Source organism: Engystomops pustulosus, chromosome 8 (genome assembly GCF_040894005.1).
Source record: "Engystomops pustulosus chromosome 8, aEngPut4.maternal, whole genome shotgun sequence".
Lineage (NCBI taxonomy): Eukaryota > Metazoa > Chordata > Amphibia > Anura > Leptodactylidae > Engystomops > Engystomops pustulosus.
This window is the reverse complement of record NC_092418.1, coordinates 28,032,590-28,092,252: the sequence shown is the minus strand read 5'-3', so window position 1 is coordinate 28,092,252 and position 59,663 is coordinate 28,032,590. Positions and strand designations below refer to the sequence as shown.

Here is a 59,663-nt window from a genome sequence, read left to right as displayed (position 1 = left end):
ACAATGTATCACTACTATGTACTATGTAACGTGTATGACTATAGTATCACTGCTCCCTGTGTACAATGTATCACTACTATGTACTATGTAATGTGTATGACTATAGTATCACTGCCCCCTGTGTACAATGTATCACTACTATGTACTATTTAATGTGTAATAGTATCACTGCCCCCTGTGTACAATTTACCACTACTATGTACTATGTAATGTGTATGACTATAGTATCACTGCCCCTGTGTACAATGTATCACTACTATGTACTATGTAATGTGTATGACTATAGTATCACTGCTCCCTGTGTACAATGTATCACTACTATGTACTATGTAATGTGTATGACTATAGTATCACTGCTCCCTGTGTATCAATGTATCACTACTGTGTACTATGTAATGTGTATGACTATAGTATCACTGCCCCCTGTGTACAATGTATCACTACTATGTACTATGTAACGTGTATGACTATAGTATCACTGCCCCCTGTGTACAATGTATCACTACTATGTACTATGTAATGTGTATAACTATAGTATCACTGCCCCCTGTGTACAATGTATCACTACTATGTACTATGTAACGTGTATGACTATAGTATCACTGCTCCCTGTGTACAATGTATCACTACTATGTACTATGTAATGTGTATGACTATAGTATCACTGCTCCCTGTGTACAATGTATCACTACTATGTACTATGTAATGTGTATGACTATAGTATCACTGCCCCCTGTGTACAATGTATCACTACTATGTACTATGTAATGTGTATGACTATAGATCACTGCTCCCTGTGTACAATGTATCACTACTATGTACTATGTAATGTGTATGACTATAGTATCACTGCTCCCTGTGTACAATGTATCACTACTATGTACTATGTAATGTGTATGACTATAGTATCACTGCCCCCTGTGTACAATGTATCACTACTATGTACTATGTAATGTGTATGACTATAGTATCACTGCCCCCTGTGTACAATGTATCACTACTATGTACTATGTAATGTGTATGACTATAGTATCACTGCCCCCTGTGTACAATGTATCACTACTATGTACTATGTAATGTGTATGACTATAGTATCACTGCCCCCTGTGTACAATGTATCACTACTATGTACTATGTAATGTGTATGACTATAGTATCACTGCCCCCTGTGTACAATGTATCACTACTATGTACTATGTAATGTGTATGACTATAGTATCACTGCCCCCTGTGTACAATGTATCACTACTATGTACTATGTAATGTGTATGACTATAGTATCACTGCCCCTGTGTACAATGTATCACTACTATGTACTATGTAATGTGTATGACTATAGTATCACTGCTCCCTGTGTACAATGTATCACTACTATGTACTATGTAATGTGTATGACTATAGTATCACTGCTCCCTGTGTACAATGTATCACTACTATGTACTATGTAATGTGTATGACTATAGTATCACTGCCCCCTGTGTACAATGTATCACTACTATGTACTATGTAATGTGTATGACTATAGTATCACTGCCCCTGTGTACAATGTATCACTACTATGTACTATGTAATGTGTATGACTATAGTATCACTGCCCCCTGTGTACAATGTATCACTACTATGTACTATGTAATGTGTATGACTATAGTATCACTGCCCCCTGTGTACAATGTATCACTACTATGTACTATGTAATGTGTATGACTATTGTATCACTGCTCCCTGTGTACAATGTATCACTACTATGTACTATGTAATGTGTATGACTATAGTATCACTGCTCCCTGTGTACAATGTATCACTACTATGCACTATGTAATGTGTATGACTATAGTATCACTGCCCCCTGTGTACAATGTATCACTACTATGTACTATGTAATGTGTATGACTATAGTATCACTGCCCCCTGTGTACAATGTATCACTACTATGTACTATGTAATGTGTATGGCTATAGTATCACTGCCCCCTGTGTACAATGTATCACTACTATGTACTATGTAATGTGTATGACTATTGTATCACTGCCCCTGTGTACAATGTATCACTACTATGTACTATGTAATGTGTATGACTATAGTATCACTGCTCCCTGTGTACAATGTATCACTACTATGCACTATGTAATGTGTATGACTATAGTATCACTGCCCCCTGTGTACAATGTATCACTACTATGTACTATGTAATGTGTATGACTATAGTATCACTGCCCCCTGTGTACAATGTATCACTACTATGTACTATGTAACGTGTATGACTATAGTATCACTGCCCCCTGTGTACAATGTATCACTACTATGTACTATGTAATGTGTATGACTATAGTATCACTGCCCCCTGTGTACAATGTATCACTACTATGTACTATGTAACGTGTATGACTATAGTATCACTGCTCCCTGTGTACAATGTATCACTACTATGTACTATGTAATGTGTATGACTATAGTATCACTGCTCCCTGTGTACAATGTATCACTACTATGTACTATGTAATGTGTATGACTATAGTATCACTGCCCCCTGTGTACAATGTATCACTACTATGTACTATGTAATGTGTATGACTATAGTATTACTGTCCCCTGTGTACAATGTATCACTACTATGTACTATGTAATGTGTATGACTATAGTATCACTGCCCCCTGTGTACAATGTATCACTACTATGTACTATGTAATGTGTATGACTATAGTAATCACTGCCCCCTGTGTACAATGTATCACTACTATGTACTATGTAATGTGTATGACTATTGTATCACTGCCCTGTGTACAATGTATCACTACTATGTACTATGTAATGTGTATGACTATAGTATCACTGCTCCCTGTGTACAATGTATCACTACTATGCACTATGTAATGTGTATGACTATAGTATCACTGCCCCCTGTGTACAATGTATCACTACTATGTACTATGTAATGTGTATGACTATAGTATCACTGCCCCCTGTGTACAATGTATCACTACTATGTACTATGTAATGTGTATGGCTATAGTATCACTGCCCCCTGTGTACAATGTATCACTACTATGTACTATGTAATGTGTATGACTATTGTATCACTGCCCCTGTGTACAATGTATCACTACTATGTACTATGTAATGTGTATGACTATAGTATCACTGCTCCCTGTGTACAATGTATCACTACTATGCACTATGTAATGTGTATGACTATAGTATCACTGCCCCCTGTGTACAATGTATCACTACTATGTACTATGTAATGTGTATGACTATAGTATCACTGCCCCCTGTGTACAATGTATCACTACTATGTACTATGTAATGTGTATGGCTATAGTATCACTGCCCCCTGTGTACAATGTATCACTACTATGTACTATGTAATGTGTATGACTATAGTATCACTGCTCCCTGTGTACAATGTATCACTACTATGTACTATGTAATGTGTATGACTATAGTATCACTGCCCCCTGTGTACAATGTATCACTACTATGTACTATGTAATGTGTATGACTATAGTATCACTGCTCCCTGTGTACAATGTATCACAACTATGTACTATGTAATGTGTATGACTATAGTATCACTGCTCCCTGTGTACAATGTATCACTACTATACACTATGTAATGTGTATGACTATAGTATCACTGCCCCCTGTGTACAATGTATCACTACTATGTACTATGTAATGTGTATGACTATAGTATCACTGCCCCCTGTGTACAATTTACCACTACTATGTACTATGTAACGTGTATGACTATAGTATCACTGCCCCCTGTGTAAAATGTATCACTACTATGTACTATGTAATGTGTATGACTATTGTATCACTGCCCCCTGTGTACAATGTATCACTACTATGTACTATGTAATGTGTATGACTATAGTATCACTGCTCCCTGTGTACAATGTATCACTACTATGTACTATGTAATGTGTATGACTATAGTATCACTGCCCCCTGTGTACAATGTATCACTACTATGTACTATGTAATGTGTATGACTATAGTATCACTGCTCCCTGTGTACAATGTATCACTACTATGTACTATGTAATGTGTATGACTATAGTATCACTGCCCCCTGTGTACAATGTATCACTACTATGTACTATGTAACGTGTATGACTATAGTATCACTGCCCCCTGTGTACAATGTATCACTACTATGTACTATGTAATGTGTATGACTATAGTATCACTGCCCCCTGTGTACAATGTATCACTACTATACACTATGTAATGTGTATGACTATAGTATCACTGCCCCCTGTGTACAATGTATCACTACTATGTACTATGTAATGTGTATGACTATAGTATCACTGCCCCCTGTGTACAATGTATCACTACTATGTACTATGTAATATGTATGACTATAGTATCACTGCCCCCTGTGTACAATGTATCACTACTATACACTATGTAATGTGTATGACTATAGTATCACTGCCCCCTGTGTACAATGTATCACTACTATGTACTATGTAATGTGTATGACTATAGTATCACTGCTCCCTGTGTACAATGTATCACTACTATGTGCTATGTAATGTGTATGACTATAGTATCACTGCCCCCTGTGTACAATGTATCACTACTATGTACTATGTAATGTGTATGACTATAGTATCACTGCCCCCTGTGTACAATGTATCACTACTATGTACTATGTAATGTGTATGACTATAGTATCACTGCCCCCTGTGTACAATGTATCACTACTATGTACTATGTAATGTGTATGACTATAGTATCACTGCTCCCTGTGTACAATGTATCACTACTATGTACTATGTAATGTGTATGACTATAGTATCACTGCCCCCTGTGTACAATGTATCACTACTATGTACTATGTAATGTGTATGACTATAGTATCACTGCTCCCTGTGTACAATGTATCACTACTATGTACTATGTAATGTGTATGACTATAGTATCACTGCTCCCTGTGTACAATGTATCACTACTATGTACTATGTAATGTGTATGACTATAGTATCACTGCTCCCTGTGTACAATGTATCACTACTATGTAACGTGTATGACTATAGTATCACTGCCCCCTGTGTACAATGTATCACTACTATGTACTATGTAATGTGTATAACTATAGTATCACTGCCCCCTGTGTACAATGTATCACTACTATGTACTATGTAATGTGTATGACTATAGTATCACTGCTCCCTGTGTACAATGTATCACTACTATGTACTATGTAATATGTAAGACTATAGTATCACTGCTCCCTGTGTACAATGTATCACTACTATGTACTATGTAATGTGTATGACTATAGTATCACTGCTCCCTGTGTACAATGTATCACTACTATGTACTATGTAATGTGTATGACTATAGTATCACTGCCCCCTGTGTACAATGTATCACTACTATGTACTATGTAATGTGTATGACTATAGTATCACTGCCCCCTGTGTACAATGTATCACTACTATGTACTATGTAATGTGTATGACTATAGTATCACTGCCCCCTGTGTACAATGTATCACTACTATGTACTATGTAATGTGTATGACTATAGTATCACTGCCCCCTGTGTACAATGTATCACTACTATGTACTATGTAATGTGTATGACTATAGTATCACTGCTCCCTGTGTACAATGTATCACTACTATGTACTATGTAATGTGTATGACTATAGTATCACTGCCCCCTGTGTACAATGTATCACTACTATGTACTATGTAATGTGTATGACTATAGTATCACTGCCCCCTGTGTACAATGTATCACTACTATGTACTATGTAATGTGTATGACTATAGTATCACTGCCCCCTGTGTACAATGTATCACTACTATACACTATGTAATGTGTATGACTATAGTATCACTGCTCCCTGTGTACAATGTATCACTACTATGTACTATGTAACGTGTATGACTATAGTATCACTGCTCCCTGTGTACAATGTATCACTACTATGTACTATGTAATGTGTATGACTATAGTATCACTGCCCCCTGTGTACAATTTACCACTACTATGTACTATGTAACGTGTATGACTATAGTATCACTGCTCCCTGTGTACAATGTATCACTACTATGTACTATGTAATGTGTATGACTATAGTATCACTGCTCCCTGTGTACAATGTATCACTACTATGTACTATGTAATGTGTATGACTATAGTATCACTGCTCCCTGTGTACAATGTATCACTACTATGTACTATGTAATGTGTATGACTATAGTATCACTGCTCCCTGTGTACAATGTATCACTACTATGTACTATGTAATGTGTATGACTATAGTATCACTGCCCCCTGTGTACAATGTATCACTACTATGTAACGTGTATGACTATAGTATCACTGCCCCCTGTGTACAATGTATCACTACTATGTACTATGTAATGTGTATGACTATAGTATCACTGCCCCCTGTGTACAATGTATCACTACTATGTACTATGTAATGTGTATGACTATAGTATCACTGCCCCCTGTGTACAATGTATCACTACTATGTACTATGTAATGTGTATGACTATAGTATCACTGCCCCCTGTGTACAATGTATCACTACTATGTACTATGTAATGTGTATGACTATAGTATCACTGCCCCCTGTGTACAATGTATCACTACTATGTACTATGTAATGTGTATGACTATAGTATCACTGCTCCCTGTGTACAATGTATCACTACTGTGTACTATGTAATGTGTATGACTATAGTATCACTGCCCCCTGTGTACAATGTATCACTACTATGTACTATGTAATGTGTATGACTATAGTATCACTGCTCCCTGTGTACAATGTATCACTACTGTGTACTATGTAATGTGTATGACTATAGTATCACTGCTCCCTGTGTACAATGTATCACTACTGTGTACTATGTAATGTGTATGACTATAGTATCACTGCTCCCTGTGTACAATGTATCACTACTATGTACTATGTAATGTGTATGACTATAGTATCACTGCTCCCTGTGTACAATGTATCACTACTGTGTACTATGTAATGTGTATGACTATAGTATCACTGCCCCCTGTGTACAATGTATCACTACTATGTACTATGTAATGTGTATGACTATAGTATCACTGCCCCCTGTGTACAATGTATCACTACTATGTACTATGTAATGTGTATGACTATAGTATCACTGCCCCCTGTGTACAATGTATCACTACTATGTACTATGTAATGTGTATGACTATAGTATCACTGCCCCCTGTGTACAATGTATCACTACTATGTACTATGTAATGTGTATGACTATAGTATCACTGCCCCCTGTGTACAATGTATCACTACTATACACTATGTAATGTGTATGACTATAGTATCACTGCTCCCTGTGTACAATGTATCACTACTATGTACTATGTAATGTGTATGACTATAGTATCACTGCCCCCTGTGTACAATGTATCACTACTATGTACTATGTAATGTGTATGACTATAGTATCACTGCCCCCTGTGTACAATGTATCACTACTATGTACTATGTAATGTGTATGACTATAGTATCACTGCTCCCTGTGTACAATGTATCACTACTATGTACTATGTAATGTGTATGACTATAGTATCACTGCCCCCTGTGTACAATGTATCACTACTATGTACTATGTAATGTGTATGACTATAGTATCACTGCCCCCTGTGTACAATGTATCACTACTATGTACTATGTAATGTGTATGACTATAGTATCACTGCCCCCTGTGTACAATGTATCACTACTATACACTATGTAATGTGTATGACTATAGTATCACTGCTCCCTGTGTACAATGTATCACTACTATGTACTATGTAACGTGTATGACTATAGTATCACTGCTCCCTGTGTACAATGTATCACTACTATGTACTATGTAATGTGTATGACTATAGTATCACTGCCCCCTGTGTACAATGTATCACTACTATGTACTATGTAATGTGTATGACTATAGTATCACTGCCCCCTGTGTACAATGTATCACTACTATGTACTATGTAACGTGTATGACTATAGTATCACTGCCCCCTGTGTACAATGTATCACTACTATGTACTATGTAATGTGTATGACTATAGTATCACTGCCCCCTGTGTACAATTTACCACTACTATGTACTATGTAACGTGTATGACTATAGTATCACTGCTCCCTGTGTACAATGTATCACTACTATGTACTATGTAATGTGTATGACTATAGTATCACTGCTCCCTGTGTACAATGTATCACTACTATGTACTATGTAATGTGTATGACTATAGTATCACTGCCTCCTGTGTACAATGTATCACTACTATGTACTATGTAATGTGTATGACTATAGTATCACTGCCCCCTGTGTACAATGTATCACTACTATGTACTATGTAATGTGTATGACTATAGTATCACTGCCCCCTGTGTACAATGTATCACTACTATGTACTATGTAACGTGTATGACTATAGTATCACTGCCCCCTGTGTACAATGTATCACTACTATGTACTATGTAATGTGTATGACTATAGTATCACTGCCCCCTGTGTACAATGTATCACTACTATGTAACGTGTATGACTATAGTATCACTGCCCCCTGTGTACAATGTATCACTACTATGTACTATGTAATGTGTATGACTATAGTATCACTGCCCCCTGTGTACAATGTATCACTACTATGTACTATGTAATGTGTATGACTATAGTATCACTGCCCCCTGTGTACAATGTATCACTACTATGTACTATGTAATGTGTATGACTATAGTATCACTGCCCCCTGTGTACAATGTATCACTACTATGTACTATGTAATGTGTATGACTATAGTATCACTGCTCCCTGTGTACAATGTATCACTACTATGTACTATGTAATGTGTATGACTATAGTATCACTGCCCCCTGTGTACAATGTATCACTACTATGTACTATGTAACGTGTATGACTATAGTATCACTGCCCCCTGTGTACAATGTATCACTACTATGTACTATGTAATGTGTATGACTATAGTATCACTGCCCCCTGTGTACAATGTATCACTACTATGTAACGTGTATGACTATAGTATCACTGCCCCCTGTGTACAATGTATCACTACTATGTACTATGTAATGTGTATGACTATAGTATCACTGCCCCCTGTGTACAATGTATCACTACTATGTACTATGTAATGTGTATGACTATAGTATCACTGCCCCCTGTGTACAATGTATCACTACTATGTACTATGTAATGTGTATGACTATAGTATCACTGCCCCCTGTGTACAATGTATCACTACTATGTACTATGTAATGTGTATGACTATAGTATCACTGCTCCCTGTGTACAATGTATCACTACTATGTACTATGTAATGTGTATGACTATAGTATCACTGCCCCCTGTGTACAATGTATCACTACTATGTACTATGTAATGTGTATGACTATAGTATCACTGCCCCCTGGGTACAATGTATCACTACTATGTACTATGTAATGTGTATGACTATAGTATCACTGCCCCCTGTGTACAATGTATCACTACTATACACTATGTAATGTGTATGACTATAGTATCACTGCTCCCTGTGTACAATGTATCACTACTATGTACTATGTAACGTGTATGACTATAGTATCACTGCTCCCTGTGTACAATGTATCACTACTATGTACTATGTAATGTGTATGACTATAGTATCACTGCCCCCTGTGTACAATGTATCACTACTATGTACTATGTAATGTGTATGACTATAGTATCACTGCCCCCTGTGTACAATGTATCACTACTATGTACTATGTAACGTGTATGACTATAGTATCACTGCCCCCTGTGTACAATGTATCACTACTATGTACTATGTAATGTGTATGACTATAGTATCACTGCCCCCTGTGTACAATGTATCACTACTATGTACTATGTAATGTGTATGACTATAGTATCACTGCCCCCTGTGTACAATTTACCACTACTATGTACTATGTAATGTGTATGACTATAGTATCACTGCCCCCTGTGTACAATGTATCACTACTATGTACTATGTAATGTGTATGACTATAGTATCACTGCCCCCTGTGTACAATGCATCACTACTATGTACTATGTAATGTGTATGACTATAGTATCACTGCCCCCTGTGTACAATGTATCACTACTATGTACTATGTAACGTGTATGACTATAGTATCACTGCCCCCTGTGTACAATGTATCACTACTATGTACTATGTAATGTGTATGACTATAGTATCACTGCCCCCTGTGTACAATGTATCACTACTATGTACTATGTAATGTGTATGACTATAGTATCACTGCCCCCTGTGTACAATGTATCACTACTATGTACTATGTAATGTGTATGACTATAGTATCACTGCCCCCTGTGTACAATGTATCACTACTATATACTATGTAATGTGTATGACTATAGTATCACTGCTCCCTGTGTACAATGTATCACTACTATGTACTATGTAACGTGTATGACTATAGTATCACTGCCCCCTGTGTACAATTTACCACTACTATGTACTATGTAACGTGTATGACTATAGTATCACTGCTCCCTGTGTACAATGTATCACTACTATGTACTATGTAATGTGTATGACTATAGTATCACTGCTCCCTGTGTACAATGTATCACTACTATGTACTATGTAATGTGTATGACTATAGTATCACTGCCTCCTGTGTACAATGTATCACTACTATGTACTATGTAATGTGTATGACTATAGTATCACTGCTCCCTGTGTACAATGTATCACTACTATGTACTATGTAATGTGTATGACTATAGTATCACTGCCCCCTGTGTACAATGTATCACTACTATGTACTATGTAATGTGTATGACTATAGTATCACTGCCCCCTGTGTACAATGTATCACTACTATGTACTATGTAATGTGTATGACTATAGTATCACTGCCCCCTGTGTACAATGTATCACTACTATGTACTATGTAACGTGTATGACTATAGTATCACTGCCCCCTGTGTACAATGTATCACTACTATGTACTATGTAATGTGTATGACTATAGTATCACTGCCCCCTGTGTACAATGTATCACTACTATGTAACGTGTATGACTATAGTATCACTGCCCCCTGTGTACAATGTATCACTACTATGTACTATGTAATGTGTATGACTATAGTATCACTGCCCCCTGTGTACAATGTATCACTACTATGTACTATGTAATGTGTATGACTATAGTATCACTGCCCCCTGTGTACAATGTATCACTACTATGTAACGTGTATGACTATAGTATCACTGCCCCCTGTGTACAATGTATCACTACTATGTACTATGTAATGTGTATGACTATAGTATCACTGCCCCCTGTGTACAATGTATCACTACTATGTACTATGTAATGTGTATGACTATAGTATCACTGCCCCCTGTGTACAATGTATCACTACTATGTACTATGTAACGTGTATGACTATAGTATCACTGCCCCCTGTGTACAATGTATCACTACTGTGTACTATGTAATGTGTATGACTATAGTATCACTGCCCCCTGTGTACAATGTATCACTACTATGTAACGTGTATGACTATAGTATCACTGCCCCCTGTGTACAATGTATCACTACTATGTACTATGTAATGTGTATGACTATAGTATCACTGCCCCCTGTGTACAATGTATCACTACTATACACTATGTAACGTGTATGACTATAGTATCACTGCCCCCTGTGTACAATGTATCACTACTATACACTATGTAACGTGTATGACTATAGTATCACTGCCCCCTGTGTACAATGTATCACTACTATGTACTATGTAATGTGTATGACTATAGTATCACTGCCCCCTGTGTACAATGTATCACTACTATGTACTATGTAATGTGTATGACTATAGTATCACTGCTCCCTGTGTACAATGTATCACTACTATGTACTATGTAATGTGTATGACTATAGTATCACTGCCCCCTGTGTACAATGTATCACTACTGTGTACTATGTAATGTGTATGACTATAGTATCACTGCCCCCTGTGTACAATGTATCACTACTATGTACTATGTAATGTGTATGACTATAGTATCACTGCCCCCTGTGTACAATGTATCACTACTATGTACTATGTAATGTGTATGACTATAGTATCACTGCCCCCTGTGTACAATGTATCACTACTATGTACTATGTAATGTGTATGACTATAGTATCACTGCCCCCTGTGTACAATGTATCACTACTATGTACTATGTAATGTGTATGACTATAGTATCACTGCTCCCTGTGTACAATGTATCACTACTATGTACTATGTAATGTGTATGACTATAGTATCACTGCCCCCTGTGTACAATGTATCACTACTGTGTACTATGTAATGTGTATGACTATAGTATCACTGCCCCCTGTGTACAATGTATCACTACTATACACTATGTAATGTGTATGACTATAGTATCACTGCCCCCTGTGTACAATGTATCACTACTATGTACTATGTAATGTGTATGACTATAGTATCACTGCCCCCTGTGTACAATGTATCACTACTATGTACTATGTAATGTGTATGACTATAGTATCACTGCCCCCTGTGTACAATGTATCAATACTATGTACTATGTAATGTGTATGACTATAGTATCACTGCCCCCTGTGTACAATGTATCACTACTATGTACTATGTAACGTGTATGACTATAAAATGACTACTAGGTGAGTGACTAGGTAGGTGAGTGAGTAACTGATGTTTGATATGATGAGAACCTCTCTCCCTCCCTCCTGTGTTGTGTTTGTCATCTGCAGGACTGAGCTCAGTGTCTCCTCCTCCTCTGTGTAGTGCAGGATGTAGCAGAGCTGAGTGTGTGCTGTTGTCACTGCATGAACACCTACCGCATGACGCATGTACACTTCAGCTCTGCTACATGGCTAGGCAGTGTCTGTACGCCTCCCTATCATCATGTACAATGGGGACCTGGCAGTGACATCCGGAGGAGGGGGTTGTTTACAACGCAGTGCACACAGCATCGTGCACACAGGATCATTACTGCGGTACCGGTGTGTGTGCATCTCCGTGTAGTGACCCGGGTGTGTGCCCGCTCCGGTGCCCAGGGATGGAGCAGGAAGGGGCTCCTTACCGTTATGTATCCAGGGAAGACGGAAGGAGGAGGATGCTGCAGGGCTGGGGAGGAGGAGGGAGCAGCGCGGGAGGCGGGGGCTGTGGGGATCACGGGACCGGGGCACGGGGCTTACCGGAGCGGAGATGGAGAGAGGAGCGGGGCCCGGGCTCCAGCGCTCGGCACACTGCTACTGCCGCTGACGTCACCCCAGCGCGCGCTCCACCCGGACACCGTGCGCGCCCCCGCCACCACCGCTGTCATCACTGCTGTCACTATACTGTCACCACTGCTGTCACTATAGTATCACTGCTGTCACCACCATCGCTGCTGTCACCACCATCGCTGCTGTCACTATAGTATCATTGCTGTCACCACCATCACTGCTGTCACTATAGTATCACTGCTGTCACTATACTGTCACCACCATCACTGCTGTCACTATAGTATCACTGCTGTCACCACCATCACTGCTGTCACTATACTGTCACTACTGCTGTCACCACCATCACTGCTGTCACTATAGTATCACTGCTGTCACCACCATCACTGCTGTCACTATAGTATCACTGCTGTCACTATACTGTCACCACCATCACTGCTGTCACTATAGTATCACTGCTGTCACCACCATCACTGCTGTCACTATACTGTCACTACTGCTGTCACCACCATCACTGCTGTCACTATAGTATCATTGCTGTCACCACCATCACTGCTGTCACTATAGTATCGCTGCTGTCACTATAGTATCATTGCTGTCACCACCATCACTGCTGTCACTATAGTATCACTGCTGTCACTATACTGTCACCACTGCTGTCACCACCATCACTGCTGTCACTATAGTATCACTGCTGTCACCACCATCACTGCTGTTACTATAGTATTACTGCTGTCACCACCATCGCTGCTGTCACTATAGTATCGCTGCTGTCACTATAGTATCATTGCTGTCACCACCATCACTGCTGTCACTATAGTATCACTGCTGTCACTATACTGTCACCACTGCTGTCACCACCATCACTGCTGTCACTATAGTATCACTGCTGTCACCACCATCACTGCTGTCACTATAGTATCACTGCTGTCACCACCATCACTGCTGTCACTATAGTATTACTGCTGTCACTATACTGTCACCACTGCTGTCACTATACTGTCACTACTGCTGTCACCACCATCACTGCTGTCACCACCATCACTGCTGTCACTATAGTATCATTGCTGTCACCACCATCACTGCTGTCACTATACTGTCACTACTGCTGTCACTATAGTATCTCTGCTGTCACTATAGTATCACTGCTGTCACTGTTATTCCTGCTGTCACTATACTGTCACCACTGCTGTCACTACCATGATTGCTGTCACTATAGTATCACTGCTGTCACTATCATTACTGCTGTCACTATAGTATAACCATTCACTGCTGTCAATATACTCTCACCATTGCTGTCACTACCATCACTGCTGTAACTATACTATCACTGGTGTCACCATTGCTGTCACTACCATGAGTGTTGTCACTATTCTGTCACCACTACTGTCACTATACTTTCACCACTGTTGTCACTATCATCACTACTGTCACCACTGCTGTCTCTATACTGTCACCACTGCAGTCACTACCATCACTGCTGTCACTGTACTGTCACCACTGCTGTCACTATAGTATCACTGCTGTCACTATAATGTCACCACTGTTGTCACTATCATCCCTACTGTCACCACTGCTGTCACTGTTATCACTGCTCTGTCAGTATTATCACTTCTGTCATTACTGTGTCACTAGTATTCACTGGTATGATCCCCCACTGCTGTCTACTGTGTCAATGACATTATCACTACAGTGTCACCATTATTAATACTGTATGACTAACGGTATCATTGTTGTCCCTGTCACTGCTGCTGTCACTAACATGTCACTATTATCACAGCTTTCCCTACTGTGCCACTGATATATACTTTCTGTTACTATTCTGTCAATCTAATGACAGCTGGCACTACTATGGCACTATTAACACTGTTGCCACCTCTGCTCTCACTACTGTGACATAAGCTTTATTGCTGTCACTGATGTGCCCCTATTATCACCATTGTCACCACTGATGTCACATTTATGTGCCGTCACTAATGCTATCATTAGTGATGTTACTATTACTGTTGTTGTCAATACCGTATCACGGTCATCACTACTGATTGCTGCTCTTACAACTGTTGTTACTTTTTTTTATGTCAGCACAGCTTATAACTCCAGTGTAACTATTATTACCGATTTCACTTAAATGTCATTGTCATCATTACTATCACTGTAATTACTGCTATAGACACTGTCATCACTACTGTGCCACTATTACATTGCCCGTGACTATTCTTTTACTCGGTGGCATAACTAGGAGAGGCAGGGCCCCAAAGCAGACTTCTGAAGGGGACCCCCTGCCGGCTTAAAAATATACATATATTACATTCCTATATACATAAACATACAGTTCATCACTGTTACACACATATAGAGCATATACACCTCACATATACACACATACAGTGCCTTATACAGACATACAGCTTACATACACACATAACTTACTGTATTTATACACACCATACACCATATACACATACAACATATACACATCACAGATACACACATAAACAATATATATATACCACAATGTGCAGCATAATATGTATGTAATGGTGCACATTCTTCATTCTTTAGTGTCAGGTCGGATGACGGGGCTCCCTGACAGAGCCCCAAAGCAGCTGCTACCGCTGTAGTTTCGCCCCTGTTTTTACTATTATTTTACTATCAGAATTCCTATTCTGATGTCATTGCTATGCCTTGAGTCTACAGAAATGTGATAATTGGTAATCATGGGTTGAAATATTCTTTTATAGGACATATTTTAAAGAACGGCTATGATTAAAATACACCTAAAACACAGGTAATTAATGTGGTTTATTGTAAAACGAAAAATGCTACAAAACTATGGGGCACAATTATTTACCTGGTCCTGTTGTGATCCCAGCGGTGTGTTGTCCGACGAGGATGAAGTCCGGCACGATTCACTAAGATTGCGCGCCCAATATCCTGCATGTGTCGCTTCCCTGCTGAGGAGTTCACCTTCTTCTTCCCGGTGTATGTAAGTGCATTGTCTTGCGACACAATTTGAATTTTAAATCCTGCGCTTAATCCGAATCAGCCGGGTTATCCGACGTCCACGCCCGCCAAAATCCGATCACGTGGGCCAAAAACCCCTGTTAAATGCGCCACAAATTGGAAATAGTCGGGAAACCTGGCGAAAATGTGGTGTGCGGACCCTTAGTAAATGTGCCCCAATGTCTTTGATGGAAGTTATTTTAAGTTTTATTTCATATATATGTATATATATTGGGTGGATGTACACTAATTGAGTTATCTAATGATCAGACCCAAATTTCAGGTTCAGGTACAGCCGTCTGACCCAGACATTGCCAGTCAATCCATCAAATGGATGTCCCTATTCTTGTTCAGAATTTACCGGACCGAACCTGGAATCACTGAACTGCCGAGTTTGGTTCTGCATTTTTATTTTTTAGGTGTGAACAAGACTGGCCCCCCCTTGACCTGCCCCCTATTGCGGTGGGTATTTTTAGGTCAGTCAAATGGGCAGTAATGTGAAGTTGCAAGGGGCGCCTACACTCGCAGGTTTATGGAGATACCCATAACAACCAATCAGATGCTAACTTTAAATTTTAAGTACTATTATGGTAAATAGTCGTTATGGGCAAAATCTTTTGGTTTTCACTAGTTTCATATCGTTTTTACACAAATTGTTTTATTTATCTTTCTTTGTCCTCCAAAGCAGCAAATCACAGCACAGCTGTGATTTCACCAGCGCTATTCAAGACATGAAAGCTGAGCCCTTATTGGTTTTATTTTTTGGTCGCTGTCATTGATGGATGGGTTGCCTAGCAACTAAAGCAGACGCTGCTTGACATTGTCCGTACAGCTACGGTTGTCGATAAAGTTTTCCTTCTTTGAATGCGCCGTTGCTGGGCTGTGTATGAGGAAGCGCTCGGTTACCAGGGGTTACAATGATGGCGGCGGACGGAGAGCAGCGTGCGGCGAGAGAGGTGTCTCAGGCCCTGGCCCGGCACCTCAACTGCCTGAATGACGAGAACAAGAGCGCCCGCAGGAGGGCCCTGGCCGCCATCCAGAAGGAGGCCGAGGACCGGCGGCTGTCCAGCGGGGTCCTGCAGGAGGTGCTGGGGGAGCTGCTGAAGCCTCTGCTGCGGTGCCTGACAGACCCTATGGAGAAGTGCAGGGAGCTCGCCATCCACATCCTCACCCACTGTGTCCGCAGCGTGCCCCGGCCCGAGGAGGCGCTGCCATACCTGGTGCCCGCCATCACCCAGCGCCTGGGCGGCCCCGAGATCACAGAGCCCTCCGAGGAGCTGAGGCTGGCCCTCACCCAGCTACTCACCCTGCTGGTGGAGGTGTGCGGCCGGAGGCTGGGGCCCTACCTGGACGACATGGTCCGGATCCTGCAGAGGACCCTAGTGGATCCCTTCCCGGATGTCAAGAAGGAGAGCTGCAAGTGTGCCGCCAACTATGCCAGGAGCATACCAGGTAATATATACCGGAGGAGGCGGGCATCAGTGTATAGTGACCCCTACCGTAACATATACCATCACTAAGAGAGTGTACACCTGTGCCAGGAGCATACCAGGTAATATATACCGGAGGAGGAGGGCATCAGTGTATAGTGACCCCTACCATAACATATACCATCACTAAGAGAGTGTAAACCTGTGCCAGGAGCATACCAGGTAATATATACCAGAGGAGGCGGGCATCAGTGTATAGTGACCCCTACCATAACATATACCATCACTAAGAGAGTGTAAACCTGCGCCAGGAGCATACCAGGTAATATATACCAGAGGAGGAGGGCATCAGTGTATAGTGACACTACCATAACATATACCATCACTAAGAGAGTGTACAGCTGTGCCAGGAGCATACCAGGTAATATATACCAGAGGAGGCGGGCATCAGTGTATAGTGACCCCTACCATAACATATACCATCACTAAGAGAGTGTAAACCTGTGCCAGGAGCATACCAGGTAATATATACCAGAGGAGGCGGGCATCAGTGTATAGTGACCCCTACCATAACATATACCATCACTAAGAGAGTGTAAACCTGTGCCAGAAGCATACCAGGTAATATATACCAGAGGAGGAGGGCATCAGTGTATAGTGACACTACCATAACATATACCATCAATAAGAGAGTGTAAACCTGCGCCAGGAGCATACCAGGTAATATATACCAGAGGAGGCGGGCATCAGTGTATAGTGACCCCTACCATAACATATACCATCACTAAGAGAGTGTACAGCTGTGCCAGGAGCATACCAGGTAATATATACCAGAGGAGGCGGGCATCAGTGTATAGTGACCCCTACCATAACATATACCATCACTCAGACACTGTACAGCTGTGCCAGGAGCATACCAGGTAATATATACCAGAGGAAGAGGGCATCAGTGTATAGTGACCCCTACCATAACATATACCACCACTCAGACACTCACACTGTACAGCTGTGCCATGAGCATACCAGGTAATATATACCGGAGGAGGCGGGCATCAGCGTATAGTGACCCCTACCATAACATATACCATCACTCAGACACTGTACAGCTGTGCCAGGAGCATACCAGGTAATATATACCAGAGGAAGAGGGCATCAGTGTATAGTGACACTACCGTAACATATACCATCACTCAGAGAGTGTAAACCTGTGCCAGGAGCATACCAGGTAATATATACCGGAGGAGGCGGGCATCAGTGTATAGTGACCCCTACCATAACATATACCATCACTAAGAGAGTGTACACCTGTGCCAGGAGCATACCAGGTAATACATACCAGAGGAGGCGGGCATCAGTGTATAGTGACCCCTACCATAACATATACCACCACTCAGACACTCACACTGTACAGCTGTGCCATGAGCATACCAGGTAATATATACCGGAGGAGGCGGGCATCAGTGTATAGTGACAATACCGTAACATATACCATCACTCAGAGATTGTAAATCTGTGCCAGGAGCATACCAGGTAATACATACCAGAGGAGGTGGGCATCAGCGTATCGTGACCCCTACCATAACATATACCACCACTTAGACACTGTACAGCTGTGCAAGGAGCATACCAGGTAATATATACCAGAGGAGGAGGGCATCAGTGTATAGTGACCCCTACCATAACATATACCACCACTCAGACACTGTACAGCTGTGCCAGGAGCATACCAGGTAATATATACCAGAGGAGGAGGGCATCAGTGTATAGTGACCCCTACCATAACATATACCATCACTAAGAGAGTGTACACCTGTGCCAGGAGCATACCAGGTAATAGATACCAGAGGAGGAGGGCATCAGTGTATAGTGACACTACCATAACATATACCATCGCTAAGAGAGTGTACACCTGTGCCAGGAGCATACCAGGTAATATATACCAGAGGAGACGGGCATCAGCGTATAGTGACCCCTACCATAACATATACCACCACTCAGACACTGTACAGCTGTGCCAGGAGCATACCAGGTAATATATACCAGAGGAGGAGGGCATCAGTGTATCGTGACCACTACCATAACATATACCACCACTCAGACACTGTACAGCTGTGCCAGGAGCATACCAGGTAATATATACCAGAGGAGGCGGGCATCAGTGTATAGTGACCCCTACCATAACATATACCATCACTAAGAGAGTGTACACCTGTGCCAGGAGCATACCAGGTAATACATACCAGAGGAGGCGGGCATCAGTGTATAGTGACCCCTACCATAACATATACCACCACTCAGACACTCACACTGTACAGCTGTGCCATGAGCATACCAGGTAATATATACCGGAGGAGGCGGGCATCAGTGTATAGTGACAATACCGTAACATATACCATCACTCAGAGAGTGTAAACCTGTGCCAGGAGCATACCAGGTAATATATACCGGAGGAGGCGGGCATCAGTGTATAGTGACCCCTACCATAACATATACCATCACTAAGAGAGTGTACACCTGTGCAAGGAGCATACCAGGTAATATATACCAGAGGAGGAGGGCATCAGTGTATAGTGACCCCTACCATAACATATACCACCACTCAGACACTGTACAGCTGTGCCAGGAGCATACCAGGTAATATATACCAGAGGAGGAGGGCATCAGTGTATAGTGACCCCTACCATAACATATACCATCACTAAGAGAGTGTACACCTGTGCCAGGAGCATACCAGGTAATAGATACCAGAGGAGGAGGGCATCAGTGTATAGTGACACTACCATAACATATACCATCGCTAAGAGAGTGTACACCTGTGCCAGGAGCATACCAGGTAATATATACCAGAGGAGACGGGCATCAGCGTATAGTGACCCCTACCATAACATATACCACCACTCAGACACTGTACAGCTGTGCCAGGAGCATACCAGGTAATATATACCAGAGGAGGAGGGCATCAGTGTATCGTGACCACTACCATAACATATACCACCACTCAGACACTGTACAGCTGTGCCAGGAGCATACCAGGTAATATATACCAGAGGAGGAGGGCATCAGTGTATAGTGACCCCTACCATAACATATACTATCACTAAGAGAGTGTAAACCTGTGCCAGGAGCATACCAGGTAATAGATACCAGAGGAGGAGGGCATCATCGTATCGTGACCCCCTCTATGCCATATATCATCACTCAGAGAGTGTACCCCTGTGCCAGGAGCATACCAGGTAATATATACCGTAGGAGGTGGGCACCAGCACATTGTGACCCCTACCATAACACATACCATCACTCAGAGTGTCTAAACCTGTGCCAGGAGCATACCAGGTAATATTTAACGGAGGAAGTGGGCATCAGCGTATGGTGACCCCTACCATGCCATATACCATCACTCAGACAGTGTACACCTGTGACAGGAGCATATCAGGTAATATATAATGGAGGAAGTGGACAGTGGTGTATTGTAACCCCTACCAAGCTATATACCATCACTCAGAGAGTGTAAACCTGTGTTGTGAGCATAGCGGGTGATATATACCGGAGGAGGTGGGCATCAGCATATCATGACCCCTTCCATGCCATAAACCATCACTCAGTGTAAACCTGTGCCAGAAACCTAGCAGGTAATATATAGTGGAGGAGGTGGACATCGGCACGTCGTGACCCTTCCATAACACATATCATCACTCAGTGTAAACTTGTGCCTGGGTCTCTTACATGTATATAGCAGAACATGGCAGGTACTTGTGTAGCTGATGTCTGTGTCTCTCGCAGGTGTATAGCAGAACATGTCAGGTACTTGTGTAGCTGATGTCTGGGTCTCTCACATGTGTATAGCAGAACATGGCAGGTACTTGTGTAGCTGATGTCTGGGTCTCCCACATGTGTATAGCAGAACATGGCAGGTACTTGTGTAGCTGATGTCTGGGTCTCTCACATGTGTATAGCAGAACATGGCAGGTACTTGTGTAGATAAAGCACAGACACTGGCAATGCTTTACTATACATTACACAAAGACATGAGGAGAGTGGAGGGGTAACAGGGGTGACATCACTTTCTCTCTCCATGTGCCCAGGTTCATTTACATAATAAAGAAAATATAATTTTAGGATGATTAATGTATGAATTAACTAGATAAAGGCTGCCAAGGAATCTTTGTGAGCTGCTCCGACAGGTAATGATGACAGAATTCATTACATTGACCTGATACCTCATGTTTTCTACGTTCCCATTATGGCTTACGGAAATACATGAGAAAATAGGACATGCCCTATATTTTTTTATGTTTCGCCATGACATAGATCATGGATATGCCCTATACAATGTGTCCAGGGGCTAACCCACTAGGATAATCACAGTGCCAGAGTATACCAGGTAATATATATGTGAGGAGTTGGGCATACCATATACAGGCAGTCCCCGGGTTACGTACAAGATAGGGTCCATAGGTTTGTTCTTAAGTTGAATTTGTATGTAAGTTGAAACTGTATATTTCCGCTTCGTCCCCCATGACGGCCCAACCTGGAGGATGCCCCTTGACCTCTGCAGGGACAGGAAGAAGAGAGGTTAAATGCTCCCCCCCTTGCATCCTCCCGCCAGTGTTCTTCCTGTCCCTGCCGAGGCAGGACAAGAGAGGTGCCCTCTCTCCTCCAGGGGGGGGGGGGACGAAGTAACTTACGGGTAGTCCTGGCTGGCTAAATCCCGGCGGGCTGGGGCGTTCGGTCGACCTTGTGTCCTCCCTTTCGCCGCCCTTCCAGTCCGTTCGTCCTGGCCGCCGCTCCGCGATCCGTGTGTGAGCGCGCGGCGGCCGAAAAAACTACATTTCCCGGCGTCCCCCGAGGTCCGATGACGACTTCCGGTCGCGACCGGAAGTGGCGGCTCACAGGACCGCAATGCATCCCTGGGAACGGGAGCGCGGCGCAGACGAATTCTACAGGGGGATGGGCTCCCCATTAAGGTATTTAACGTCACCTGGAGCAGGTAGTCACGCTGATCTCAGGTCTAAGATCTGTGCGTGACGCTGCGGTGCTGGTTTCCTGTGCTGCGTGTTTCTGAAATTTCCTGTGCGCTTCCACGGCTCTTATGATGGCTGACGAGGCAGACCCTACCCTCCTGCATCCTCCGGTTTCTGTAAGTGGGATTCTTGTGCAGGTTTGGGTTTTTTACTGTGTGTAAAATAGTGGGTCATTTATTATCCTCCGCTTGCCCTTTCAGGAGAAAGACCAAGGGTCTAGAGCGAAAGGCAAGGAGGATAAAGGGGATAAGACGAGCAGGTCTGAAAAACCCGAGAAAAGCCGGCTTAGAAAGTGTAACATGTGTGCCCACTCTATGTCCGACTCATACAAAAATCCGATTTGCAAATCTTGCATCGACAATTTTATGAGAGAGGAAAAGACATCATTCTTAGATGAATTAAAGGGGTTTATCGAGGAGAAGATAAGCTCTTCAGTGGCCGCTGCTACGTCCAGGCCTCCACCGAGTAAGAAACCTAGAGTGGAGCCGGATTCTTCTATATCTGAGGGGGGGGATGATTCTGAAGCTCCCTCTTGCTCATACGTAGAAGATGATGATCCTACGGATTCACAAAAAACAGAAGATTCACGTCATCTGTTTCAGTCTGAGGAACTCGATGGTCTCTTAAAAGCAATTAGACAGACCTTGGAAATCGAGGAGATTCTTCCCCCTAGATCTAAAGAGGAGGAACTATTTGGGGGACTGAAGGCAAAACGCCAGAGGGTGTTTCCCCTGAATGACACGTTAAAGGAGCTGGTTTCTGAGGAGTGGCAAGAGCCAGAGAAAAGGGTTATCGTGTCCAAAAACTTTAAAAAGAGACTTGTTTTCGAGCCCGAGGAGTCTAAAGTATGGGACACTTGTCCAAAGATGGATGTGCAAGTTACCAAAATAGTAAAGAAGACTGACCTTCCTTTTGAGGACGCGGCCCAATTAAAGGACCCTATGGACAGGAAGTCTGACTCCCTGTTGAGAAAGGCCTGGGAGACCTCCATGCTCAGTCTGAAAACTAACTTAGCTTCCACCTCAGTCGCAAGGAACTTGCTGTACTGGCTGAATGAGTTGGAATCCCACATCAAGGAGGGAACTCCGAGATCAACTATCTTGGAGAACTTTCCTTTGCTGAAATCTGCAACAGCCTTCCTCGCAGATTCTGCCGCCGAGGGAATTCGTTTCGCTTCAAAGGAGGGAGCACTTACTAACTCTACCCGACGGGCGCTGTGGCTAAAACAGTGGAACGGGGACATCAGATCCAAGGCAAAGCTGTGCAGTCTTCCCTTCTCAGGGGAGTTTGTATTTGGCCCAGAGTTGGATGCTATACTTGAGAGAGCATCAGATAAGAAAAAGGGCTTCCCTGAGAGATCGTTACCCAAGAAGCAGCCCTTTCGGGACTTCAAAAAGGATTCCTACAAGGATAAAGGGAAAAGGGGACGCTGGAGCTACCCGAAAGGAGGTAAAGGGAGAGGGTTTCTGTTCTCCACCCCAACAGACCCTAATAGGAACAAAAAACAATGATGCCATAGTAGGGGGAAGGTTGCTAAGATTCAGAGGAGAATGGACAAAGGTCACTTCAAATCCCTGGGTCTTAGATATATTACTGCATGGTTACAACATCGAATTCCTCAGACTTCCCCCTACGAAATATATGCCACCTTCACCTTCCATGTCACTTACATCCCACAGCTTAATTTGGCAAGAAGTAGCTTCTCTTTTGTCTTCTGGAGTGATTATACCTGTTCCACAGGATCAAGAGAAATCCGGTTTTTACTCTTCTCTTTTTTTGGTAAAGAAACCGAATGGCACAAACCGACTAATCATCAACCTGAGAGGTCTCAACGAGTTCATCATCTACCGGAAATTCAGGATGGAGTCGGTAAGATCAGCCACACACATTATTCACCAGGATGCATTAATGTGCACTATAGACTTAAAGGATGCATATTATCACATCCCTATACACCATTTCTCACAAAGGTTTTTAAGGTTTTCTGTCTTGTCTCCAGAGGGTGCTACACTACACTTTCAATTCTGTGCACTCCCCTTCGGAATATCTTCTGCACCAAGGACCTTTACAAAGGTGATGGCAGAGGTGGTGGCGTCTCTCAGACTACAGGACGTACTGATCGTCCCGTACCTAGACGACCTGCTTATTGTTGGCCAAGACAGGGGGAGCTTACTCTTCTCCAGAGATCTCACCCTAGAAACCTTAAAAAGACTGGGATGGATAGTAAACTACCAGAAGTCAGAACTTTCCCCAGCTACTGTGAGGAAATTCCTGGGTGTAAACCTGAACTCAGTTTACCAAATGTCGTTCCTTCCACAGGACAAGGGAGACCACATCAAGGATCTGATAACAAGGTTCAGGAGGAAGTCAGTGATCTCTATCAGAGAAGCTATGAAGATTCTGGGCTCCCTAACAGCCTGCATCTCCTCGGTAGCCTGGTGTCAGGCCCATTCCAGAATACTCCAGGGATGGATCTTAAGATCCTGGAACAGAAAACAGGAGGATCTGGACAGGAAAATCCCAATCCCACCTGCCGTCAAGGAGGACCTGCTATGGTGGTTGGAAGACGGAAATCTGAGGAAAGGGATCTTCTGGTCAAACAGCCCTTACATCCCAATCCAGACAGACGCGAGCCAGAGGGGCTGGGGGGCAGTGATGCCTCAGCAATTTTCCCAGGGTACCTGGACAGAGGAGATTACAAGAAGATCCTCAAATTTCCGAGAGTTGCAAGCAGTATGGGAAGCACTCAGCGCGAACACTCCTCTTCTTGCCCACCAACACCTCCTAATTCTATCAGACAATACAACTACGGTCTCCTACATAAAAAGACAAGGAGGAACCAGGTCTCCTCTCCTGAGTACCCTAGCTCGGAAAATATTTTCGTGGGCAGAACAACACACTCTGTCAATTTCTGCCACTCATCTAAAGGGCACGGAGAATTCAAGGGCAGACTTTCTAAGCAGAAGAAAGATCCTACCAAACGAGTGGAGCCTCAAGGAGGAGATCTTCCAGGGGCTAACATCTTTGTGGGGTTACCCTCTTGTGGACTTGTTCGCAACAAGGGAGAATACCAAATGCCTGCATTATTTTTCTCTGGAAAAAGGGGAGAACAGGGAACGGCTGGACGCCTTCTCTCACTCCTGGGACATTCCACTAGTCTACGCCTTCCCCCCCAATTCCCCTGATCGCCAGGGTCCTGAGGAAAATATTTCAGGAAAATACCAGAGCCATCTTCATCTGCCCGAACTGGCCGAAGAAAAGCTGGTACCCACTCTTGAAGAAGATGTCACCAGAGAATCCAGTCATTCTTCCGCCATCAGAGGACCTTCTACATCAGGGTCCAATCCATCATCCAAACCCAGGGAAATTACAGCTGTCTGCCTGGATCCTGAATCCAGCTTCTTAAGCTCTCAGGGACTCTCATCTGAAGTCATCAAGACCCTGAAGGTGCTTGAATTTCTTCAGAAGGGTTTGGAGTTGGGTTTGTCTACCAGCACCCTGAAGGTCCAGGTGTCGGCGCTTAGTGTCTTCTTCGACCAGCCTCTCATCGAGCACAGGTGGGTCAAGAGATTTATTAAAGCTGCCTCTAGGTTAAAGCCTCAGACTGTCAAAAAATCATCAGCATGGGACTTAACTCTAGTTTTGAATGCCTTAATGAAGGAACCATTTGAACCTATTGATTCCTCCAGTGTTAAAAACCTGACACTTAAGACAGTTTTCCTGATAGCCATCACTTCTGCTAGAAGGTTAGGTGAACTTCAGGCTATATCAATTAGGGAACCCTACATGAAAATTCTAGATGATAGAATTGTTTTGATGTTGGATCCAAATTTTGTTCCCAAGGTGGTTTCCGATTTTCATAGGAATCAGGAGATTATCCTACCCTCCTTCTGTGAGAACCCTTCTTCGGCAAGAGAACGCGAATGGAGTTCTTTGGATGTAAGACGTTCTGTCCTAAAATACCTACAGATTACAGAGGCCTGGCGTATTGACTCTAACCTTTTCATCCAATTTCAGGGGAAAAATAAGGGGAGGAAGGCGTCGAAGGCGACTATTGCAAGATGGCTGAGACTGGCAATTGCCTCATGTTACGACCTACAGAAAAGCCCGATACCAGCAGGAATCCGAGCTCACTCGACCAGGGCTATGTCCACTTCTTGGGCGGAAAGAAGAGGAGCGTCCCTAGATCAGATTTGCAGAGCTGCAACGTGGTCTTCATCCACGACATTCTCCAAGCATTATAGGCTGGACTTGCACTTGTCAAAAGACCTATCATTTGGACGCAAGGTGTTACAGGCTGTAATCCCTCCCTAAAAAAGCTTACTAATTTTGTAAGTCTCCAGGTTGGGCCGTCATGGGGGACGAAGCGGAAATTGTGAATTAGATTACTCACCGGTAATTCTATTTCCGTTAGTCCACCATGACGGCCTATATATTTTCCCTCCCAGCTGGATTTATTCCTTTCTTTGTGTTGTTATTTCCAGATATTTTTTCCTTTTGTATGTGGAGCAAACATACTAAATAAATCTGGTTGTATCTTCCTCAGCATGGTTATTTTGTAATCACTGGCGGGAGGATGCAAGGGGGGGAGCATTTAACCTCTCTTCTTCCTGTCCCTGCAGAGGTCAAGGGGCATCCTCCAGGTTGGGCCGTCATGGTGGACTAACGGAAATAGAATTACCGGTGAGTAATCTAATTCACAATTTTATCATTGTAGTTCTAAACACATTTTTTTTTTGTCCCAGTGACAATTGTAGTTTCAAATTTTTTTTATGTAATGAGAGCAAGGATTATCAATAAAACTTCATTACAGACACTGGTGCTGATTATTGAAATCTAGGATTATAGTAAAGCATCCAGAGAGCTTCATCAGAGGTCACAGTGGGCAGAGGGGTCCGTCTTTAACTAGGGGTCGTCCTTAAGTCGGGTGTCCTTAAGTAGGGGACCGTCTGTACTCCATACCATATACCACCGTTCAGACAGTGTAAACCTGTGCCAGGAGCTTACCAGGTTATATGCCAGAGGAAGTGGGCAACAGCATATCTTGACCCCTTCATACCCTATACCTATACCATCGCTCAGAGCGTGTAAACCTGTGTAAGGGAGCATACTACGGTAGCTAATATATTTGAGGAGGTGGGCATCGGCACGACATGACGACATATGTGGATATGTATCATCCCTTTGTTCTACTATATACTGCATAGTGTATATTGATTTGATGAATTCCTTCATCTGCTTCAGCTCTGGCGCACTGTACTCGCTGGAGTTGAGACAATGTCAATTGTTATTCATGTATGTGATGTGTTTTAATTTTTCCAAATAAACATCTCAGCATCTCCTCCAAAGTCAGGCAAATATGACTCTTCTCACCTCACCTTCACATGAGATGAGTCACGTTTAGTTGTTGCAGGGGGAGGGTCTCTTCAGTAGCCCCTGACAAACGGATCTCATCTTTCAAATCACATCAGGATGGTTCTGTGATCTAAAGAACCAGAGAAACCGGCAGCTAAACATATAGTTGGAAATGTGAGCTGCAGATCCAGTTCCTGGCCATTTTTTAGCTGCCTGTATGTCCAATTCTGTAGCACTGTGAACTATGTGAAGATGAGATTCTTGTCTTTAATAGGACATGAAAGTTTGTTTCTAGATACTAAAGAAACAAAATTAGGCCTCTAGACTTTACTCATCGCATGTGAAAATTAGGTGAGAAGAGTCTTATTTGCCTGACTTTGAAGGAGATTTTTTTTAAATAGGTAAACGGGAGAGATTTCACATTAAAGAAGGAATTCTAGAAAGTACATTTCCTTAGTGGGGTAAAACCTGGTGACAGGTTCCCTTTTAAGGGTCCAAACAATATGGTGCGATGGTATAGACCAGTGGTGGCGAACCTATGGCACTGGTGCCAGAGGCGGCACTCAGAGCCCTTTCTGTGGGCACTCAGGCCATCGCCCCAGCACACCAGACAAGACTCAAAGAATCTTCCTGCAGTTCCAAACAACTTTAAAGATGCTGCTTTCAGTCGTATTTTGATACTTCGCTACTTTGGACTGTAGAAAGAGGGAGAATGAGTAGACAGGGCCGGATTATCTTTGGCGGGCCTCCTGCTGGTCCCATGATTTTCTCTGTGTACAGAGGGACACTGGAAAGAATCTAAAATGATGAAAATTTTCCATCTTTCTACTGTGTTGCTGTCCTCAGGAGGACTATATGATTGAAAGTTGTTGAACAGGGAGCAATAAGTTACTGCTTTAATTTTTGGTTGGAACCTCGCGATAAATAAGGGGGGTTTTGGGTTGCAGTTTGGGCACTCTGCCTCTTAAAGGTTCACCATCACTGGTATAGACCATGGATGTACTCTATACAGTGTATACAGCGTGACTAGGGGCTAATCTAATAGGATAAACATAGTGGCAGTTACATGACCAGCATCAGAATTATCCTATGATTACTCTGCACTAAAAGTCCTGTAAATGAAAGAAATGTAAAAAAGAGCAGGGACTGTGTGCTGTAGCCTAATGTAGCCAAGTCTTTGTGGCCAATGGCTTCTGATTATTTGTACGAAACACTATGAGGGGGCCAGTTTTTGTAAGAATCTATGAAATATATAACATAACTCTTGGAAGGGCTTTTCTGGCTGCTCCTGGTCTATGGTGCTTCCAGTACCACCATACTGGGAGTTCTGACCAGTGAGCCAATCCCAGGCCTCAGCCTCCATCTATTACTCGGTCTGCAGGAGGCATGGGGCCTTCATGAGAGGTAAGAATGGGCTTTTATTTTATTTTTTAGCAAGATCAATCCCCTCAGTAGATTTCCTGAGAACTTGAAAAACCACATTAAGGTTACTCACCTGATAATACATGCAATGCTTTCTTAATATGGATTTCCTTAGCAACATTTAATGAGCAATGTTGTCGGGGTGAGACTTTTAACAGTTTTCTTGCAAACTCCTTGTAAATTTAATACATACTAAATGTACATCTTGTATATGTACTTGCATATATGTAAGCAAGAAGTAGTGACTGCAGGAATATACAGGGCATGTTCGTAGCTCGTAAGCTTGGAGACACACAGGTCTGCATTATGAATAGCTATACGTGTGCGATGAATAAGGACACAGACTTTCCAGCTCTGATATTATGGGTACATATTTTTCAGAACATTTCCACATGCAGTCTGAATCTCTCATTAAGCCGCTGATGCAGACCATATCCCACCAGCACTCCAAGGTGCGCGTAGCCGTTATCCAGACAACGGGAGCCGTTATACAGTATGGCAATGGCAAGTCTGTGGATGACGTCCTTTCCCATCTAGCACAGAGACTATTTGATGATGCACCTCAGGTGGGTAATATCAGAGAAATCTACAGCCATGTGCTCACTTGTAATCTCCATCTCTGGCTCCTTACTGCTGCTTACTGTTTTGGTTTCATTGCCACACTGATTTTTTTTTTTTTTTTTTTTGTTGATGTCGGACCTTGCTTACAGATTCTTTTCCATCTCAAGCGGTAGGGAAGTCTGTTTTCAACTTATGAATATAATTGGACTCAATCTGTGAGACCAGTGAGTTTATGAGCACTGTTAGCAGCCATACTACACATTTTTGTGCCATGTTGGCTAATAACAATATTGACCTTTATCTATAATACTTTATGCGGCTCTTACATAGATACAGATAGATTTTCTTTAAGCTTTCAATACATTAACCTAATATGTTTGTTAAATACGTACCATGGGGGGACGGCGGGGTGGTCTGTACAGCTCAGAACAACAAGACATGTTGAGTGCTGCATGATAAAGGGCAAGTCAGACAAGGTAATTGGGTTCATCTAAAATATTAGGCTTTACAGAGTATTATTTGAGAACTTTCTGCTTTTTAACTCCTTACATAAGTCTATTTGTGCATGATAAGACCTCCAGCATAGGAGGTATTACTACCACATCACAAGCTCCTAGCACACCGAAAACTGATCCAAAGGATTAGTGTATGAAGGTGAGGGGCAGATGCTCATCAGCTGTCCTGACAAGCACCTGGAATCAGAACCTATAAGAAGTAAAATCCACTGTATACTGGCCATGCCAGGGTACTGCAGCTCGACACTAGAGATTGTATAACTATGACCTCTTCTGAAAAGGTCATCAGTACAAAAATAATTTGGAAGTGGTGGGGCAAACAAATAATTGGTATTGATTGTGTAATGAAAAGTTGCATAATTTTCCAATATACTTCCTGTATCAGTTACTCACGGTTTTATAGATCTCTGCTTGCTGTTATTCTATAGGAAGCTTCATTTTTTACTTCCTGTGGATAAAAACTGATCCCTAGTCATGTGATGTCACACAGGTGCACGGCTCTTTATGTCCCTGGTCATGTGAATATAACGAGCCGTGCACCTGTGTAACATCGCATGAACAGGGATATCATGAGCCATGTACCTGTGTGATATCACATGACCAGGGAAATAATGAGCCATGTAGCTGTGTGAAATCACATGACCAGGGATATAACGAGCCGTGCACCTGTGTGATATCACATGACCAGGGATATAACGAGCCGTGCACCTGTGAGACATCACATGACCAGGGATATAATGAGCCATGTACCTGTGTGACATCACATGACCAGGGATATAACGAGCCATGCACCTGTGTGACATCACATGACCAGGGATATAACGAGCCATGTACCTGTGTGACATCACATGACCAGGGATATAACGAGCCATGTACCTGTGTGACATCACATGACCAGGGATATAACGAGCCATGTACCTGTGTGACATCACATGACCAGGGATATAATGAGCCATGTACCTACGTGACATCACATGACCAGGGATATAACGAGCCGGGCTCCTGTGTGACATCACATGACCAGGAACCAGTTTTTATCTACAATGAAGCTTCCTGTTGAATGACAGCAAGCAGAGATCTGGAAAACAGTGAAGAATTGATGCAGAATGTATATTGGAAAATTGTCCAACTTTTAATTACACAAACCATATCCATTATTTTCTGAAAGTGGACGACCCCCTTAATGTTTTCTTCATTGGAATATTCAGTGGCAGCCTTTCACGTGCGCTTATAACGCGGACATTGAGAGTATTTGCTCCGGTTTCCAGCCATGCTGCACGTTCCTTCCCCACACATCTTGTAAAGGTTACGATGGGTCTGTTGTCACAGATTTCTCCATCATTTGATTGGTCCGCTCGCAGCGAGTGGGTAGAAGCGGCGCTTGCCAAAGAGGAAGCTCTTCAGTAGGATGGTTGGCATAACAAGCCTGAGATGCCAGCAAATACCTTTCACTCCCATCCAACAATTTCATCATTAAGTTTTTCAAGCAAAACAAGCTGTTATTTAGTAATAGACGCACTCTGTTAATTGGGGGCAATCGCTCTCCATTAACAAACGCACCTCTCTGGAGGAAAATGAAGAGTGCCGCATCCAGAGCCAAAACCTTAAAGGGACGTTTCTCAGATGTTCTTAATTTTAGACAATGCAGGATTATTAGCGGAGCGATGGGGTGTGACAGGGCAGTAGGATTAGGAAATGTCCTCGCTTATTCACATGAACCTACTGACCCCTATTGTCTTCAAGTATCAGAAATTGGCTTTGATAGTTTTTGGATTACCTGCTTATACGCCTTAAAAACGCATCAATTTTTTTGACCGTTTTTGTCCGTTTCCCAATTATCTTAATCAAGATAATTGGGAAAACGGTCAAAAACTGATGCGTTTTTTTTAACAGACTGCTTAAAAACAGGTTCAAAACGCCACTTGTGCCACCACCCTTAGGGTTCATGTAAGATGTTTATTCCTTTACAAAGAGACCAGTCCTATAACCTGTACATTTATATTTGGGAGCTTAGCACTGATTTTGCATCCTCCAGGTCTTATTTGTAAAGTGCTATGGAATTGGATGGCACTATATAAAGATTATTGTTATTAATAGCTCATGATAAATAAGTGAAATCTTTGTTTTACTGATTAATGGGATTGATTTATCTTCTATCTTCTTTACTCTGCAGGTCCGCCTCGCAGTTACTGTCGTGGTTGGGGATTGGCTTCTGGAGCTCAGGGACAGATATTCCTATTTCCATAAACTAATTCCCCTTGTGCTAAGCTGCACCACAGATGAGATTCCTGACATCAAGTAAGTTTCTTGGAATTTGTCATTCTTTAGGTTTGTTTTTAAGTTGAATTTTTTTATGTAAGTCGGAACTGGTATATTTTATAATTGTAACTCCAGACAAAATACTTTTTTTTTTTTTTTTTTGTCCTGTGTCGATTGGATTTTCAAAATATGTGAGAACAAGGATTATGGGCAGCGCGGTGGCTGAGTGGGTAGCACTTCTGCCTTGCAGCGCTGGGGTCCTGGGTTCGAATCCCACCGAGGTCAACATCTGCAAAGAGTTTGTATGTTCTCTCCGTGGTTACGTGGGTTTCCTCCGGGTCCTCCGGTTTTCTCCCACACTCCAAAACATTCTGTTAGGTTGTTTAGATTGTGAGCCCCATGGGGACAGGGACCAATTTGTCATGCTTTGTGCAGTGCTGCGTAATATGTAAGCCCTATACAAATAAAGAATTATTATTATTTATAAATAAAACTTCATTACAGACTCTTTACATCTGATAATTGCATCCTGGGACTAAAGTAAAGCATTCGGAGATCTTCATCAGAGGTCACAGTGGGCAGAGGGGTCCGTCTGTAACTAGGGGTCATCTGTAAGTCTGGTGTCCTTACACGGAAAGCCTGTACTAGCAAAGCTTTATATACTCTGTAGCAGCGGGAAAAGAGAATGCAGGATAAATCATTAACAGCAACGTTGGTGTGTGCAGTTTACATGGGCCTCTTTGGAAGGAAGTAAGCACTTCTGTAATCTCCAATTTTAGATTACAGCTGAACAATGGGGTTTCCAGAATTATGACACCCTATAATAAACTTATGGGACCCCAAGAGATTTCATATGAAGTGAATGGGGGCTGAGCATGGCAGAAGGCTTGAATGGGTGCTGTGAAACATGTGAAGCTGTCTGCTATCCCCTCCGCCCGGTGTGTATTACCGCTGTCTTCAACTGATTAGTAGGTGTCCAAAACCTGACATCCACAATCTAGTATTCAAAATTATCCCTTGCCTACAGGATAGGGGATAAGTGACTGATCTGTGAGGGTCCATCTGCTGGTCCCCCGCCAATCACAATAATGAGACCCCCAGCACTTGGTTCTTGTTCCCACTAATGCATGCATCCTGCCAAGGGAGTGTCAGAAATTTATCAGAGACAGTGAGGGACATGCATCTTTATTTTCACTAGTTTTTTTTTTTTTATGATAAATAATTCCTTTATTTATATAGTGCACACAGATTTCGCAGCGCTGCACAGAGTTTGTCAAATCAATCCCTGTCCCCAATGGGGCTCACAATCTAATCACCCACCAGTATGTTTTGTAGTGTGGGAGGAAACCCACACAAACATGGAGAGAACATACAATCTCTTTGCAGATGTTGACCTGGATAAGACCAAAAGATAAAGCGGAACTACACTAAATGGTAGAAAACTGGGCACATGTAACAATTAACTGAATAACAATACAACACGACCATGTGCTATGCCAAAATACTAAATCTTTATTAAATAATGCTATCTCATAAAAGTTATTATACACCAAACCAAAAGACAATAAAAACATTTAAAAAGATCCAAAAGATCTCATGACAAAGCAGGCCAGACAAAGGGGTTAAGGGCTGGGAGAGCCCCACGCGAATCGCCACTCACGGTGGCTTCCTCAGGGGTTAAGGGCTGGGAGAGCCCCACGCGTATCGCCACTCACGGTGGCTTCCTCAGGGGTTAAGGGCTGGGAGAGCCCCACGCGTATCGCCACTCACGGTGGCTTCCTCAGGGGTTAAGGGCTGGGAGAGCCCCACGCGTATCGCCACTCACGGTGGCTTCCTTAGAGGAAGCCACCGTGAGTGGCGATACGCGTGGGGCTCTCCCAGCCCTTAACCCCTTTGTCTGGCCTGCTTGGTAACTATATTTACTATCTCTAGATTTTGCTGTTACCTGATAGATAACCTTTGGTCATTATTTGGTTTCCATACCCTGTTGTATTTGACAGGCTTAGGGTTTGGGGCTGGGTCAGGGAGGTGTTGTTTCTTTGTGGGCGTTATCATGTGCCCTACCCTCCCCTGGGTTTTGTCATGAGATCTTTTGGATCTTTTTAAATGTTTTTATTGTCTTTTGGTTTGGTGTATAATAACTTTTATGAGATAGCATTATTTAATAAAGATTTAGTATTTTGGCATAGCACATGGTCGTGTTGTATTGTTATTCAGACCTGGATAAGACTTGAACCCAGGACCCAAGGCTGTAATGCTACCCACTAAGCCACCATGCTGCGCCTACGCAGGGGTGTTTAGAAGTTTGACAGATATTTTTGTTGATTTTCGTCTTCTTCACCCCCTATTTTTTAGCAAATTAGAGACACAAATCGAAGTACAACTGATGTTTAATTGCTTCCATACATGTTTTAAAATGTTTTAAAATTGAAGAGAGGCAGAAGAAATACAATGATACATGTCTACAGTGAATGGCAGTGCTGGGGATACTCAAGTGCTGTACTCAGTAATTTCCCACACTGCTATAGTAATTAATGGAGTGGCAGGGCACATGCTTGTGCTACTGCTCTTCCTATTAGTGAGAACAGAACTCCCCCCTTCTCCGGATTGCAGTCCAAGCAGTTGGACCTCCACTGATCAGCTTGTTATAACTTGAAAAATTGGTACATCCCCTCTAGTTTCCTATAAGAGTGAAATGTTAACAATACCAAAAATGTCAAAAGTAACGTTTTTCTACTGTTTTGTTGCAAAAATATATATATTTCACTATTAAATTATTCATTAATGTGCCCTTCCCCTACATGAAATGAGGCTTAATATAGTCGCAGTAATGAGGAAGGTTATGGATAAGGTTTGACCAGGTTTGACTAAGGGGTTTGTTTGTCTAGTTTATGCAATATCTATGCATTTATACAGTAACTCATTGTCATATTTAAAAAATTTAGGCAAACTGCTTTAAATTATTGGCAGAAAATCGGTTTACAGTGGGAAAAAGAAAATGAAGAGGATCTGAAAGATAAGATGGACTTCAGTGCAACGTGTCCTCCTCTGTATCCACCTGAAGGTAAGTTTCCAAAACATAAGACACATAAGACAAGGTGTCGCTTAACTTTCGTGGTTGTAATACATTTGACCTTGGGAAACCAGCTTATAGAAAATATGGAAATGTTGGTCCCAAAGAGTCAAAAGGATGCTGTTCTCATAAATTGAGAAGGCAGAAAACAAGACTTGGGGTGGGCTGCGGGGTGTATTATATCAGCATGTAACCCTCCCCCGACCCTCCGAGACTCGGCACAGGATTCTGGCAGGGAGCCAGGTAAGATAAGCTAAAGGATTGTAAAGTAAAACAATTTACGGACCAACCAAAACAAGATTTACATTGAGCATCACATGCCCTTTTAGGAACCTATCATCGCTATAAACGAACCTGTCATTACAGGATCTGTAGGATTCTACACTGGTTGTGCCAAGTTTGATTATTAAAGGGGTGTTCCCATCTGGGCATTCACATTTAAATAAATTCATATACCAAATTTTAACATTTCTTCAATTGGATTGTTATTAAAAGTAAATGTCCTATCTTCGCTGCACAGGGCTGTGTAGTGAGGAGCAGAGCTGTCACTGCCGCCAACTCTGTGGGTCTGTAGGGGTGAAAATGAAATAAAGGTCCTTGAATATTTTTTTTTACATTTTTTTTCATTTTTAACTATCCGTATGTGTAACAGAAAAAAACACCAGAAAAACTTAGGGTATTGCACAAAAAAAGGAATGTATTTGTAAAATTTGTTAAAATTTCCCGGTCATTAAAGCCTTTTAAGGCCTGGTCGGAAAGGAATTTGGTTGAATCTGAGAGATCTGTTCCACATGTCTCATAACAAATTCTTCCTTCCCCTTTGCAGTGCAGAGACCTGGATTGGGATGTCGCGAGCTGATATTCCGGAATCTCTCGAAAATTCTCCCTGCCGTTAGTCACGACATTACAGACTGGGTGGCTAACACTCGCATTAAAGCTGCGCAGCTGCTGGTGGTCTTGTTGCTTCATGCAGAAGATCATGCGACGCAGCACATGGAGCTGTTACTGAGCACCTTATACCGGTCATGTCTGGACGAGGAGGAGAAAGTGGTCCTGAATGTGAGTTAGTGGTTCGCTCTGTGGACTCCCTCTTTAATTATGTTCAGTACCAGATACTAGTGGACAGCAGAATTTTGCTGTGGATTCTGATTTTAAAAAATCGCTAGTGGACGTTTTTCAATATTTAAAGGGGGTTTTATTTTCCTGTGCAGCCAAGTGCATGGGGTATGAAAACTAAATGGCAGGGAATGGCGGTGGGCTAGGTCACGCTACAGGAAGGTGGAACCAGATTGAGGTACCGTATATACTCGTGTATAAGCCGAGTTTTTCAGCACAAAAAATGTGCTGAAAAACGTCCCCTCGGCTTATACACAAGTCTATTATAAAAAAAAATTACCCAGTTAAAAAAAATAAACTTAAATACTCACCCTCTGACGTCAGCGCGGCTCCCTGATTTTGGCCGCGGCTTACCGATGTCCCCGATGTCAGCGCGTCCTGTCTTCTTTCTTCTCCGCGGCTCCTCTTCTCTCTTCTTTCTTCCGGCATACTATGACGTCAGCAGCGGCTGTGTCATAGTATGCGCCTGCTAGAAGAAAAGATGGCCGTGTCCATGCCGGAAGAATGAAGAGGAGCCGCGGAGAAGAAAGAAGACAGGACGCGCTGACATCGGGGACATCGGTAAGCCGTGCCGACATCGGGGAGCCGCGCTGACATCGGAGGGTGAGTATTTAAGTTTATTTTTTTAAGGTCCGTGGGGGAAGGCTGCTGTATACCACTAGGGGCTTGCTGTATACCACTAGGGGCTTGCTGTATACCACTAGGGGCTTGCTGTATACCACTAGGGGCTTGCTGTATACCACTAGGGGCTTGCTATATACTACTAGGGGCTTGCTATATACAACTAGGGGCTTGCTATATACAACTAGGGGCTTGCTGTATACTACTGGGGGCTGCCGTATACTACTGGGGGCTGCCGTATACTACTGGGGGCTGCCGTATACTACTGGGGGCTTGCCGTATACTACTGGGGGCTTGCCGTATACTACTGGGGGCTTGCCGTATACTACTGGGGGCTTGCCGTATAGTACTGGGGGCTTGCCGTATAGTACTGGGGGCTTGCCGTATAGTACTGGGGGCTTGCCGTATAGTACTGGGGGCTTGCTGTATAGTACTGGGGGCTGGCTGTATAGTACTAGGGGCTGGCTGTATAGTACTAGGGGCTGGCTGTATAGTACTAGGGGCTGGCTGTATAGTACTAGGGGCTGGCTGTATAGTACTAGGGGCTGGCTGTATAGTGCTAGGGGCTGGCTGTATAGTGCTAGGGGCTGGCTGTATAGTGCTAGGGGCTGGCTGTATAGTGCTAGGGGCTGGCTGTATAGTGCTAGGGGCTGGCTGTATAGTGCTAGGGGCTGGCTGTATAGTGCTAGGGGCTGGCTGTATAGTACTAGGGGCTTGCTGTATACTACTAGGGGCTGCTAACTACTACATGGGGGCTGGCAGGCTGTATACTACTGGGGGCTGGCAGGCTGTATACTACTGGGGGGGGGGGGTTGACCAATCCATTTCCCACCCTTGGCTTATACTCGAGTCAGTAGTTTTTCCCAGTTTTTGTTGGTAAAATTATGGGTCTCGGCTTATACTCGGGTCGGCTTATACTCGAGTATATACGGTAGGTACCATTTATTATTCCTTGTCCCTGCTCCGGCCACCTGGCTGAAGTCCACAGGACATGGGACGTCTAGGGACAATCTGAAAGCAGCTCCTGACCCATGGCTCTGTAAAATTTCTTATTCGTACTCAATCTATTTCATCACTTTGGCCCTTAAGCTGACATCACCTATATCCAGTATTTATAATCCTTACAATACAGATGGCGCCTGTATGCTTACCCTTACACAAGATCACTAGTATATGCTGTAACATTATGACTGGTGGGGGTCTGACCTACAGGGGCACCAGTACAGTTTCATCATCAGAAAACTCCTTTAAAGGAGAACTTATAAAAGACTCGTGTACAAAACCTTTTGTCAAATTTTCCAAGATTTATACATTTTCTTTATCTGTCACTTGATATCCTCTGTGAATAATTGTGTCTCTGGTGTAAAACGCACCTCTATATCCATCCAGCAGATGGAGGAAATTGTGATCAGACCATCACAGCGCAGTCATAATATATTTCTACACTAATGGTCGGCACTAGAACTGGAAGGTTTCCAGCCATTTGACATGGCCAGATGTAATCCCATCGAAAAACATTACAGAAATGACTGAAAGAGACTGAACTTATCCCACTACCCATTACGAGAATCCAACTCTTTTCTGGGAGACTGCGAACTGTTCTAGGATGAAACGTTATAGGCAGAAGTTAGTCATTCTGTTGATTTAAGTTAAAGATTTTCCAAAAATATGTTTTATATATGTATACATTTCATTGTAACCCTTCCCTTATGATGGCAGCAGAAAGGTTAGAGGAGATTGCACACGATGGAAGTCCATATAGGCGGCAGATCACAAATCTTGTACAGGGTGTGGGAGAATCACACTGTGTATAGACCTAGAGAGAGGAGACAACACACAGTTTGTGATTTTCCTCTTCCTACTCTGATACACAGTCTGGTCTGTGCTCTTTTCCTCTCTCTCGGTCTTCCTGTTTCTTCTCTCCTCTCTCTCTATGCTGATACACAGTCTGTAAGAATCCCCTCTTCCTAAGCTGATACACAGTCTGTAAGAATCCCCTCTTCCTAAGCTGATACACAGTCTGTAAGAATCCCCTCTTCCTAAGCTGATACACAGTCTGTAAGAATCCCCTCTTCCTAAGCTGATACACAGTCTGTAAGAATCCCCTCTTCCTAAGCTGATACACAGTCTGTAAGAATCCCCTCTTCCTAAGCTGATACACAGTCTGTAAGAATCCCCTCTTCCTAAGCTGATACACAGTCTGTAAGAATCCCCTCTTCCTAAGCTGATACACAGTCTGTAAGAATCCCCTCTTCCTAAGCTGATACACAGTCTGTAAGAATCCCCTCTTCCTAAGCTGATACACAGTCTGTAAGAATCCCCTCTTCCTAAGCTGATACACAGTCTGTAAGAATCCCCTCTTCCTAAGCTGATACACAGTCTGTAAGAATCCCCTCTTCCTAAGCTGATACACAGTCTGTAAGAATCCCCTCTTCCTAAGCTGATACACAGTCTGTAAGAATCCCCTCTTCCTAAGCTGATACACAGTCTGTAAGAATCCCCTCTTCCTAAGCTGATACACAGTCTGTAAGAATCCCCTCTTCCTAAGCTGATACACAGTCTGTAAGAATCCCCTCTTCCTAAGCTGATACACAGTCTGTAAGAATCCCCTCTTCCTAAGCTGATACACAGTCTGTAAGAATCCCCTCTTCCTAAGCTGATACACAGTCTGTAAGAATCCCCTCTTCCTAAGCTGATACACAGTCTGATTTTCCTCTCCTTGTATAACAGTGTTTGGAGACAAAAAGCGCAAAGACTGTGTATTGGCCTAGAGTGAGCGGAGAGAACATACAGGGAGTGGAAAAGAGTGTGTAACAGCGTAGGAAGAGGAAAATCGGACTGTGTATCAGCATAGAGAGGAGAGAACAAATAAAGAGAGGGAATTTGTGACTTGCAGATATTGGGGCAGATTTATAAAAAGTGTCCTAAGGTTAGACAGTGCAGAGTACAACTAAAGTGTCTAAAGCTGAATGATAAATCTGTCTATAAGACCTTCAAGTCTTACCTTGTACCTCCTATTAGTTGGCTTACTTTTACGCCAGAAAGTTAGGACACAATTCTGTCGGGTCAGCAGTATTTCTGGCACACAGACCTTTTTTTTTTTTTTTTGTGAGGCTACGCCCCTTCTTAGGCCACGCCCCATTCGTCGAGCTAGTTATAGGAAAGCCAGAAAACTGTCTAAAGTCCTTTAGAAATGTGGTACAGACGAGTTTTTTTTTTTTTGTTTGGTTTTTTTGTGCAAACTACGACAGAATTCTGTCATAAACAGATTAATAAATCTCCCCCATTGTATCAACATAGAGAGGGGTGATCATACAGGGGAAGGGAGAGGAAAATGTCCTGAAATGTAACTGCTTTGTATATGAGTCCAAGTGAGGGGAGTGTCAGGGCACTTGCAGCTGTTTGTAGTAAGGTCAGACCCGCCCCCACTGCACTTTCAGGTTGATTTGCATTTCTATAAACAGAAGGTCTCTGCACTGCTGTCAGAATGTAGCAGCAATGGTGTCCTTCAGCTCCTATTAAAAGCCTTATTATGATCTTGGGTGGTCTTTTGAGCTTTCGGGACAGTAATGTGATGACAGAGACGTATAATGCAGGAGTCATTCTGATTGGACGCTCGCTTCCTGCAAGTATTTCATCCATTATTCACACCGCTCCCTTTTGTGTCCTTTGTGAGATGTGATGTCGGGGCTATGGCTGTGAGAGTGTATATACTGTCTCCTCCTGAGACGTCTTCCAGGTGAGGAGGACTGGTACCTGATGTGAGCGGATTTCCTTTTCTAAAGCCCAGAGTTTTCTTTTATTAGGGATCCCAGGTGTTACATGTTTTCTGGTGACAGCTATGTACAGCGGCCTTCCCAGTACATGTCTTTACCAGCGAACGTGGAAGTCATGGATGACTGACCCTGCCGGAATATTCTCCTAAATCCAGAATGTAATGGAGCAGAGATGTTATTGATCATTGGTAGGATGTTATTTCCACTCATTGTGGCAGCAGATCCTGACTTTTGGACTGCATGTAAATCCCTGATTCCTGTCACCTGTTCCCTGTGGTGTTGACATAGACGGGTGACATTATTTGACTCCCGCTTGTGCCAATATACACATGACCCAGATTTCGGATTTGACTCTATGTTGCCTGAACCCCATGTGTACACATCCATATAGTAATATTATATTATTATTCCTGATGCTTGATTATGTCTCATTGATTCTGTCCTATAACCTCTCATCTTTTAGAGTATAAAGTCAGCTGAATTACTTGGCACCTTTGTGGATCCCGAGGTCTTCCTCAAGCTGATTTTGCCGGCTCTTCAGAAGTCTCCCATATCTTCCCACCTCACAGTGTTGGCAGCGTTTATTCGGGGAAGCTCCTGTGAGGCGCTGACGCCACATTTGCATCGTATTGCTGATGGCATTTCCAAAAGTGAGATCTGCCAGGGGTCTGAGAAGGTAAGAAACCGGTACCTAGTATGATTGCATATTTTTGTAATTTCCATAGGATTAAAAAAATTTGTCCTTATTTTGTGGCTAATTTTATCAAAAACTTGAAAGTGATATTAAAACCACCACCACCGCTGCTACTGCTGTGTATTGTTCTGCGTCTGGCTGTTTTTCAGGTCTGGACACGGCTCACGATCATTGGCTGCTGTTTAGTTAAATGTAACCATACATACATCTAATAGACTCCATTCTCAACTGGATTGGCCAACTCTGTATGGACCGGTCCAAACACTCCCCACACAGCAAATGTGGAACAGAGGAGGATGGGGGCAGTTGGATTTTCAACATGCCCACTCTTTAGTTCCCACAGAAGATAAGCGCTCTTACAGAACATATGCAAGCATTTGTATGAATGGGGAACCTCTTAGTTGGCAGTAAATGATCTAGGAACCACAGTCTGGTGCTGGTTTCAGTTTGTGGACCGACCATAGCTCGGCAGATCTGAACTTATTACACCACGGATCAATGTGAGTGCATTTCAGCAGAGCAACAGTAAGAATGTGGTGCACAGGCCAGGTTTTACTAGATCCTTAGTAACCAAATAATGATAGTATCTTGTAAATCTCCCCCTCTAATACTTACAGCACAGTAAAGATCAGTTGTCTACAAAGAGACAAACCTCAGAGACCCCTGGAAAACATTTGATAGTGGGTAGTCGGTACCGCCCGTTGATGGTGTTGGGATTGTGGGTAGTTGGTATCGCCCGTTGGAGGTTTCGGGGTAGTTGGTATTGCCGTTGATGGTGTCGGGATAGTGGGTAGTTGGTATCGCCCGTTGATGGTGTCGGGATTGTGGGTAGTTGGTATCGCCCATTGGAGGTTTTGGGGTAGTTGGTATTGCCCGTTGATGGTGTCGGGATAGTGGGTAGTTGGTATCGCCCGTTGATGGTGTCGGGATTGTGGGTAGTTGGTATCGCCCATTGGAGGTTTCGGGGTAGTTGGTATTGCCCGTTGATGGTGTTGGAATAGTGGGTAGTTGGTATTGCCCGTTGATGGTGTCGGGATAGTGGGTAGTTGGTATCGCCCGTTGATGGTGTCTGGATTGTGGGTAGTTGGTATCGCCCATTGGAGGTTTCGGGGTAGTTGGTATTGCCCGTTGATGGTGTTGGAATAGTGGGTAGTTGGTATTGCCTGTTGATGGTGTCGGGATAATGTTCTTCAGCAACTCTCCAGCTGTTGAAGTACTACAGCTCCCAGCAGGCCCAAAGTTAGAATATTGCAGAAGTGAAGAGCACTGATATATGACGACGATATTTGGGTGAATGGATCAGATCCACCAGTGCAAGATCTATCACTTTCTATAAGTTTTCTTCTTTGTGTTTTAGAGGGGAGTCCATATATAACATACATATACCCTGGACTAACAGGACAACCATATATTTATATATTTGCATTATTATTCTTCCTGTATTTTCAGCCTGAAACGCTTCATAGTATATCCTGATCATAAGTGTCACCAAACACATAGCAGAAATCCTTCCATATAATTAAAAAAAAAAAAAATTTCTCTTATGGAACAAAATCCTTGTGAGAATCCTTACAGATTAATCGTCCCCCCTCTAAAGAGCATAATCTCAATGCGTGCTATTGTTTCCCGGCCAGTGGTAATAGTAGCAATCTGCGGCGTGTTGACGTATCAGAGGATAATGGGCCGTGTATTTTTGTGTATATATGCGATTTTGCTATGAACAAAGCAAACAGCCCCACACTGAAGGGCGGTTATTGATGGCCCTTTTACAAATATGGCCGGCTCTTTCAATATCGGGTTGATGATAGACCGTCCATATGTGAAGCTTAATCCGGACGGCGGCGTGAACTAACTATGTAATAGTGTATTAGAAATGATGTGGTGTCGGCACCCCATGTCACCGGGTGCTGTGATCTTAATAGCGGCATAAGAGGCCCTTATAATGGAGGGTTCCCAGGTGTACGGCTCAGAATTGCGCACCTGGAGGATGGGAGAAACCAATGCAAATTTCCAGCTTGTTGCTAGATTGAATTCACTTTTGTTAGAGGGGTTAACCGGAAATGACTATTGATCGCTGATCATCGGGATGGGCCATCAATAGTTGATTGGTGGAGCTGAAACTCAGGATTGATAAGCTATTCAGCGTTGGAAAAAAGATGGTATAGGGCTAGAAGCGTTTGAATCCACATCCCTTTAGTGGCCAAAAGCTGTAATTACAGGGCTGCTACCAGGACTCTGAGCCAATTGTGGGGGGCGAATGTCCGCCACAAAACAATCAGCTGTTGTTGCCCGATCCTGAGATTTTAATCCTTTCCGAATAAACATTTCTCCATTGTGGGGCAGATTTACTTACCCGGTCCGTTCGCGATCCAGCGACGCGTTCTCTGCGGTGGATTCGGGTCCGGCCGGGATTCATCAAGGTAGTTCCTCCGCCGTCCACCAGGTGGCGCTGCTGGGCTGAAAAGCATCCGAATGCCGTAAAATTCACCGGGCCGGACCAAGTGAAGGTAAGCGTGTCCCAAGCGACACTTTTATTGTTTTAAATGCGGCGGTCTTTCCGAATCCGTCGGGTTTTCTTTCGGCCACGGCCCCCGATTTCCGTCGCGTGCATGCCGGCGCCGATGCGCCACAATCCGATCGCGTGCGCCATAATCCCGGGGCAATTCAGGGAAAATCGGCGCAAATCGGAAATATTCGGGTAACAAGTCGGGAAAACGCGAATCGGGCCCTTAGTAAATGATCCCCTGTGTTTCTAGGAAAAATTAAATTGCTATAAAATTCTTAATTTTTCTAAAGGTTGCCACCCAGCTTTCTGTGGTCACTGAATGGTTATTTTGCCTTTACTGTGCTCCGAAACCTTTATATATTTCATAGGTTTTCCTACTCCCATCCTGGAAAAATGTATGTGCATATTTCCCAGAATCCCCTTGTGGTTAGAAGGGTGATGCCACACTTGGTGTTTTGAACCCGTTTTTGGTCCGTTTTTAAGCAGTCTGTCCAAAAACGCATGCGTTAAAAAATGCTTCCGTTTTTGACCTGTTTTCATTCAGGTAATTGGTAAACCTGTCAAAATGCATGTGTTTTTTAACGGGCTGCTTAAAAACGGACCAAAAATGGGTTCAAAACGCCATGTGTGACATCACCCGAAGTCTCCACACCCCTGCAAGGTGGCAATAATTGACAAAGTATCAATTAGGGGAGCTTTTACTTCTTGACTCCTTTCTAGTTACCTAGAAAGTGTCAAGCAACATCTGAAATTGCAGTCCAATCTAAATGCATGTAATAGAGCAGGAGGAGATGAGCAGATTGTACATAGTGTCCTATCTACAGGCAGCATGTTATAGAGCAGGAGGACATGAACAGATTGTACATAGTGTCCTATCTACAGGCAGCATGTTATAGAGCAGGAGGAGCTAAACAGATTGTGCAAGTTATTTGCAGTAGAGAATTGTGATTAAAAAATGATGTCACTAGGACGGGTTGGTGACTAGTATGCTGCATGATTTTAGTTAGGTGAATGGTTACTGGGCTTGGTAGTGATGCCATGTGGAAGGTACGAGGACCGATTAAGACTAACATGAAGACTTATACTTTTATACTTGTAAAGAATCTGTAAAAGGCCTGGACTATGCTGTGTTCCTGTGTAGCTCTAGGATATCCCTGTATAGGACACAATCAGTTATGTGACATCAGAGCTAGATAAGAATCCTTACATTGGACACTATATAGATGCCTGTCCCTTACATATATGTGGTGATTTCATGGTGTAGGCGGACAATGGACATTATGATATTGTTCCGTTTTTCCGGTGCTTTTATGTTCAGTAACGTGCTAGAAAGCGAGATTACAGCAGACCTTGTTAATGCGCTGATCCCCCGAACCACAGGGAAGCGGCAGCTGCAGAGCTGTAACGTGAGCGCCAGCGACTCCATACCCTAAACCTATGTAACCAGAGAACATAGGTAGAGGCGACCCAGCTCCAACTTCACAGCCACCGGCTAATCTACATAGCGTCTACTCTCTGGGTCATGGGGTGGGGGTCCTGATCGTAAACTGGGTGGAAATAAGTCATTAGGTGGTGGGTGAAGTAATAGGGTTGTGACCCGCAATCACAGAGGAGCCGCTTAGTGTGAGTACGGGTGTTCACGTACCTCTTATGAGCTGCAACGTACCCCCCAGTGTCCCTATCCCCCAATGTGATGCACCAAAACTGACCAAAGAATAGACCTCACCCCAAGAGTAAAAACAGAATTACATAGGACACCTTATAAACTTTCCAACCTACATTTCCCATTACTCAGTAATTTTGACAAAATTAGCTTTTTTATCTTTATGCAAATGAGATTCTACTCTGGGGGTGAGGCCATATTTTTTGTTTACAGTAATTTTATTTTTGAGATCTTAATTTCTAAAAATCTTAATTCTGTGGAAGGTATCATTGCATAACCTATCTATCACTAATCCTGTTAAAGGGCAGAGGTAAGTAGTGACGGGAAACATAGAAAGTGAATCTGTGCACTAGCAAACACGGCACCGCCCCCTTTGCACTAGCAAACACGGCACCGCCCCCTTTGCACTAGGAAGCACATTTGTTAAAAGGGGAGAAAAAAATGAATGAAAGGAAAGTTATGGCAGCTGTGATGGAAAGGGGGTTAACTAGGTATTTTAGTGAAGTGTGCCCCTTTTGGAGAGGAATGCCGGTTACTATAGGTAACTTTACACGCTGGTATTTCTGTACCGTGGATGGCTATCGCATCTAGCGCAGGTAACTGTGTGGCGGATAATCTTAGGCGGCCATCTTTGGCCATGTGAGCGGTATGCATGGTATGTAACATTATACAATATCTGCATCTCTCATCTGCACCTCCTAACAATGGCTCCTCTATGATGTCTTGTATTGGCAGGTGCTGTACCTGGAGCAGTTACTGTGCTGTGTCCAGTCTATGATAGCTGTATGCCGCCAGCAATGTGCGCACATCAGCCTGCAGGCTATGAAGGTCCTCGTCACCATACTCGCCAGCCCGGCCTCCGAATCCCTCTACCACAAGGTGAGACTCCCAGCTCATACCGCTTAGAGAAACTGTGTGAACATACTGCCCCCTGCTGGAAACCGATGGCTCCTTAGTTAAATACAACGGTTCTCAACCTTCCTGATGCTGCAAACCATTAATACAGTTCCCAATGATGTGATAACCCCCCATAACTGTAATATTGCTATGGTCATGAGTTGTAATCGTAATTTATTTTCACATTTCAGTGCAACTTCCTTCACGAAGTGGCTCTGTCTGGCACTGTGCCCAAACAAGTCTCCTTTCTCATGGCGCTGTGCCCATGTGATGATGGCATCCTCTTGTGTATGGAAGTCATTACACTTGGGGCAGGGTGGGCCTAGGGCAAGGGGAGCTGCCACGCCATGCTGCAGATAGGCTTCCTCCTGCTGTCCAGTTTTCTATCTGTCTCCTGGCATCACTGCAGCTCTGGAGCGGTGTCTCCGTTCCTAAAATCATCAGAGATATGTTTTTTTCTGATGGTCTTAAGTGACGCCTGCAAAGTGGTTCGTTCAAACCTCTAAGGCGTCGCTGCTGGTTGAGAGCCACTGGTTTAATATATCACATAATTACCCTCAACTATATATGTAAATGTATATTACCACTAAAATCACTTAATTTATTGCACTTAAGAGATCTCTGCTCCATTCATATCTATGAGACTGCCAGAAATGTACTACGGTATATTCATCAGTCCCATTGGAGATGGTGCATTCCCACTACTGCTCTGTCACACAGATGAATTGGGGATTCTATTGTAATAATCGCTTCTGGATAGGTAGATTAATCAAGATGGAGATAGATGGATATTAGATAGATAGCACTTGGTGCACTGGGTTGCACTAGTGTATGAGGTCTCTTTATTGTAATGCTGCACAGCCCCTCTGCTCTGAGTAACTGCTGCAGTATTCAAACAGAAGCTGCCACAGCAGGTTGGAGCGGCTTTGCCGTAATACCCCACACACCAGTGCACAGATCTCCAGGGTAAATACCTAACACTGCTTGTGGCTTTGTTTAGTGATGGGAGACAATGATCCAACTGCTCCAAGTATAGTGTCCTTTATTTACCTGGTGCCAAATAGCTGGGTGCAAGAGGTGACGGCTCCCTTACCACCAGAACCTGCTATTGGTGGTCTGTCCTGAGAATAGGTCATCGTTTGTTATTCCTGGCAACCCCTGTCACTCATAATACCCGAATGGGATGTATAGAATGAACAGATCAGGCAAAAGTGTCATCGCACCTATAAACACACTAAAACAAAACCACCATATTCCGATATGTTTGTGCTAGATGTGCAGTTTTTGTTCAGGACCCATAAAATTCTTATCCGCAGACATAGGATCAGGTATGTAATGCACATCCGCATAATCCATCATCAATTTTTTTTCTTGTCGGACCATTGAAGAGCAGACGCAGCGTCAGCAATGTAATGTTCTCCAGCAGTGCATCGTCTTCTCCCGAGGCACCCGTCACTAACCTCATTCCCATCGCCTTGTAGAGCCCAACAGCATTTACGATAACTAAAACTGCTACATGATTTGTTCCTGTTGTAGCGACCCACGGCCTGATCCATGCACAATCTCTTATCCCTGAACGCACCCAATGCCCCACATAATGAGATATGACACTGGAGAGGTCCCGCATGGGAAGCAACGATGTGCACATCACCAGAGTAATAGTCTGCAGAATCTGGCAGAGGTAGATGTTCTGCAGATGATGAGGCTTGTGCTGTAGGAATCTGCTGATTGCTCCATAACGTATTGTCTTCTGTGCGCTGATGGATGGCGCTGTATCTACGCTCTCAAGATACTGGGGCACAATGGATGCATGAATTTACATGGGGTGTAATGCCAAGGCAACATGTTGGAGAGCAGGTGAAGCAAAGAGGATATATTTTCAAGAAAATATTTAGTGGCAGGACCGCCCACTGGACTCCTAATAGAATAAAATATACAAACTGTTGAGCTCTGCCAGCTTTATAATAGGATAGGATAGTATAATCTGCTCAGCTCCTCCTGCTCTATAACATGCTGCCTGCAGATAGGACACTATGTACAGTCTGCTCAGCTCCTCCTGCTATATAACATGCTGCCTACAGATAGGACCTTTATGTACAATCTGCTAATCTCCTGCTCTATAACATGCTGCCTACAGATAGGACCTTTATGTACAATCTGCTAATCTCCTGCTCTATAACATGTTTCCTGCAGATAGGACACTATATACAATCTGCTCGGCTCCTCCTGTTTTATAAAATACTGCCTGCAGATAGGACACTATGTACAATGTTCTAGGTTCCCTTTCAGTTACGAGTTACAGACATGATCTACACTGTGTCATTAGTTGCTATTTCTGAACCCGTCAACCAGACATAACAATTGACCATTGCTACTTACTCTCTTCTTCGTTTCAGATTCAGGATGTGATGCTGTCACTAGCAGAGGTACAAGGTGTGAACGGACTCCAAGGCCTGTACCAACAACACATGCCAGAGCTAATGCATTGGGCATCCAAAGGCCATGAGCACTGGACCAGTTTTTCCATGGAACGGGCACAATTTGAGATCCTGGTCTCAGAATCTGGTAAGGACTGTCAAGGCGTAGTCAACCAGGATCGGGCTAGCTTGTCTATAACCAGCATGATGCATAGGCCGGCAGTGGAGCTGTATACACACATCAATCAAAAGAATTGTTTAGATTTGATTTAATTCATTTGTATATTAAATAAACTTTAAACACTGATGTAATATATCTTAAAGGAAATCTATCATGAAACTCAAGTATGTCAGATCCAGTTACCATGTCTGCGGTAATCTTCTTATACCTGTTATCCATGGCCTCCTTCCTTCTACAATCAACTTTTAAAATTATGCTAATGAGTCAGAGAGGCCCCCGGAGAAGTTACCAGAGCTCTTCCATGCCGCAGCTTTACAGGCCGTCATACTGTCTCATCCTCCCTGAAATAGTGAAATAATCTCACTATAGCAGAGGAAGTTACAGCACACAGTGAGAGGGGGAAGTGCTCCAGCACAGTGTAACAGTTTATAAAGCTACAGCACAGAGGAGCGCTGCTAACACCCCTAAAGCCCTTTTGGCTCCATAGAATAATTTTAAAAGTTGATTTTAGAAGGAAAGAGGCCATATATAACAAATATAAGAAGATGACTACAGTCTCTGTGCCCGGATCTATGAGTAATGTCCCTGGTTTATCATGAAGGATTTTGATGGTAGATTTCCTACACCGCTGCGGAGTACAATAGAAACGCCGGACCACTCTCAAAGCGTGAGGGGCGGGATTAGGAACGCTGGACAGCTCTCAACGCACAATAGATTGGCGGTGTCTGCAACATGTCATGTGGCAGTCACCGCCGATCTATTGTGCATTGAGTGCGGTCCAGCATTTCTATTGTACTCCGCAGCGGTATTGGATAGCGTTACCGGAGGTTTCCAATAATGCTATCATTGTAACACTGCTGCGTCTGTTTTAGCACTAGGAGCTGCTTACTTTAGTATCAGAAATTGCAGAGCCCAGCGCTCGGGTATCTGTCTGAGAGTGCTGGAGACGGCATTGTGCAATTTCTATCTCTCCTGTAGTACTAAATATAGTGACAGGACACAAACATGCTCTGCCGGTCCATCAGTCCTCCGGGTACTCCGGTTTCCTCCCACACTCCAAAACATACTGTTAGGTTGTTTAGATTGTGAGCCCCATGGGGACAGGGACCAGTTTGACATGCTTTGTGCAGCGCTGCGTAATCTGTGTGCGCTATATAAATAAAGAATTATTATTATTATTATTATCAGTCAGTGAGAGCGGGACCCCCTTTCTTATGATCAGACAGTGTTCCAGCAGTCGGACCCCCATGGATCAGAACGTTATACCCTGTCCTGTGCATAGGGGACATGGAATGCTTCACCCCCTTCCCCTCCACCATCTATCACTGACATTTAGATCCTGAATATATTTTATAGCCGGAGCTGAATCATCTTTTTAACCTCCTCCCTCCTGGACAGTCTTGTCCCATGTAACATAATCTTCCCATTGTCCCGCTCTGCATCCTTATAAGTTGCGGTGTCTCAGGAATGCTCGGCCCGTTTGGCCCAGGGGCAGATACCGCTCTCCCTGCCATGCTATGTGGTAATTATAACCCCCAGGATTAATTTCACTAATTAATGTGTATTTGTCTTTGTTTCATGATATTAAAGTGTTATTGGCTGACATTCCTGCCCGGGACGTTCATGTCTCCCTTTGCTTAAATATTTTCTGGCCTGGACTTTTCATTTTCTTTTAATTTGAGGATACATATTTTGGTTTTGCGGAAGCAATATTGGTTTGGAGTGTCCCTCGAAGTACATGATAGAGTCTTCTGCCCGTGGTTACTGGTGTGTCATGGAGTAACCTTAGTGTGGGAAGGAGGATCATACCTTATTCCTCAGTGATGATGGGGCCCTCATACCACAAGCCTGACTTGATTTGAGTACTTGTTTTTTGTATCCATAAAGGGGTTGAAAAACATGGCTTCTTTCTTCCAAAAGAAGCTCCTCTCCTGACCATGGGTATTGCATGGTATTGCAACTTGGCTACATTCATCACTATACAGCTGAGCTGTAATACCGGCACATACCTTGGTCAGGTGTGGCGCTGTTTTTGAATGAAATCAGCTGATGTTTTTTAACCTCCTGACAGCCCCTTTAAGTGTCTCATTGCAGTGTTTTTTCTTCCTGGCATCCCTAGGCATGTAAATGTACCATGCTAACCATTTGCAACAAGTTATGCACAGAATTTGGGACAACTTGCTGATTGGTGGATGTCATAGTGGTGGGAAACCCACGGATCACAAGAATGGGGGATGAGACAACCAATCCGAAAGCTATCCCTTATCCTGTGGAGAGGGGATGACGCACCTTTATGTTATGTAGTGAATCGGGGAGGCTAGTCATGTGCTGAACCTTCTTTCTAAAACCTAGGTGTAGTCACTAGCAATTTTGGTCGGACAAGCTTACTCCGTGCACTCGCAGAATTTCACAGACTAAACCTAAAATCGTTCTGCAAATCCGTTCTTTTATTCGAGGCTTGATCCTGGAAATCCTGCTGGCGCACCGACCCAACTTGATTGTGGGCATCCAGTCTTACTTCAATTTTGACTGTCCAGGTGCAACTGCATCAGATGCCAGCCATTGATTATTTGGGATCTGTTCACATTTATCACTTGCCATCAGCTTTGTATCCTCTTTTGCATCAGTTTTGTGCTAAAGTCATGTGATATATGTGAACAGACCCTTAGATGCCATGATTGCAGTTGCCCGTGGCTGCTATGGCTCTATTTACATATCTCACTTTCCTCTAGCACAAAACTGATGCAAAGAGCATGGGTGCCGCCATATTGGCTTGGATCACGGCCTCCCATAGGGGCTAAGAGATGGGTTGTATCTATCAAAGGCGCCAATTTAGTTTCCAGTCTTATATCGATGCATACATTTCCATATATAGGGACCGGCCTCTGTGTATAGAAGTAATAAATGTTGTGTATTTCAGGGCCTGTGATTGGAGAACATCTCGATCTCCTGCTGCCGGTTTTGAGGACCTGCCTGCACCCTGACAAGGAGCCACAGATGCGACTGAAACTCTTCACCCTGTTGTCCAAGCTCCTGCTGAAAGCCAACGAAAGCGTCAACTCCAGAGGGTTTGTTGAGGCTCCCGCTCGCCCTATAAAACAATGGGCGCTCATTCATACAATTTTGGGCTCTTCTCATAGAGTGTCCCGGGCAGGAATGCTTGAAAGGCGTATTGTTCTGCCAGTCCTACACAGAAATGTTACTTAATTAAATTACTAAGGAAAAACAATGCACAAGCGTCGCCACATGTGGGAGAGGAAGGAACAACAAACTCGTCTTCCAAACTTGAGACCTATAGTACACGAGAGCTGAAGCCTCTCGCATGTCCATTTTGGGGGAAGAGGTTGTGTTTTTTTGGGTGGAGGGCATTTTTCTTTGCAATTCCTCCATTATTCCTCCTGGAAATATATAAAAGATTAACAAATTAGTTATCAAATGCCCAGTCAATGATATATTCCAGCAGAGTCTGATACTTTTGGAAATCGTACTGTAGGTAGGGGGTATTCCATGTACCCAAAATAAAATTACAATATCTTGAATAAGTCCACAAGCAACTAAATCCCCTCTGATGTAAAAAAAAAAAAAACACATTATGCCGAAGATTTTACATCCACTTTATATTATGTCAACCACCACACATCTCTAACCTGAGACAGATGTAAGACCTAGAAAGAACAACACATGGGCTCCAGTAGTCACAGCTCCGCCCCTGTTGCACCTAGAGAATCATTTGCATATATTTACTTTAACTGTAATGATGAAATCCTTCCCATAAGTCTATAATCTATTAGATCACGATGCGGTAACTTTCCATGAATTTTGTCTTATCGAAGCTCATGGAAGGTAAGTCTAATGGAATAATGTAATGAATAGTTACAGATATTTCAGAATTTTCCGTCCGTTTTTTGAAATCCGATTACTTGTGTTGAAGTGCCCCCTGCTGGACACTTCAATAGAATAATGAGTATATATCGATTGAATGTGCCGCAATCAACACCATATATTTATTTATATGGATGATGCAGGTGAACAAATGGATGGATTATTATGACATTAGACACAAAGCCGGAGGGAAACGTTGCACAGAAGTAGTTTGATGTATTGATATTTGGTTTGTTAAAAGCTCTGTGAACATAGTGATACACATAATAAGTGATTGCTTCCCATGGCACATCAGTCCCCCTTAGACCAAGAAAACACACACAGAGTTGTATCCCCAAAACTAAACATTATATCCGTTGTATAGATCTGAAAAATTAACATCACCGACCATTGATGATGATAAAGGGCATCTACATAGAGTAGCGCCGCATTGTGTATATAGCAGCGTCCAGATCCACCTAATGCTCGGCCACTCTCCCCACCGCCAGGTAACTGCGGGTCAGCCAATAGGAATAGGTTTCAGTCCTGCTTGTCAGGAAAGGAGCAAACCTTCTGCAGTACGTGGTAGTATAGCTTATTCTATGGGTAATCTAAGTAGGGGAAGAATTGTCTGATGAATGGGGAAGGAGACTGATTATTACCTTCCCTTAGCTTACAGATGATACCCCCTATTTTGTAGATGGGGAAGAAGGGTCTAACTGCAAGACCACTTATGTGAGGTATAGAATTGGTTTATTCTTTTATTTACTCTATATTCCTGAGTTTTTCCCAAGGAAAACTTACATTAGAATTGTCCTTGATCCTTGAACATCTCATGTCTCTTTCCCTTGCAGGCAGTTCCATCTTTACTCTGAGACTCTCATCAAGGACATCCTGGTTCCAAACCTGAAGTGGTACGCTGGAAGGACGGCGGGGGCCATCCGGACCATCGCCGTGTCCTGCCTCTGGGTTCTCCTTCAGAGCGATGTTCTCTCACCTGAAGAGGTAACGTCTGTCTGGAGATCTTGGTGCAAGTAAAATCTACGTAAAGCGTAATGTATTCACAGAAATATTTCCCTGCAGGGTTAGGCGATGCAGTGACTTCTGAAATGTAAAGAGTCAAATAAAAAAGAAATTAAGTGTAAAGGCCAAACTGCCTGGGTATTGATGGGTTAAAGAAAGCACAAAGCATTTTGGTTTTACTGCCAGTCTTCATGCACTGACACCCCTTCTCTCTCCCTCCTGTCATTTTCAGGTTCTGCCGGTACAGGAAGTTCTGATGCCGCAGGTTCTGGCCACTCTGGAGGAGGATTCAAAGACGAGCCGGCTGGTGTCATGTCGTATCATCAAGACTCTCCTGGGAATCTGTGGACAGCACTTGGATCCAGATAAACTGAACAAGATTTACCCTGGTACATCCTCAATTGTGTTGTGTTGATTTTCATGCACAGTTAAAGGGGTTTACCGGGTCAATTTGTCACACCTGTCTTCACACTTTGGCCCATATATATAATTTGGTCATGTTTTGACACTTGCAAGGGTCTTCTCTTCTCTCTTACAATTCCTACACTTATATATACGTTTTCCTTATGCAGCCTCACTATAGCCCTCAGATTTGCAGCTTCGTCCTCCAACCCCTTTTTCCATCCACTCCACACATCCATAAAAGCCGTACAGGACCATGTAGGACGCTTCACCTCCGACCTGTCCATCCATACATGTCCTAGCAAAAGTGAACACAGGATCCAAAGAATAGATTTCGATATAGAGAACAATTTTTTTTTCACTGCCACTACTAGTATGAATCTGATGGTGAATGATTCTGAAAATCCTGCATTCACTGTTGTAAATTGTCACTGAGATTGACCAAGATTTTGAAGCGTAGCTGTAAAGCTATAGTGATTTTAACAAATTATTATATGTGATTCCCCCTTTAAAAACAAACAGAACGATCCTTACTTTGTGCTGCTCACCCTTTTCTTTCCTAAGTTCTGGCATTTTCTGTTCTGAAAGTGTTTGACAAAAATCTTTCTCACCAGAGGTGAAGTGGGTGGAGACTAATGTCTGTCAGTCTATGCCCTCAAGCTGAGGCCAGTTAGCTTGCCCACAGATCCCATGATGCCCTGTGTTCTCTCTGAGTAATATAGCATTAAATCCACTTAGTTTCCCACAAGTAAAACCACTGCACAGAGCACATACAGGATGTATATGATGACAGCCTGGCAGCTTCCATCACATGGAGGAGCAGGGAACATGTAATAATTGGTAGAAATCATTAGTACAACAGTGACATGAAGTCTATAGTCTGTTCTGTGTGAGCTCCATGGGTTAACAGCTTATCTGCACAGAGCACTAAGTGCAGTTGACAAGTTGGGGGAGGGGAGCAGCATGAGGTGCAGAGAGAGAGACAGAGAAAGTTCTGTGGAATCACAGACTGGGATGGAGGAACTGATGGGTAACAGGGGAGATCTTGTTCCTCACTATTCTATGTAGGAGACATCTGTAGACACCGTTCTGAACACACTCGGCTCTGCTACATACACAGAGAGAGCTCTGTCACATGACCCTCCCCTCCTAGAAGAGTGTAGATTTGTTTATCTGATGGACTCCAGGGCTTGTCTGCACAGGGAGAGGAAGCAGCTTCATGCAGCAATGAGATAATCTGAGGGGTATAGGAAAGAAACTGCTGGATTTGGGTAACAAAGATAATAGGCAAAGTTTTACAGTTACTCTTTAATGATATGGGGAGGATCATGTGTACAAGAGGTCAGAGATTTATGAGGGCTTGTACATCCATTTTCTGACATACAAGCCCTAAAATAATGAGAATTTCTTGCAAACTGCCAGGAATTGTGTTTTTTGAGCTACAAAGGATCCTGGAAAAATTAATATGGAGAATATTAACATTTTGACCTGGTTCCTTTGAATTGATAGCGTGGGAGCAACTCTCGCCACACTGTGTTATCCTGTACTGTAATACAAGGTTCCTGGACTACTATATATTCTGTATGTAACTTACAGAAGTTGTAAAGCGTCTGGATGATGCGTCAGAAGAGGTGCGGATGGCGGCAGCTAAAACCCTAGGTCTGTGGTTCAAATTTATCGATGAGCGGTACGAGAGGACGACGTATCGGGGTCACCTGGAATTCTTATACCGCTGTCTCCTGGTACATCTGGATGATACGGATACAGCTCTCCAAGCTACAGTACTAGGTGAGTACTTGTCCAATCTTCTGTAATCTACAATGGTGTCCAGAGCCGCTGCCATCCACAGGTTGTATGTGGTATTGCATCTTCACACTATTCCCTGCAGTGGCTCAGCGCTATAGAAGCAATGGATCGGTGCTGTGCAGGTTCTGGGTATTTTTGTAATCCTTTGCAACATCTTAAAAATGGGTCAGACGCTGGAACAGTGTTATGACTGTAGAGGGTGTGTGTTGAGGCTGACTAGATGTAATGGTGATAAAAATGTGGGTAACATTGATATGTTTGGTATTTTTGGGATAGATTACAGGCTGAGCCAATCCCCCAGAGACCCTGGGATACTTGTGATGGCCTCTCTGGCACCCGTATGGGGTCCCAGCAATTGGACTCCATGCAGTAAGACATTTGCCTCCTATGTCATGTGAAAAGAATGAAGCTGCAGTACCCTGCCTAACCTCTATTATATAGATGGCGTACATGTAGACAGACTTCTGTGGGTGCGATGAGTTGGATCCCTTCCAAGCTCAGATGTATGCTAGAAACCAGATGCCCCTATCTTCAGATCTATAGTACCTAATAACCTCATTTTGGTGCCATATTAAAGATGGGAATCTCGTCTTTCAGATCGCATCAGGCTTATAAAAAAAAAAGTGGGAACCTTTTTAATTCCCTGTATCTCTAGTTCTGTAGCTCACGAAACCACAAGCTTGATGTGATCTAGGTGCTATAGAACTAAAAATAGGGGTGTGTCCCCCTGCAACCTCTAAACTTGACAAATATGACTCTTCTCTGCTCATTTTGACATGACTTTGGAGGATTTTTTTACAGATGAGATTTCACAAAAAAGAGGGACTTTTAGAAAGGATATTTTATCTCCTACCTGACAGGTTCCCTTTAAGTATTGCATGTGACTCCTTCACCTCTTGTTAGAAGTCTTTGGTCTCTTCTTCATGTTTGCAGGTTATGGCGATCACTGACTTTCTGTTTTTAGCTTTGTCATTTGACGTCTGGGAGACAGCAGCGTGTTTGATGACAGATGACAGGTCCATGTTAATCTGTTGTACAAATTGCCGCCTGTCTGTGCCGCCAGGGAATGATGTATGAACCTATCCGGACTCTATTTACATCCATAAATCATGCTGGTATAATGTGACGGGGTGCTTAAAGGGGAAAAAATAGACCTATTATCTGGGCACCTTGTCAGACATACTCAATTGATCACGGCAGCTTGGACATGGCGGGATATTTGTCTCTTAAAGGGGTATTGCCTTCTCTTTCTCGCATAGCCATAGAATATGCTACAAACACATGATCAATTCGTGTCCTCCTTGTAATACCTGCTTCGATCTCGAAAATCGGGCCCAAAATTCAGTGGCAGGGGATCGTCATGTGTGAGTCTATGTATTTAGACTCTGATTCATGACCCCCCTCTATACAATGGGAGACCCTTCCTCAAAATAGATGCAGGTCATAGAAGACCCACAACTTATGCATTGAATCACTTTCATTTATTCATTTAGATTTGTTTGTTTCACCAGCAAGAGAATGTGAATTCACCATGTAGCGGCATCACATTCCATATTCTGTAGCACTGATCTATAACAAAGTTAACGTAATGGTGAAACAAGATGATTTCTGCAAAAATTGCCAATTTTTTTTTGCAGTTGTCACCATCTGCATGTAGTACCAGACTAGTGACTCTAGGGGGCAGCATCTTACCATAATGATTATTACCACTGACATAACTTGCATCTAATATAAAGATGTTCTTCACTAAAATTCTATTTTGGTTTCATTGTGAATCATTCTAAACGATCTCGGCTAATAATATCCTGTGTCTGTGGACTCGTTTCTTGCAGATGTTCTTAAGGAAGGGAGCGTCGTGTACCCCTCAGTATTAGTGCAAGAAATAGAAGCCATGAAGCATAAACACAAGACCCCAGACTATTGCGATCAGCTCCTTCTACACATCCAGAACCACAGCAGCGCATCCACATAAAGACCCCCAATGTGATCCAGGATATTCATTCATGTATTTATTTTACACCGCCAAAATATTATTTTTTCATGGACAAAATGACATATTTTATGCTCTGAATACACCAAGTGCCTCTCTCTAAAATTGACAAGGATTTACAAATCCGTTTTCTCTAATATATAATATTGTGTTTATGTTTACTGAATAAACCTGCCGGATGGTTTTGCATTTTCTTAATTCTACCTCCCCTTCAAAGTTCTAAATTCAACTATAAAACATGGATGAACATCCAGGTATTTTGGGAGTTATGCAAATACATTTTCCAGCATGGGATAAGGAAAATATTCCCTTTTTTTTTTAGCTACCATGGTAAACGTAATTTGCATGTTTCCCAAAATCCCCCAGTGCAGCGTCAGTTGCTGTCGGTCTCCACATGGCAGAAAGGCGGCCCTGATTGGAGAACTCTTGCTTCCTCATCCAGACATTCACATACTAGGAAAACATGGTTTTTTTTTAGCTTTTTACTGTGGGTTTAGTAATGATAATTTAGGACAAAAAACTCCATGTTTTATCATAAGGAAGAGCCGAGATTTGCACACTTGCCAGTAGGTGGCACCACTGTCTTACTGCATGTCTGAGAATTATTGTTATTGGGCTACATTCTTATTATATGTATTTATCAGCGCATGCGCTTGGAAAGCTTCCAGCGTACACACTGAGCGTATTCATAGGTATATACTGGCAGGCAGGAGCATCCTTTATATTGTAAATACTATGAAAAACCTAATATGGAATGACACAGCAATATCTTACCTTCCTGCTGAGTGATACAGTCAGTGA

The 59,663-nt window shown here is 43.0% G+C and overlaps 2 protein-coding genes across 4 annotated transcripts in view; one reads left to right on the top strand and one right to left on the bottom strand.

Annotated features, from left to right (window-relative positions):
• Positions 1–13,384, bottom strand: part of PRKAR1B (protein kinase cAMP-dependent type I regulatory subunit beta) — a 168,604-nt gene extending 155,220 nt beyond the window's left edge. The window contains exon 1 of one of the 2 annotated variants that reach the window (XM_072120471.1): positions 13,244–13,384. The gene's annotated coding sequence lies outside the window, so the exon portion shown is untranslated. Of the gene's footprint in view, positions 1–13,128 lie in introns of both variants that reach the window. The other variant, XM_072120472.1, reaches the window with a different exon arrangement.
• A 3,707-nt stretch (positions 13,385–17,091) lies between these two features.
• DNAAF5 (dynein axonemal assembly factor 5) lies at positions 17,092–59,056 on the top strand. 2 transcript variants are annotated; one of them, XM_072120468.1, is made up of 13 exons: positions 17,093–17,725; positions 29,883–30,067; positions 32,751–32,875; positions 35,782–35,900; positions 36,736–36,968; positions 41,886–42,098; positions 47,021–47,164; positions 49,579–49,747; positions 52,701–52,848; positions 54,496–54,646; positions 54,897–55,053; positions 56,663–56,854; positions 58,705–59,056. In XM_072120468.1, the coding sequence occupies exons 1-13, from the start codon at positions 17,191–17,193 to the stop codon at positions 58,842–58,844; spliced, it is 2,511 nt and encodes an 836-aa protein (XP_071976569.1). In that variant the 5' UTR covers positions 17,093–17,190; the 3' UTR covers positions 58,845–59,056. The 2 variants fall into 2 exon arrangements, with proteins under 2 accessions (XP_071976570.1, XP_071976569.1); XM_072120469.1 differs by lacking the exon at positions 47,021–47,164 and having other exon boundaries at positions 17,092–17,725.
• The last annotated feature ends 607 nt before the right edge of the window (positions 59,057–59,663 follow it).

Coding starts and splice junctions, on each gene's coding strand:
- DNAAF5 (XM_072120468.1), top strand. CDS start 17,191: ATGATGGCGGCGGACGGAGAGCAGCGTGCGGCGAGAGAGGTGTCTCAG. Junction 32,876..35,781: donor GATGAGATTCCTGACATCAA/GTAAGTTTCTTG, acceptor TAAAAAATTTAG/GCAAACTGCTTTAAATTATT. Junction 42,099..47,020: donor TCTGCCAGGGGTCTGAGAAG/GTAAGAAACCGG, acceptor TTGTATTGGCAG/GTGCTGTACCTGGAGCAGTT.